At 42.0% G+C, this 72,089-nt stretch overlaps 3 protein-coding genes across 4 annotated transcripts; 1 reads left to right on the top strand and 2 right to left on the bottom strand.

The window, feature by feature from the left end:
* Positions 1-13,689: 13,689 nt before the first annotated feature.
* LOC131232359 (malonyl-coenzyme A:anthocyanin 3-O-glucoside-6''-O-malonyltransferase-like) lies at positions 13,690-15,167 on the top strand. Its single transcript, XM_058228592.1, has one exon. The coding sequence runs from the start codon at positions 13,734-13,736 to the stop codon at positions 15,108-15,110; it is 1,377 nt and encodes a 458-aa protein (XP_058084575.1). The 5' UTR covers positions 13,690-13,733; the 3' UTR covers positions 15,111-15,167.
* Positions 15,168-35,354: 20,187 nt separating this feature from the next.
* LOC131232351 (transcription termination factor MTERF6, chloroplastic/mitochondrial-like) lies at positions 35,355-40,502 on the bottom strand. Its single transcript, XM_058228585.1, has 2 exons — positions 39,049-40,502; positions 35,355-36,002 (listed from the first exon to the last, which is right to left on the bottom strand). Exon 1 carries the CDS (start codon positions 40,203-40,205, stop codon positions 39,066-39,068), a length of 1,140 nt encoding a protein of 379 aa, XP_058084568.1. The 5' UTR covers positions 40,206-40,502; the 3' UTR covers positions 35,355-36,002; positions 39,049-39,065.
* Positions 40,503-42,336: 1,834 nt separating this feature from the next.
* On the bottom strand, positions 42,337-54,431 carry LOC131232342 (transcription termination factor MTEF1, chloroplastic-like). 2 transcript variants are annotated; one of them, XM_058228577.1, is made up of 2 exons: positions 52,921-54,431; positions 42,337-43,143 (listed from the first exon to the last, which is right to left on the bottom strand). In XM_058228577.1, exon 1 carries the CDS (start codon positions 54,396-54,398, stop codon positions 53,250-53,252), a length of 1,149 nt encoding a protein of 382 aa, XP_058084560.1. In that variant the 5' UTR covers positions 54,399-54,431; the 3' UTR covers positions 42,337-43,143; positions 52,921-53,249. The 2 variants fall into 2 exon arrangements, with proteins under 2 accessions (XP_058084560.1, XP_058084562.1); XM_058228579.1 differs by lacking the exon at positions 42,337-43,143 and adding an exon at positions 52,400-52,783.
* Positions 54,432-72,089: the final 17,658 nt, after the last annotated feature.

Raw genomic sequence — 72,089 nt, 5'->3', positions numbered from 1 at the left:
CCGCCTCGGCCCACTTCGTGAAATAGTCCACTGCTACCACAGCAAACTTGGTCTGACCTTTTCCCATAGGGAGCAGGCCTATGATGTCGACACCCCACCGTGCGAAGGGCCAGGGACCAATCATCGCGTCAGTGCCTCGGGGGCTTGCCTCGGAATTGCCGCGAATCGTTGACATTTGTCGCATTTTTGGACGAGCTGGCGAGCGTCGTGTTGGATAGTGGGCCAGTAATATCCCTGTTGTAGGACCTTATGGGCGAGAGATCGCCCTCCAGAGTGGTTTCCACAGATTCCTTCATGGATTTCCCGTAATACATAGTTTGCCTCGCAGGGTTCGAGGCACCGCAGCAACGGGGCGTAGTAACCTTTCTTATAGAGGGTTCCGTTGAGTATGGTGTAACGGGAGGCTCGGATCTTAATTCGTCGAGCCTCGGCGCGATCCTCAGGCAACTTTCCTTCGTCAAGGTATTGGCGGATTGGATCGATCCAGGATGGTTCCGAGTTGATTGTATTGACGGCCTCGCTAATTGGTTCATCTATACTCGGCTTATCGACGTATTCGACAGGGACGGACCTGGGTATTTCATCTTCATCGGCTGAGGCGAGCTTTGCTAACAAATCGGCTTTGCTATTTTCCGTACGAGGGATCCGAGTGACACGACAGAGTTGAAATCCGTTGATAAGTTCTTTCGCTTTCTACATGTATGCCCTTAACTGGTCTTTCCGTGTCTGATATACACCGGTAACTTGATTAACAACCAACTGAGAGTCGCTGAAAACACTGAGGTACGTGACCTCCAAGCTAGCGGCGAGACGGAGGCCGAGTAACAACGCTTCATATTCCGCCGTATTGTTCGACGCTTGGAATCCAAGTCGTAAGGCATACTGTATATAGGTATGATCGGGGGTTTCCAGCACAACCCCAGCCCCACTTGCCTTCGAGTTGGAAGAACCGTCGACAAACAGTTTCCAGGGAATAGGGCAGGTAAGGGTCGGGGGAGCGGTTGTTGTTGGAACTGCAACATCCTTTGGCATATCGTTGACCGGGAGCTTGGATGGTGGTGTTCCCTCGGCGATAAAATCGGCTACTGCTTGCCCTTTGATTGCTGCCTTCGGTCTGTATTGAATGTCAAATTCACTCAATTCGATGGCCCATTTCGTGAGTCGGCCGGAAGCTTCTGGTTTCTGCAATACCTGGCGAAGCGGAAGATCGGTCATTACGATGATGGTATGGGCATGGAAGTATGGCCTGAGTCGGCGAGAGGAAGTGATTAAAGCCAAGGCCATTTTTTCCAGGCTTGGGTATCTTGTTTCTGCCGGCAATAATGCTTTGCTGACGTAGTAAACAGTTGCTTTCCCTCTGATTCTCGTATCAAGGCCGAGCTAACCGCCTCGGACACCGCTAGGTAAAGGAGCAAAGACTCCCGATTCGGGCTTTGATAAGAGAGGTGCGAACCGAGACATGATTTTAATTGTTGGAATGCCGCTTCACATTCTTCCGTCCATCCCATTGTTTGTCTTCCTTTCAATCTCAAGAAAGGGAGACATTTATCCGTGGCTCGGGACAGGAACCGATTGTGCTGCGACTCCTCCGATCAACCTTTGGATGTCCTTTATAGTTTTAGGGGATTCCATATCAATCAAAGCCTTTATCTTCTCAGGGTTTGCCTCTATTTCTCGCTGACTAACCAAGAAACCGAGGAACTTTCCAGAGCGCACCCCAAAAGCGCATTTATTCGGATTCAGCTTCATCCGAAACTTTCGTAGGGTGAGAAACATTTCTTCCAAATCATTCACATGATCTGCCGCGTGTATACTTTTGACGAGCATGTCATCAATATATACTTCCATGGTTCGGCCTATAAGCCGAGCAAAGATTTTATTAACTAATCTTTGATAGGTTGCGCCGGCATTCTTCAGACCAAATGGCATCACTCGGTAACAATAAAGGCCTTTGTCGGTGACAAAGGTAGTTTTTGATTTATCTGTCTTATGCATTGCAATTTGATTATATCCTGAATAAGCATCCATGAAGCTAAGGAGCTCATGTCCGGCGGTGCTATCTACTAGCTGGTCTATCCTTGGAAGCGTAAAGCTATCAATTGGGCAGGCTTTATTTAAGTCAGTATAGTCAATACAGACCCGCCACTTCCCGTTGGATTTCTTTACGAGCACGACATTCGCGACCCACTCTGGATAGTATACTTCTTCTATGAAATTAGCCTGGAGGAGTTTGTTGACTTCTTCTTCAATGATAGCGTATCGTTCAGGGCCGAGCGGTCGCCGCTTCTGTCGGATCGGTCGATACGACGGGTCGATGTTGAGTCGGTGAGTCACCACAGAGGGGTCGATCCCGGGCATATCTTCATGACTCCAGGCAAAGACGTCGGCGTACCTACGGAGCAGGGCTATCAGCTTTTCTTTCAAAGGGGACTGCAGAGACGAGCCAATTCGTACCGTCTTGGATCCATCTGTCTCGACCAAGGGGACCGAGACAAGATCTTCGACCGGCTGTCCTCGTTCATAATTCTCGCCCCGAGGGTCCAATGATTCGATCGTTAATATGTTGGTCGAACTTTTGTCGGCGGCTCCTTTTACGGCCATCATGTAACATCGCCTCGCATCCTGCTGGTCTCCTTTGACGACTCCCGACTCGGTCTGGAATTTCATTGAAAGATGGTATGTGGATACCACGGCCTGGAGGAGACTCAATGAAGGTCGGCCGAGTATTGCGTTGTATCCTGAGGGTTGATCGACGACCAAGAATTCAACCATCATCGTCGTCTGATGTGGGGCACTACCAGCAGTGAGTGGTAACGAGACAATCCCTTCGGGCAGTACCTGTCCTCCCGAAAAACCGATCAACGGGGTCCGAACTGGGCATAGTGTGGACCGTTCGATCCCCATTTTGTCGAACGCCTGGGGAAATAACACGTCTGCAGATGACCCCGTATCGACGAGTATCCGAAACACTTTTCGGTTAGCGATAGCCAGGGTGACAATCAATGCGTCATCGTGGGGGTGATAGATGCCTCGGGCATCTTCCTCTGTGAACGAGATGCAATATCTTTCTCTTTTCTTCTCCTTTGGTGGCCGATCTATGATCATGAGCTCGGATTGAGGCTGACTAAGTTTTCTTGCATGATTCCTTCGTGCATTGTTTGAGTCGCCCCCACCTTGTGGACCGCCGATAATCGTCCGGATCTCTTCCATAGGCTGGCTCTCGGTCGGGCGTGCCTCAGCTGCCCCAGCTTTAACCATATGTTCTCTGAGTCGACCCTCTTTTATGAGTCGTTCGATCTCTTCTTTTAGGTGACGGCAATCACTTGTGTTATGCCCGTGATCACGGTGATAATGGCAGTACTTATCCTTGTCCCGCCGATTAGGATTACTCCTGAGCTTACTGGGCTAGTTAACAAAGCCTTCATTTTTTATTTCCATCAATACCTCTTCCCGAGTCTTGTTCAGGGGAGTATATGTGGAAAATCTTCGATCCGGCCGTTTGCCTGACCTTCGCTCATCACGCGCTTGATCATCCTTGCGCTTCCTTCCTCCGGCCGAGTCGGCTTCCTTTTTGGCCGACTCTTTGGTCAAAGTTTTAGTTTCACGCAGGATTCGCGCTTCCTCGGCATTCGCATACTTATCCGACCGTGCCATAAATTCTGCCAGAGTATCAGGCGGAGTTTTGTCTAGAGATGCCAGGAATGGCATATCTCTAACTCCTTGCATGAGCGCATTGAGAGCCATTTCTTCTGAATGTTTTCGAACCTGAAGGGATTCGAAATTAAAACGCTTGATATAATCTTTCAGTAGCTCTCCCTGCTTTTGAACTACGTTGTTCAGATGTGCAGGGGGCTTCAATTTCTTCTTTCTGCCGATGAAGTTGGTGAGGAAGGCGTCGCTCAGCTCAGCGAATGAACTGACGGACTTTGGTTTCAACTGTTTGAACCACAGTCGAGCTACATCGGTCAATGTAAGAGAAAAGGCCCGGCACATTACCGCATCCGAGGCATCGTGGAGCTCCATATAGGTTCTGAAGCATTCAATATGCTCGGTCGGGTCGGTCTTGCCGGTGAAAGGAGTGATTTGAGGTAATCGAAACCTCTCGGGCAACCGGGCCTTCAGTACCGAGTCCACAAAGGGGGATGCCTTCGCTTCGGACCCGGTCGGATATACGTTTCGGTCGTGCTTTATGTCCGTCATCTCTTTCGCCATTTCTTCCCGCACTTCTCTTTTAAATTTTTGAATATCGGCTTTCCAAGGTTCACTGCTCTCTGCCGTGCCTTCCATGGATGGGCGATTGCGCCTTCTTCGCTCTATCTCGTGCCGAAGATCAGTCGGGGGGAGGGAAGCGTTGGCTGACTGCGCTGGAGATGGTTCTGATCCGCCTTGGGGTTGGCTCGGCCGGAAAGACTGCGGCGCGGAAGGTTGAGGATCAACCGCCGCCGTCGGTACGTGCGCTGTCTCCCCTTGAGGATGCGGGAGCGGCTGCATTTGCTGCTGATACATTCGTTCCAGCATCTGCTTCATCATATTCATATCGGAGCGGATTTCTTGAACCTCCTTGTCCAACCACCCATCGTCGCGACCCCGCTGATTGTTGCTTGCTCCGGTCGCCCCTCGTCGGTGGTTGTTAGGTGGGTTCTGGGCTGCGGGAGCCGCGATTGGACCCGCTGGCCCTGTAATCGCATTCTCATTCAAATCTTCTTCTGGGACCGTCCTTCTAGTCATCACCATTGAAATCAGTATAGAGATACGAGATGGCTTTTTGTACGTTCCCACAGACGGCGCCAAGCTGTTGATGCAAATGTCCGGTTCCTCCTCTTGGACCTTCGTGTACCTGCACAAAAAGGGGACAAAGGAGACCCTGGCTTGAGCAGGGGACCCTCCGATGCCAAAGTCAGGCCTGGATTCTGGGTCTAAGAGTATTGAGGAGCTTTTTTAGAGAGAATTTGTTTCGTACCTTTCAGGGTGATCGGGGTCCCTCTTTTATAGCTGCTGGGGCATTTAATCGCACGAGGATTCTCTTCCTGATATTGTGCGCGGGATCTTCTCCTAGTATCACGGAGATTGGGTCGTGCCCATCTGGAGCCTTCATCCGATCCCGTGAGCTTCGGGGTTGGAGATCTTATCCCAAGATATCCGGGATGAGGCTTGATCTTGCGATGGCCGATCTGGTAAGGTGGTCCGCCCGACGCATGCCCGGAGTGCTGATGAGTCGTCCGAACCGACTCAATCTTTGTCGTCGGAACCGACTCAACCTTTGTCGTCCGAACCGACTCAACCTTTGTCTCGGTTTTGCGAATCATGCCTCGGGTTTGGCACATTCTTTGGTGACCCGAGGCATTAAGTCCGAATCTGCGGACTTATATTTTTTGTTCCCAACAACTACCGTATACTTGTATCCTGATAACGTGTCTATTTTACCGTCCATTTCCACACTGTTCCTTGTGGTATGGTCGAGTTGAAATTTGGATATGCTTCAAGGCCCGAAAGCTACAATAAGCTGATAAAACAGATAGACGGTGTGGATGGGATACATACGGCACATTGGCGCCACAGAGTTTACTCGATATGCAATTCCGTTGGTTGCACAGGATACGGAATCTGCTCCTGAGGTTAGGGTTTTAGAAAGGCTGATTCCCTTTGAAAGGAATCCAACGGCTTGCACGGGTAGTTACCGCTGTGGGAAGTTAAGTGGGACCCTCCGTAATGTTTGTGTGAAATCCAACCCGTCCATCTATTTTTCCAGCTCATTATAGGAAATGAGACCAAAAAATAAGTAGATACAAAACTCAAGTGGGCCTCGCAGGTGAAAATAGTGGGGATTGAAATACCATCGTTGAAGCATTTATGTAGGCACAAAAGTTTTGTATTAGGTAAGCTTCATGCCAATGTATGACGTTATAAACAGTTTGGATGGGAGGTAAATATCACGGTGGACGTAGGAAGGTTTCAACAGTAGTCTTCTTTCTTCTTCTTCTGTTTTTTTTTTTTTTTCCTAGTTTTTACCTCTCGTGCAGCCTCCGTAAGTCTTGGATCCACGCTCCACCTCACGGCTGCTGCCAGAAAATGGGAGAAACGGGCCGAGCCTGGCTTTACAGGCTATTGGATATGGCAACCAAGCCTACCTGATTTTATAATGAGCTTGATTTTTAAGCCCGAGCCCGGCAATCTGGTTTAATGCTCTAGCTCAAGTTTGGGCCGAGGCAGGCCAGGCCCGGAAGCCTGACAGGCCGACTGGCCCATTGACAGCCCTATAAAGTCGGGTCAGGTGGGATGAAAATGCCTTTAATCAGAGCTCAACCCCAAAAAACGCATCCTGTGGCTTTTCTCAATGGTTATGGTAGTTTAAACTATTGCCACGTAGATCTTTCGTATCCTTATATTTACTTGTCCTTTTTAACAGTTATTTTCTGCTTGATCACTTTCCTTCTTTTGTACTTCTCATTCTTGCCTTGTCATTAAATGATGTGTATCATCCAGCTCAATGTCAACTATCATACAAGTAAACACCAATTATACATGAAAAGCGCTCCAAATATCTCTAAAGATCTTTCGCATGCTATATATTTTATGTGCAATGACACAATTCTTTTCCTCATTAGCTATTTCAAGAATGGTGAGAAATAGAGTACAACATTACCCCTCACGTCACTTCGCCTTTGGGCAAAAAGGTGAAAGCGATTGTGGCTTGTTGTTTGATGTAATAAATGTGACTGCTCTATCAAGAAAAACATCAATTTCAACTATCTTAGTCGAATTCGACCATCTTGGTAAAAAAAAAAAAAAAACATCAAATTCGACCATATTGCTCAAACTCGGTCATCTTAATCAAAAAACATTAAATTCGACTATCTTGGTTGAACTTGACTATTTTGGTCGAAACACATCAAAGTCGACAATCTTAGTCAAATTCGACCATCTTGGTCAAAATACATCAAAGTCGGCCATTTGATCGAACTCAGCAATCTTAATTGAAAAACAACAAATTTAGTTGTGGCAATTGACATTATTGGTCAATTCATTTTAGATAAGGCTTACGGTAAACCAGGGTGGTAGTTCGACCAAGAACTTAGCCTGCAACCTCTTTAACCAGTTGTAAAACTTGGTCATGGTCTAAATGGTGCAGTTCGACCACATGAGGTGGCTCAAGACCTACGGGATATTGTTCCCCGTTATGAGGGATATTCTTGGGAAAAGGTTGCCTCCCAGGTATTCTCTTATTTCTAACCTCAAGAACAAAATTCATGTTCTTATATTCAAATCGTTTGATCTCAATAGAGGGAATAACATTTCGCACTTCCTGTATTATAACAAGATGCATGTTTTGTTGTGAAAGATGTGTTGTCGATACTGCCTCTAATGGGGCCAAGCTTTCGACAGTGCTTATCTCAATAGTTTGTTGAAGCATATTCGCCTAAGGCAAAGTTTGTTGATGCATAGTTGGCGCCTTTTCATAAAAAATGGTCATCAATTGATTCAAGCTCTCAGTCTGACTGGCCATCCACCTATTGAAGGTTTCAGCCTGAGTCCAAGACTACTCGACATGAGCCTATGACTACTCTATAATATGTCGAATCCCCATTTGCATATCGCGTAGCCTAGCCTACATTATCTCAAAAGGATATATCTGAGATGATGATGCTTGTCCTTATTTGGAAGATTGGGTACCGGATTCGAAAATAACTCAGGTATTGGCTACACATGCATTTCCTCCTCTAATGTAGGAGGTTCATTAGTACCAGATGTGTTACAACCTCTTTGGCTCATATTGTACGAAACTAGTTTATCGATATGTATACACAAATTCTCAAGTCTTATCGAGCATGCCAAGAATTGTTTGCACTCGGTTTAATTTTGGTCACGTGTAGTGTGTGCGGGTGTGTCAGAACCAATTGTCCGACTCGATTCAAACCAAATAACTAGACTCCAAGCGCCAAGATAGGAAGATATGTCATATGTGAGCGTATATGACCGAGATTTGAGAAGATTGGTCACCTATTTAGCCCCTCATGATGGAATTTACAATGATCATGTGATATTCAGAGGGTAGGGTTCTTCCTCTGATGATGGGTTGCCTCTTGCATTCAGTACGAAAGGACTTTAATATACCAATGCAATCGAACCAAAAAAGAAAACACTTATAGTCAGTCGCAGAGAGAAACTACAAGAAACCTTTCTAAAAGATGAACTTGTAGCGAAAATGGAAATAGTCCAGCGTAAAAGCATAAACTTGAATTACAGCTAAAGATTAATGCTACTGGTTTATAACTACTCCTAGGATAAAGCTAATGTATAAGGAAAAATAAAGATAATTTATTTGGTTTATTGTGTTGGTATGAGACAATTCACTTTGCTGAATTTCCCACTATTTATAAATCTTTGTCGTTACATAAGTGTTTCTCTTTTTTATTTCAACAGTAATGGCAGCTGAACCACTACCATGCTGGTCTTTCAAATCATTATATTTATTCATATCCCTTTAACTATTCTTTTCCACTCGACCGCTTTCTGCATCTTGGACTTCTCAATCATGCCTCGTCATTAGATGATAGGTATCATTCAACTTAACGCTAGTTATACTTCTGTGAAAAGTGTTCCAAATATCTCTAAAGATTTTTCGCACGATATACATTTCTCATATAATGACATGTGTCATTTCGTCATTGGTTATTTTAAAAATAGTCAGAAATACAGTATAACCACCCCCCCCCCCCCCCCCCCTCTTTGCATTTGGGCAAAAAGGTGAAAGCGATGGTGACTAGTTGTTTAATGCAATAAATATGACTGTCGGACCAAGTAAAAACATTAAATTTAGTCATCTTAATCAAACTCGACCATCTCAATTGAAAAACATCAAATTCGACCATACTTTGTTGAACTCGATTAACTTAGTCGAAAAATATTAAATTTAGCCATCTTAGTCGAAACACATCAAAGTCAACCATTTTGGTTGAACTCGGCCATATTAGTCAAAACACATCAAATTCAACCATCTTGGTTGAACTCAGCCATCTTGATATTATAAAATTTTCTTTTAAAAAAAAAACAAATTCAATCGTGGCAATGGAGATTGTTAATCAATTCATTCTGAATAAGGCTTATGATAGATCGATGTGGTAGTTCAACCAAGAATTTGGCATGCTACCTCTTAGGCCAGTTGTAAAACTTGATCGTGGTCTAAATGGTACAGTTCAGCCACAAAAGGTAACTTAAGACCTAGTGGATATTGTTCCTCATTGTGAGGAATATTTCTAGAGAAAGGCTACTCTTAGGTATTCCCTAATTTTTTAACCTCATGAACAAAATTCATGTTCTCCCGGTCAAATCATCTAATCTCAACAGAAGGAAGAACATTCCGCACTTCCTTTACTAGAGCAGGATGCATATTTCGTTGTAAAGGAGATGTTATCATTATTGGTTGTGTTGTCATCAAGTTTTCAATAGAGCTTATCTCAACAATTTGTTAAGGCACAGTTGACGCTCTTTCAGCGAAAATGGTCATCATCTGATTCAAACTCTCAGTCTAACTAGTTATCCACCTGTTGAAGGTTTCATCCTGAATCCGAGACTGTTCAGCCTGAGCCCGTGACTGCTCTACAATATGTTGAATTCTTATTTGCATATCGTGTAGCCCGGCTAATATTATCATAAGAGGATCTTTCCAAGAAAATGATGTCATGCCTTGGTTTGAAGGATTGGGTACCGGGTTCGGCAACACCTTATGCATTGATTGTACCTCTATGTCCTTTTTTTAGTGCAAGAGGTCCATTAGCATTAGAAGTGTTACAACCTCTTCCGCTCGTATTGTACAAAACTAGTGCACCGGTATGTATACTTAATTTCTTGAGTCCAACCAAGAGTGCCAAAATTGTTTGTACTGGCTCAGTTTGGTTTGGGTTGTGTGTGGTGTGTGCAGGCATGCAAGAGTTGATTGTGCAGCTTGATTCAAACTAAATAACTTGACCCTAAGTGTCTAAATAGGCAGATATTTTAAATGTGAGTGTATATGATCAAGATTTGGGAAGATTAGTCACCTATTCAGCCCCTCGTGATGAAATTGTAAGATGATTAGGCAATAGTTAGAAGGTCAGGTTTTTGCTCTAATGATGGGTTGCTTCTTGCCTTTGGTACAAAAGGACTTTAATATACTAATGCAATAAAAATAAAAAATAAAAAAAAACACTCATAATCGGTGGCTGATATTAACTGCAAGAAGCCTTTTCTGTAAGAAGCCTTTTTAAAAGATGAACTTTATTAAGAATGAAAATAGTCTTGTGCAAAAAACATAAACTTGGATTATAGCTAAAGATTACTACTACCGAATTATAGCTACTCTTGGGATAGAGCTAAGCTATGAGAAGGAAAGATAAAGATACTTTGATTGATTTGTTGGATTGGTATGAGATAATATACTCTACTGAACCTCTTGCTATTCATAGATGTTTATTGCAGCATCTCTTTAAGTATTTATCTACTTTATTTCAACAGTTATAATAGTTGAATGGTTGCCACGTCGGTCTTTAAGATTATTCTATTTATTCATGTCCTTCTAACTATCTTTTTTCGCTAAGCCACTTTTCGCCTCCTAATCTTTTCAACTTTGCCTTGTCATCAAATGACATGTATCATCCAGCTCAATGATAACTTTACTTCCGTAAAAAAGCTTTTCAAATATCTCCGAGGTTCTTCAGTACGTTATTCATTTTTTATGCAATGACACGTGTTTCTCATTGGCTAGCTCAGTCACAGTAAAAAAGAAAAAATAATAATAATAATAATAATAAGAAGGTACAACACCATCGTAACAATATTCTCTTATCTTAGATATCTTGGCTAATCTTTGGAATATCTTGACCCTTCATTCCAAACACGTAATAAACGTTAAAAAGAAAATGAAAAGGAAAAAAAATAAAAATTCTTCCCTGTTTAAATTCAGAGAACTTTTTTTAGGCATCTGCGGGCGCTACGAGGCCAATTAGATGAACTAAAAAGGAATGGAATATGTTGACCCTTCAATCAAAAGTCGATCAGAAACGTTAAAAAATCTTCCCTGTTTAGACAACTTTTTTTTAAAGCATCCGCATGCGAATAAGGCCATTATATAAACTAAAAGGTTTTGACATGCGCGGAATCCGATCATCAGCAGGTGTCGCCACAGTGGACCCACCTTCAGAGAACGATAGATGATCAGGACCATCTAACTTAAGCTAAACAGATAACTATTTCCGTTGTTAGGTTTAGCAATTGTGGACCACTGAAAGGAAATTTAGAGGCTAAACGTTCAACTTATTAAATCAACGGTCAGGATGATTTTTTCAGCATAATTGTGGGATAAAACAGCGCCCACATGATGGACGCTTCACATTATATATCTAACCATCTCTGTATTGGGCCTCTATAGGACGACAGGTAATGGTGATCATACAAAATGACACGTGTCCGCATCGAAACCTATCAACTAATCTCATCACCATTTCTCATCTTTTATTTTATTTTGCTATCATTTCTTTCTTTCTTTCTTTATTTTATTTTATTTTTTAACGAGACAGCGCGTTTTCTTCGTCATCAGAAGAAGGCTTTCTCCATCCGCCTTCCTTTATTATTTCCTATATTGTCCTACCAATGGAAATATCATATTAATATGAGGTTCGGTGTTGGCGGTTTTCATGGTTTGCCACACACCACCAACCTCGGTGGTGTGCTGACGGGGAAAAGTTATGTGGCCAACCATGATGAGGAGCGGATTAGGTCAGACCTCGACATCACCCCAGATAGTGCAACTCTTATTGTTGGGCGACATTGATGCATGCGTTCTATCCATACAATTCATCCGTTTTTTTTTAAAAAAATAAATAAATAAATTATTTTAGAGCATTATCCCAATAATGAAGCCGAACAAATTATCATGTGGACCATATCAAAGGAATTGTGGTGATCAAATGCACTACCATTAAAAACTTCTTATGGTGCACTTTAATATTTTTGTAATGTTTATTTGTCATCCAACCTGTTGACAGGGACAAGTAAGCTTGAATGAAGGAAAAAAATATATATATATCAACTTGATCCAAACTTTTATAATCCATTACTGCTATTTCCTATGATATGGTTCTTCCCATAATTTGATCCACTTTATTTTTAGGATAATGTCCTGAAATGACTTAAAAAGACGGATGAACTATGGATATAAAAAACATATATCAAGGTGAGTCTATGATAAGGGTTGCACTGTCTTGGGTGAGTCTGGGTTCTCACCTAATTGGTTCCCATTAAAAAGAAGCTTTCTTCGTCTACTTCCCCTTCATTGTTTCTATATTGTATGACGACTTGAAATTTCATAATAATATATTGTTTTAAAAAGAGTTGAGAAACTTTGTGGAATATAAAAATTGAAGGTACAAACATTTTGGTGGACTTAAAAATATAATTTGGACCTCACCTATCATATAAATCAACCACGACAAGGTTGAGTGGCCCAGCCTGCCAGTGCTTACTCGTAGTGATATGTGCTACAATCAAACAGCACCACTTATGGACCTTATCGTAATGGGTGAGGTCTGAATCTATCCGCTCCCATGTAAAGTATATATATACACTCAGATATCAGTTTGTAACTGACGGGGGCCACTGTTCCGATGAGAGATCAGGCCCATATATGGTACTCAGGATCGGAATCGTCTATAACACCTGTTCTACTCAGCAACTAAAACAACTAAGTTCTGTGAGTCCACCATGTCGTGTATATAAATCCACTCCATTCATCAGGCGAGAACTCTTATTTTAACGGTTCACTTAAAAATGTCAGCATGATAAAGAAAGTGTAATAAGCTCAACAATGGTAAAAATTGCTCCTAAAATCTATTAGTTCCAGGGGCATGGCACGCTTGATCGTTTTGGATCATGCTGATTTTGTCTTCACTTCATCAAAATAAGTTACGGTTTTTTATAAAAGATACAAACCACAGTAGTCCCACACGCTGGTATCTCATCCCCACTCTTCACTGTATTGTGGCCCACCTGAGTTGTAAATCTAGATGAGTTTTTGATCCGTGATTTGGATCGGGGAAACAAACCGGTGGATGGAGAGGATTTTACATATCCAAAATGGTGCGCACAAGTTGGTTCAGTCCAATTCTAGGGTAAAACCAAAACCGTACTGTTTCTAATGGTTATATGATTTTCAAAATCAGAACCAAACCGTTAGCACCTTAAAACCGAACCAGAACCAGAATCGAACCTGTTCTTACACGGTTCTGAGTGAGAGAGAGAGGACCGAGAAGCAGCGAGAGAGAACAGCCACAACAGGGTCTAGTCAGCATGAAGTTAGGGACTTAGGATTTAGGTTTTTTTTTTAATATGGGTTTAGTTCGTGGTTCGGTTCCACAGTTCAGATCCCCCCTAATCCGAGAATCGAACCGAATAAAACGGTTCTTTGATTTTCGAAACCGAAATCAGTACAGGTGCACTTTAGAACCAGACCAAACCAGACCGTTTGGTCTGCTCCGGTCCGGATCCACAGTTCTAACCGATTGGATGTGCACCCCTACTTCGCAATGCGTGACACAAGTGTTGTAGAGGACTCCGGTCCATGTACCTAGGAGCAAAATAATCACGTGCTGCAATTATCAGGCGGGCCACAAACAGAAACTTGTCGGTTGGTATTCGCCGATGTACACTTGTTCTTCCTCCTCTTCTGCCTCTCTCTCTCTCTCTCTCTCTCTCTCTCTCTCATGGCACCACTTCACAGTATCAAGCAGCTGCAGATTTGCAGAGTCTCTCCTCCGCCCGGCTCCGTCGCTGACACATCTCTCCCTCTCACTTTCTTCGACGTCATCTGGTTACAACTGCCTCCGGTCCAACGCCTCTTCTTCTACCAATTCCCACAAAACCCAAATAACACCACCACCACAACCCACTTCATAAATACTCTCCTTCCCAGACTCAAACACTCCCTCTCTCTCTCCCTCCGCCTCTTCTTCCCTCTGGCCGGCAATCTGACCCACTCTCTCGAAACAGGCGATCTCGAGATCTCCTACACCGATGGCGACTCTGTCTCTCTAATCATTGCCAAGTCAGACGCTGATTTCCACCGACTCGTTGCAGACTACCCAAGAGACGTAACAGAATTCCATCCTCTCGTACCTCAGTTGCACGTTTCCGATGCTCGGAAACAACCCCTTCTGGCGTTGCAAGTCACCGTATTTCCCAACTTCGGCATTTGCATCGGAATCACCACACACCACGGCGCAGCTGATGGGAGCAGCTCCATCCATTTCATGAAATCCTGGGCGTCCATTTACCGGTCCGGCGAGGATTCCTCGATCATGCCTCTCCCGGTCCACGACCGGTCCTTGACTGCACATCTCGACGGGGTCAAGAGGGTTCTGTTAGACCAGCTGGCTAAGATCCAGCTCGACCGAATCCTCGAGACGTCCAGCGTCAAGGGTCGAGCCGACCCGGTCCGAGCCACGTTCGTGATGGCTCGAGCAGACATCGAGAAGCTGAGGCGACGCGTCTTAGCCCAACGTCTCGAAGACAGCCAGAAAGCGCTCCCTTCCTCGGCGTACGTGCTAACGTGCGCATACGTGTGGGTTTGCCTTGTGAGAGCACGTGGCGACAGTGACGACGCCAGGGGCAAAACCGTCCATTTCGCTTTCCCCACGGGCTATCGTGCTCGGGAGGATCCGCCACTACCCGCTACGTATTTCGGGAACTGCATCGCTCCGCGTTTCGTCGAAGCGAACGGCAGCGATTTTTGGAGCGAGGATGGGGTGGTGCCCGCTTCCGAGGCCATTGGGAGAGAGATTCCGGGGTTGGGTTCCAGGGTTTTGGAAGGCGCCGAGGGTTGGATTCCGAGAGCTTTCAAGTGGACAGGTGAGCGAGTCGTAACGGTTGCCGGATCGCCGAAGATTCGCGTCTACGACACGGATTTCGGATGGGGGAAACCAAAGAAGGTGGAAATCATTTCGATTGAAGGAACGGGCGCTATATCGCTTGCAGAGAGTCGAGATGAAGCAGGCGAGATCGAGGTCGGTTTGGCGCTGCCCAAATGCGAAATGGAGAGGTTCTCTTCTTTGTTTTACGAGGGTCTGAAAGTTCTTGCGTAACGGTCGAGTAGTTTGTCTAACGTTTCGGTATATATCAGTCGCGACCTGATTTTTATTTGATTTTGGGGATAATACGATTGAGCCCGAACGGAAGCGGATTGCCTGATTTCCTAGCCACTTCATTTTCGTAAGGCCTCTGTGATCTAATCTACAGGTTGGGTGACAAATAAACATTATGGTGGGCCATAGGAAGTTTTAACGATGCACATTCAATCACCACTGTTGCCTGTGGTGTGGTCCCTTAGATGTGGGTCTCACTCATTTTTTGGGATCATCTGCTGAAATGAGCTGGAAAAATAGATGAACGCATGGACAGAACATATACATCATGGTGGGACCCACAAAGCTATTCCAGTTGAACATGGTACCTACATAAGTGCTGAGTACGGTACTATGTGTTACTTGAGAAACTCCGTTTGAGAGCAATCATGATGCATGTATTTTATCACCTATCTGTCCATCTTGCCCGCTCATTCTAAGACATGAGCCAAAAAAAGAAGTGAGGTGGTTTAAAATTTCAAATGGACTAAACCATAGAAAAAGTGGTGATGGAACGCCCGTTGAAATTTTCATAAAGCCTTCTATAATGTGTATTTCCATTCAACCTGGGGATTATGTCACTAAATGAAGGAAAATATAAATATTAGATGAATCGGAATCCTTTGCTTGCCTAGAAACATGAAAATTCTATTTATGGCAATGTAATTGGATCACATCATCACACATTGCATTTAATGCAGTAATGCTAACAATAGTGATGATAATGTATACCAATTACAAAATAAAAATTTTCTACTCGTGGAAAGCAGAGGATCCAGATTGATACTAGATTGATACAAAACTTGTGAAGCCCTTGGAAAGTTTTAAGGGGCCATTCAATCACCCTTATTTTATGCGGTGTCGTGGCTAACTTGAGATGAGATTTTTTACATTTGTATCTGCCTTGTTTTTTTCCCCACCCTATTATTGCAGTCAGTGGTGCGTGCAACACCACGGGAACCTGAGATGAGATTTGTTACATTTGTATCTGCCTCGTTATTTATCCTACCCTATAGTCAGTGGTGTGTACAACACCAGGGGAAGCGGATCGACGTTCTACCAAGCACCACCGACTTTGGTGGTATGTGTACGTGGCGTGAGGCGTGAGAAGACGAGGTCCTCTTAACTCCACAATGCACCAACGGTTGAAATGAAATCAAAATTACATGGCCACATAATGATGTATTTATTATATCCACATTGTCCATTCATTCGGTGAAATCATTTTAGAGCACGACCCCATAAATGAGTCCTATCCAAAACTTTAGTGGACCGCATCACAAATAGCAGGAAGGATAATAATTCTCACCTTTAAAACATTAGTAGGGCCCTCTATAATTTTTATTTTCCATCAATTTGAGGTCACACAAACTTAGATGAAGAAAAAAAAAAAAACACAAATACCATATTGATCCAGAACTTATGTGACCCTAAAAAGGTTTCAATGATAAAAGTTCAATCTCCACTGCTTTATGTAGTGTGGTCCACTTGATCGTTGGATTTGTCTTATTTTTTTATCAAGCCTTATGACTGTCTCACCTAATGGACGTACGGTTTGGATATAACACATACCCCAAAGTGGAGCTCATACAGCTTGGTGACGTCAACACACCACCAAGGTTAGTGGTGTGTGGCACACCAGCTAATCGGCTTCCACACGACGGTATCCGACTCCACTCGGAATGCTGCAGAGGCATCTGTGTCCATAAATGTGGCAGGTGGTTGTACCAGTAAAGACCGTACGTCCATTGACTTTTTTACTCTATAAAGTATAAGCACATCACATGTAATTTTATTTCTAAGTTGTATACAGCCAACGAAGGTGGGCCACAACAACACCTAGCCAGCCTAGCGTAAGCAATAAACCCAAGCAAACAAAAGGTAAAAAGACAACTACAAATGTTATCCACTCTCTGGATGGTTTGGGGGTTTAAACTGCTTGAAAAATGGCTGAGTGAATCATCGGACATAATCTTGCACACGTGTGTTGTTGGCACCTAAGATGCATGTGAACGGGACTCGCTTGTGAGGGAGGCGGATTAATTGTCTGTCTGTGCCTGAGGCTGTGCGGCCTACAGAGATGTTCCTGACAAATCCACTCCCACTCCGTCTATCAATTTGAAAGACCGCCATAGGACAGGATTTTTTAAATTAGGCATATCCAAAACTCATGTAGGCTACACAAACGAAGTAGTGGAAACAGAAACGTCCACTGTTGAAAACTTTCCGAAGTTGAACATGATATCTATATGCCATCTAAACCATTCATAGGATTATTACTACTAAGATAAAACTGCCTGAACAAATATCATAGGTAAGAATTCTATAAGGTGAGCTTTATTGATCAACGGTCTGAATTGTCCTAAGAGTTGGAGAGTGTGATTAGGAATACTATTGAACTTCACTCAGTTGTGATGCATCGAAAATCATAAAAGGAATGGTGCGCTACAACTGTGATACATATATAGTATTTTAGTTAAACTGGAATTAACAAATTCGTGTAGATCCTAATTGAGCCTAAATTATCAAAAGACTATAGTATCAAGCCTACGGTGATGGTGTCTCAAAGATGTATACTGTCTAGACACACAGTATGTTCCTTTACAATTCCGTATAAAAATTACATCATCTTAATACAAAACTTTTGTCACGCAGAGCCATTCAGTCCCCACTATTTTGGTGTGGTATGTACACGAGTTATGGATCTGCCTGATTTTTTAAATCCTGTCTGATTGTTGTCTTTCAAAACAGACGGACTGTGGACCCCACAGCCACGGGCACAGGAATATCTGTCCCTGGGGTCACAGGCAATCCGCTTCGGTCGTGGGGTTCTTTCTTATCTTTTGAGCAGTTGATGTGTGGGGTTTCAAGTTATGCTGAAGATAAGGCAATGATGAGAGGAGGGGGATATTGCAGTAGGAGCGTGCAACGACAGATCTATGTGGGGTCATTGTGATATTTGTGTAAATGATTTAAAGAAAAATTAGAAAATGTATATTTTAAAGTCATGCTTGCAGAAAGTGTAGCATCTAATCAATCTATTAATGTTAAATAAAAGAGAAGGCTAAGGGCCCGTTTGGCCAGGTGGATTGGAAGGGATTGAATGGTATTAGGGTGGCTGGCATAGGTTTCTAGGTAATGATGGTGTTGTCAGTGGATTGTCTTGACATCCATGGATTGCTATATCCCTGAATTGTTATATCCACTCTGTTTGGCACGCCCGGCCAATCCTGGGATTAAACCTTCCCATCCCTTACAATCCCTCGGACCAAACACGTCTTAGGCAAATTTGAAAGGATTAGGTGGATTGGATGGGATTTAAGGGCGTGTTTGGACAGGCCCATCCCACGGGATTAGATTGTAATAGGGTGGATTGCATTCAATGATGGCTGTGTCAGTGGATTGCAGGCAATCCGATGGGATTGCTAAATCCAGGGAATCTACCACCAAGTATGTTTGGCCCGCCTGGTCAATCCCGGGATTACGCCCAGCCAATCCCTTCCAATTTGTTCATCCAAACATGTCCCAGGCAAAAATCATGGGATTAGGAGGGATTGGGAGGATTTCAAGGTAATGATGGTGATGTCAGTGGATTGCTGGCAATCCCATGGGATTGCTCCAATCCAGGCGGAATTTCATTGTGCTTGTTTGGCACGCTCGGCCCATCCCTTACAATCCCTCGAACCAAACACGTCTCAGGCAAATTTGAACGAATTAGGGTGGATTGGATGGGATTTAAAGGTAATGATGGTGTTGTCAGTGGATTGTCTTAAGATCCAGGGGATTGGGATCAGATCACCGCCTCTGTTTGGCACGCCCGGCCAATCCCAGGATTTAACTTCCAATCCCTTCCAATACCATCCAATCCCTTCCAATCCGACCGGCCAAACGGGCCCTAAAAATATCATATAGAAATTAAAATACGTGCGGCCAGACAAGTAGAACCGAGGATGCAAAGATTGATGTGGATACCTAACTCTAGACCATACCAAGTAGATCTGAGAATCAGGCGGCTGAGTCTTCTGTAATGGTTGAAATTGGTTACACCCAGATCGATAGCTCAAGTGGTAGACTGAGTGAAAGATACCTCGTTTCAACACTGAGGTCCTGACATCAATTCCCTAGTGGGGGTGGCTAACAGTGAAATGTGATCTGACAGGTGTATAACAAGCTAACCAAAAATATATATATATATATATCGTAGAAATTGGTTGCAGAGTCATCGTGGATGGGTGGTGGGCAGACAGATGCAGGCCCAAATATCTGCCATCTGGATGACTATTTGGGTGGTTTGGATTAGCAATGACAAAGTCCATGGAGATCAGCGAATGAAATTGAAGATGGTGAAGATGAATGGCTGAGATTGCTGATGAAGGGTTGTAATTTAGCAAGAACTCCAAGAACAATTGCAAAATGTGTACATTTCATGGAGGAAAAGCCCTGGTACATATACAGAGAAGAGCACCCAAAAATATTAGCCTGATCACTTGGGTTTTGGATTTGTTTCAATTTTTTGCCCATGTATTAACATGATCTGATAAGTTGGATGGATAGTGTGGATTTCTCACAAACATCAAGGTGGGCCCCAACTATCTTCTGAGTATGGAAACTTCTTGTAATAGGTGTTGGATGCAATCCAGGTCCCCTCCCCGGTAGGTGAATGGGAGAGCAGATTAGGGGCGGCCCGGCCTCACCCATTGCGGTGCAGCCATGCCCATAAGGCCCACCTTGATATGTATGTATTGTATATCCATGTCATTTATTCATTTTGCTAGTTTATTTTAAGGCATGAGCCCAAAAATAGAGCAAATCTAAATCTTATTTGGACTAGACCATAAGGAAATGTACTTGGATCCTCTGTTGGAAGTAAAAAAGAAATTTCCTATTTTATTACATTGTGATCTGTCCACATTATTACTAAATATTATCAGCACTACTGCAATAAATGCAGTGTGTGATAATGTGACCCAATCAGACTGTAACATAGAGAAATTTTCTATTTATGACAAGTAAAAATTTAAATTCTAAGGAAATGATTATGATTGACCATTAAAAACTTCTCGTAGGCCACAAAACTTTCGAATCAAGATGATATTTTATTTCTCTTTTCATTTAGGTCCATGTGACTCAAAAATAAATAAAAGGTCCATATGATGTCATCACCAGGTTGGATGGAAAATAAACATTACAATAGTGCCTAGGGAGTTTTTAATGGTTGGTGTTAAATCACTAGTCTCCTATGGTGTGGTCCATTAGATACATGGATATATTTCCTTTTTTTAGCTCATTTCCTAAAATGAGCTAACAAAATGGATGGGCAGCACAGACATAGAACCTACATCAAGGTGGGCCCCATGGTTAGGGAGCGCACCATGTTGAGTGAGGGTTGGGGCGCACCTAATCAACTGCCTGTGATTGGTTCGCTGTGGGTGCCAAACTAACACAGGAGTTGCCCAATTTTGTAGTATTGGCAAAGTAGCTTATGGACCCACCATGATATGTGTTTTATATATGATCCCCATCCATTTGCTAACTTATTTTACAACATAAGTCCAAAAATAAGGTAGATCCAAAGTCCAAGTGGATCACACCACATGATACAATGGGGATTGAAGGCTTTCTTGTTCCAAATTTTTGGAGGCTTGCAATGTTATTTTCTATCCAACCTATTCATAAGGTCTTTATAAGTTCACATAAATATAGATGAGAAAATACAAATGTCAGTTTGATCCAAAGCTCTTGCAGCTCCAAAACTGATGTAGAGCGTGTCGCAGATAGTTTCATGGCCAAGATGAATCAAAAAAGGCTTGGTCGACGACAGAAGTGATTCGGACCTTCAGACCTTAAATCAGGTGTATCTCACAATCCGAAATGAGTTATTGGACGTACCATGGGGGTAGGATGAGCTACTTTAGCCACGCAACCCTGCTACGCAGGGTTGCCCACACCGAATTTGCAAAATGCCACCAGATCGACAGTTGAAATCCCATTTTAATTTCATTTTTAGTTTGATTATAACTCTTCAGCCGTTGGGATTTAGGAGTTGCACCCAAAGTGAAAAGTTCTTAGAATAATTAGGAGAATAGCGTAGTGAAGCCAAATAGGAGGACATTATATTTGGCTGAAAAGCTTGCGCACTTGTAGACATCATGATCATCTATAAATAGTAAGTTTTAATACTATTTATAGTAAGTTGCGAATTCTACGAGTTATAGTTGTAGTTTAATTGTGAAATTTCTTCAATTGCTTAGTATCCCTATTTAAAGTTGTGAACTCATTTATTTCATTCATCAATCAAATTAAGAATATTATAGAATTTATATCTATTTTGTTTCTTTTTCTTCTTCTTTTTTTCCATGAATACAAGAAGTCTCTATGAGGAGTCCAGAGAAGCTCCGTAGATTCGGAGTAGTTATCCTTGAGAAAGATGGTGATCGACCTCATCACTACACAATCAATGCCAGTAGACCACACCATGTTGATTGTGTAGTCTACTGGCATTCATTGTGTAGTGAAGCACATAGCATGACATCAGTGTTACGTGCTTCTATGGGCCCACCATGATGTATGTGTTTTATTCACGTTCTCCATTCATTTTTCCAACCCGTTTTATGGCATGATGAAAAGATGAGGTGGTTTGGCTCATATTTTTAATTGAATGTTCATCATTGAAAACCTCACTGGAGTCACAGAAGTTTTGGATCGGTGTTTTCCCTTTATGCAAAAGATCTACATGACCTTATAAACAGATTAGATGGCAAATAAACATCATTGGTGGCCCTTGGGAAAGTTTCAACGGTGGGTTTTTGCCACTTCCTATGATGTGGTCCACTTGAGCTTTAGATCTCTCTCCTTTTGGGGTTCATCGTCTAAAATGATTTGGAAAAATAGATGGACAGTGTGGATAACATCCATAAATCATAGTGGGCCCCACAGAGCCATTTCCTTGACGGATCATCTTGATCCAATGAGGCATGGGCAGGACGCAATCAGCTTCCATTTTCTTCCATTGTTTAGGGCAATATCCAAAGAATGAGTTAAATCCAAAGCTTTAGTGGACCCAGCACAGAAAACAGTGTGGACAGTGACGCCCACCATTAAAAACTTCTAAAGGCCACAAAAGTTTTAGACCAAGTTGATTTTTGTGTTTTCTCTTATTTCATGTCTTTTTTAACTTTTAAAGAGGTTGGATTTCAAATAAACATTATGGTGGGCCTTAGGATAGTTTCAACAGTAGGAATCACTCTCCCCACTGTTTTCTGTTGTAAGGTCCATTACAGATTTTTATTAGCCTCATTCTTTAGCTAATGCCTTAAAATTATCTCTCAAAATGGATAGACGGTTTGGATACAACACATACGTCAAATGGATGGATGGTTGGGATATAACATATACCTCATGATCAGACCCACCGAACTTGCTGATGTCAATTAAGCAGCTATATAGCTGGTGTGAGGTACACCAGCCAATCCACTTCCGGGTGGCTAACAGTGAAGTGTGATCCGACAGTGGGTGTACTAACAAGCTAACAAAAAATTTTAAAAAAACCTTTTGCTTGGCTGTCCTAAAATTGGAGGGTCGACATGAATGGAAAAGGGAAAAGTTTATAATACTCAGGTAGGGTATAAGCTTGATACACAGGCGACCAGAAATTGAAACAACTAAATTGTGGAACACAACGTCATAAGCACGGTCAAAAAGCAGATTGGTTTACCGATTCTATATTCTAATTCGTGGACATTGGTTTGTGGAAAAGGATCATTAGATAATTTTTATTTTTAGCCGTCCAATAAATGTTCACCAAATCTGATGGTTAGATAATCAAATATGTGTAAATGTTTTGTTCATGACATATCTAAAGTCGGACCGAGAATAGTTTGATTTACTTCCATGTCGCTTATCAATTTCCAAGTAATTTCTAATTGGCTGTGTATCAACCATCGCATTCCGCCAGAGTACCCAAGGTTTTCTCAAATTAAAATTTGAATTTGCCAGTAGAATCGTAGAAACGTGCAATCATTTTCATTTACAAACTGTGCCCTCGACTTATTTATCTTGGTTCGAGGGATTGGACAGTTTCCAGCCTGGATTCACTTAGTGGGGCCCACCTTGAACTCGTCTCCTGCTGGATGAACAGGATCAATTTATGAAGTTGTCCATGCATAGATGCTCAATTCGATTGATTCGGCCACACGTATAGCTTCCAAAAACTGTCATATATATGGGACATTCAAACCGTACAAAAGATCTTTCCCAGACATTAGATCATCTGCTGTAAAAATTAGTCCGATCCACTCAGCAAATGGGCCACAATGTGGAAAAAGAAAATACAGCCGCTGATGTATTCTAAAGTATGTGTTGGGCCCATATAATTAATAGATGGGCTGATTTTTGCATATGGTGATCGTCGTTGTAGGTCCAACCTTTTGGAAAAGCTGGATGTTGCATGTCCAATGAGAGGTTGGAATTTATTTCCTGGTCGTATGCGTGTGTGGAACATGAGAGACATGATACATACACACCATCCATGCCTATGTATGGATCCATGTGTGCGTGTGGCATGCAATGTAATACTTAAAAGTAAAGCAAATGCATATAATTTAATAATTAGAAAAAAAAATCATTAGGTAAAGCTTCCAACCTTTGAGTCCTGAGGGCGAGATTTGAATACATGAATGAATAATGGATGATCAAACTAAGTATTATCATATATATATATATATATATATATATATATATATATATATATATATATATATATATATATATATATATAACATTGGTCCTTACTCATGCCTCAGTAATGGAATTGAATTTCAGTATGGGTTAATGAGTTCAAGTACCCATCGTGGTAAAATCCTATTGTGGTGTGATGGCATTTATCACCCCTACAAAAAGTCAGTCAATTGCTTAGATTTTATCTACTTAAACTCTTTCACTAGCTTGCACATGTATTTTATATTCCTTCTGCTTTCGGCTAGATGTGTGAGGGTGTGCGAGAATTGAAATTGTGACTCAATTCAAACCAAACAAATCCCCAGCGGCAAGATAGGTAGACACATACTGTATGATCGAAATACGATGAAATCAGTCGCTTATTCAGTCACTCGCTTAATGTGTATATAAGATTGGCAATATTTAAATGATGGGATTCATCCTTTGATAATGAATTGTACTTTTGACTTCTGTATAAAAAGACTTTTCAATAGGGATAAAAGAAATGAAAAAAAGATTCTTGCAGTTAGTCATAAAGAATAACCGCAAAACAACTTTCATCTTTCCGAATGAAAAACTGAATCTAGCGTACAAGTGTAGACTCAAATTACAACTAAGATTACCAACTACTTGATTAATGTTATAAATTATACTATAGAGCGTAAACAACAAGTTGAAAAATAAAAAATTACACTAAGAAATGTAATTTGCGCTCAACAGGAAAGGTAAAATATTACAGTGTAATGTAGATTATTGAAATGATAATCGAAAAGTAATATTTAATTTGATTGGGTTGGCCGGAGATAAATTTTCTTCTTGAATTTTTTTACCATTTATATACTTAAATCAAGGCATCTCGATCATTCTTATGTGCTAACAGTTGCCATTACTTGATTTCATCTGTTTTGTCCTTTGATATCGTCATGACATTGACGTGTCACTGTCTGCTTCGTCCCCTTTCTCATTCCGTGGGCTAGTTGTATTCCATATGCATATTCAAGAAAACCTCCGTACCGATTTCTCATTCTGTCAGCTAGTTAGAGACGCACGGACTAACTATAACGCATGCATGTCATCCAACCCATTCGGCATAGTCAATCCACCACGAAACTTTAACACCAAAAATCCAGTTGATCGAACCATTAGGTGGCCCACCACAAGTATTTGGAAGATTTTGGGTGGTTATCCATCGTTTTTGTGGTGTTGGCCACCCAATGATTGGCTTATCCTGAGTTTTTGGACGTCAACGTATTGAATGCCATCTACACATTACTATGATTGGCCTTCACAAACACAAAAGGAGTTTCCCAAACAAGGGTATATTTGTCATTTGGCAAAGATCCCTCAAACATCTCCAACAGAGGGAGGCATTTACGCTCCATAGTGGTTAACAATCATGGATGTAGGCCCGTGATTTAGATCTAGACCTGATTTTAGGCCCGATAAGTAATTGACTCGACATGGATTGCATAAACGCGAGCCCAACAAGGGCCCAACCCAAGTGAACTAACTGAGAATAGATGTGCTGAGATTTGGATGCCACGCTAGGCCTGGAAAGAGAGAATTTTGAGGTGGTTTGGACCTGTAGAGAAGTCCTTTGCATGGTTTTCAGTCTCAGACAAATCCCATGCAGCTCATCCAAATCAATTCGGACCAAGTTAGGCCCTATTCGGCCGGACATAACAGACCAATGATCTGGAACACCCAACCATGGCCATGGCCCTATTGGTCAAAATTAAAATACATTTAAGTTTGTCTTGGTGAAGAAACATATACATTTATAATGTATTTTCATTAATAGCATTCATGTACTATCATTTTTAAATATAATATTTATAAAAAGATAGTATAATCATTTACTAAGGGGTCGTTTGGCACCATGAATTTGTGGGGATGTGAGGAGATTTCAAATCCACAAGCTTGGATTACATCTAAAATCTTTCCAAGAGTTGTATGTGTAACATGTGTGTTACTAGAGTATTAAACTATTAGGCACATGGCTCACTAATGATATTCCAAAGCAACTAGAATATCAATTGCATTACTATAATTACTTTAATATGACGATCAACACTATCTAAACATTGTTTATTTAAATCAACAGTTAAAAATCATTGGTTAGTCACTCAACATAATCTTGTACTTTGAATTTCATCAATTTCAAGCAAAGTATATATTTCAGTGGGCTTACTATAACCATTGTGTCAAACATTACATACGCTCACTAATTAGAGATATTAAAATTAATTTACTAATTAAATTCAAAACCCCTGTAAATATATCATGCATAGTTACTTTTGCATTAAAGTTACTTTCCAATTCAAGGTGCCAAACATAGAAGAAGAATTTCAAATTCAAGGGTTGCAAATCCAAGCTCCCAAACGGGCCCTAAGAGTTAGCCAATACATATAACAAGAAACACTTAAAATCATTCCTTTTATTTATTTATTCTTTTCTTTAAAAGAAGAAGAAGAAGAAGAAAGAAGAAGAGAGGACAACTAATAGCATTGCTGTATTCCAAATTAAACTTCTAATCACATTTATAGCGGCACAAACATGTATTCGCGTTCCTGCACGTCCCTGTTACATCTCCCGATTGGTCATAGTCGAAATTATTGTCGCAATACGTATCGCATTCGTCGTTCTTGCAGTTGGGAATGTTGACCGGGCACTGACAGTAACCGGAGTCATCCGGCCTGTTCTGTGAACTACCAGGACATGGGTCATCAGCAACCACGACCATGCCACCTGTCATTCATCCAAAATTCCTAAAAACAGATAAAACAACAAAAGAAGGGAAATACATGTACTATACAGTACATACCAACCATTCATCCTGTAGGTCCTACCATGGATGGAGTGTACCCTAAACAGCTGGATCGTTATGGTCCCCGATCAGAGGACTTTTGAGGGCAGTGAATGGGCTGTTAGAAATAATAGGCCCGACAGGTGGTCCACATATATTACGAGCCTGACCATTTATAAGATATGCTCATCTTGAATAATTTGTTGGGTATCCCATCAACGGTGAGGCCCATAATATACACGGTCTAGATCATTGGAATATCACCCCAATCCAACGGCCAAAGTCCCAACGTAAAAGAAGCAATGCGTCCGGATGTGCTGTACTTGGTAAACCAAGTACTAGAGATCAGTTGGCGCACAAATTTCAGCGGATCCGGGGAGCCATCCGTGGGCAGTACTTTATGATTGTGGGGCCACCGTAATGTATTTGGTTTATATCCATACCGTCCATCTGTTTTACCACTGATTTTAAAGTAAAAGCCCAAAAATGAAGGAGATGCAAATCTCAGGTGGACCACACCATAAAAGACAGTGATGATTAAACGCACATCATTGAAAAATTCCTGAGGCCACAAAAGTTTTGAATCAAGCAGAAATTTGTCTTCCCTTCATCCAAGTCCACGTTACCTTAATTGATATAGCAAAAATACATCATGGTGTACTCTACGAAGTTTTCGATGGTGAGCATTCAATCACCACTATTTCCTTGTGGTGTGGTCCACCTGAAATTTGGATCTATTGAATAAAAAAAAAAAAGATGGATGGCATGGATATAAAAAACATACATCACCGATTCACTGATTCACCGCCCTTTCTGGTTTGCCAATCCACCGAATCCACATCCATCCAAACCATTCATAAGGTTGTTCAAGCCAACCACCATTCAAAGGGTTCATTTCTAATGAGAGGACCAGATCTGATTTTCGCAATGGACCATTTCGAGGTAAGGTCCACCTTATGCATGGCTTAGATGTCCCAAGGCGAGCACGTTAGAACAAGTGTAAAGGCACGTGTACAGATAGCAAAATCAGGCCGATCCTATTCTGGTGGGCCACACCATAAAAACAGTGCTCGTTACAGCTAACGAGTGCTGTTTCTAGCACATAAAGAAAAAGTAAAAACAAAAACAAAAAATAAATCACCATAGGAGAAGAGAAGGGCAACAAGGAGAAGAATGGTAATTCTCTTCATGCTATCGGTCGTGAAAAGAGATGCAATGAAGTGGGATTTATTTATAGGGGTAAGCTCTTTCCATTTTTACCTAATGAATCAACAGCTGTAGTTTACCATAGCAAGACACTGCAGGCCAACCTGTATTGACGCACCCAAAATCCCACTTGATTACTCGGTTTAAATGCACCTCAATTCATACCGTTTACATTTTACCGCATTATTAGGAATTTTATAAATAACTGCCTAATTAATATAAACTTTACATAACAATATATTTTTCAAAAAAAAATTCATAAATCTACCTCATTAATTAATATTATTATCATTTTACTGCCTTCCTTGCATTTCTATGAGGGGTTGATTGGGCGGGCGTGCTGGCAAATGGATCGGCAGCTTAGGTGAGGCTGCCATGATGTTTATCTAAAATCAATCCGACCATCAAGTGTGTCACCTGATGTTATGCTAATGGCCCAAAATTAGCCCATATCCTTGATTCATGTGGACCATATATTTAAAAATAGTGTACAGAGCAATGATTGCCCCCCCAAATTGTTTCCCTTGGTATGGCCCACCTAAATCATAGATAAGCCTGACTTTTAGGCCCCTTCCTAAATTTTTATGTGAGAGGTAATAGTTGGAATTGATTTCATATAATCATCACAGTGGGCCCTGTAAAAATCAAGGGTGCACGGCTCTCTCCCAATTGTATTATGGTCCACCTGAGATTTAGATCTGCTTCATTTTTTGGATCAGGCACTGAAATAAGCTTTCAATATGGATGGCTGAGGTGGATGTAGTCACATACATCACAGTGGGCCCTACAGTCAGGGGTCTCTCTTAGATTGTCTTTTATTTATATGTTTTTTAATATTTACTTCCATGTAATCTTTTTCAATATCTTTTTGTCTGTTTCATGGATTTGATCCAAGATTCCCTTTGACCGACACAAAAATGAATTAGATCAAAATCACAGGCAGACCACACCATACGAAACAGTTACCACTGAACATCCACCATTAAAAACTTCCTAAGGTCGACCTTAATGATTATTTACCATCAACCCGTTGATAATGTTATCCAGACCTGGATGAAGGAAAAACACAAATATCAACCTCATCGGAAACTTTTGCAACTCACAAAAAAAAAAAATTTAATTATTAATCAACACTATTTCCTGTGGTGTGGTCCACCTGAGATTTAGATAAACTTTATTTTTTGTCCCACGACCTAAAATGAGCTAGCAAAATGGATATACAACACATACAACTAGATGGGCCCCACGGAAAAGACCTGGCTGAATCCTCGTCCATGAAACGGTAGCATCCGGACACTCCCTTTATTACACTAATCGGATGATCTTACCCATCCAATCCGAGTAAGGGAGTAGCCAATGACCGCCCTGATGTTTGTGAGAAATCCACCCCTTCCATCCGTTTTGCCACCTCATTTTAGGACATGAAACCGAAAATAAAGTAAATACGAAACTCAAGTGGACCACATGATAGAAAACAGTGGAGAGGGAATTGCCTGCCGTTGAAACGTTTTTGGGGTCCACCGTGATGTTTATATGCCATGAAAACAGTTCATAAGACCATTCCCACTTGGATAAACTTAAAGCACAAAAATATTTGCCCGACCCCACATATGTTTCAACAATGGGCTTTCAATCTCCCCCGTTTGTTGTCACTACATTTTTGGTCTCATATCAAAAGATGAGGTGGCAAAACGGATTGAGTGAGTGGACACAAATATCAGTGGGCCCACCTAACTAGCAGCCGGGCCGTCCTTAATCAGATGGATATTTGCTTGGGATGTTTAGACATCTCATTCCATTGCACTGAGTCACTGACCCTATAGTGAGGTCCATTTTTTGGACAGCTTGGATTGAGATGCATTCGTGCCTCTTGGACAGAGCACGTGCATGATCACATCACACGGGTGAAAAACTTTGATACCCTGGAAATTCTGATGGTTCACACGCACTTACATCCAGTCAATTAAACCATCCCACTCGTGGGACACACATCACTGGGCACAAAACCAAGGGTCATCCATGATTTGGACGGTTCAATTTGAGTTACATGCCACGTCTACAAAGACTGAGGCCCCCTGCAAAATTTTAAAGAAATTATTATTCTAACCGACCTATTGGTGAACATCTAATGGGCCATAAAAGCTGTAATAGTCGATGTTCCTTATTTGTTAAACAAATATCAATTAATCATACGTGAAAAACTTTGGTACCCTGGCAACTGTGGTGGTTCATACGCATGCACAAAAATTGTAGGCATGGCATACATTTCAATAAAAATATCTATGACAAAATGGCCCACCTTCTGACGCAAGGGAGGACGTGAGGTCGAGCACCGTCTTCCTCAAGAGGATAACTATTCCGAATCCACGGAACTTCTCTGGACTCCTCACAGAGACTTCTCGAATCCACGAGGAAAGAAAGCAGAAAATAGAAATAAATTCTAATAAATTCGAAATTGATTAATGAATAATTGATAAATCCTAATGTGTCTCCTTACACCATTAATATAGGAAAAAAAATAAACTAAAATTCGTAATTACCAAAAATAGCAAAATTCTAACTCTAATAAAAATCCTAATTCTAATAAAACTCTTCTAAGGCCTAATTTCTAAAAATAAAAATTGCAAATAAACTTTCTCTAGAAGAGTCCTAGTATAACTAAAAGTTATGTCTAAAAGGAAAGAAAATCTAAAGCTCTAAAAATATTTAAAAAATCGGAATTACTAAAAATAGTAAAATTTTCCTAAAAATTCGCTTTCGAGTTGAAAGCGCACGTTTTCTAACGAAATGGACAAATGCAATCCATGTTGTGGGTCGATTTACCTCAGATGGCCCGTTTTCAGTAAAGATTGATAGGTTGTGCGCCCCGTAACGATACCCGGATCAAAAGTTATAGTCAATTCACGGTCCATCTTCTTTTGGCTCAACCATGCTAGGAACGTGTCTGTAACAGGTTCTACATCAGACCCCTCCACTTGAAAAAAACTCGTCCTCGAGTTACGCAAGAGACTTGGCACATGAGTCTGAGATAACTTCTGTCGCCGATGTTCATTAGACTTTTTTTTGTACTTGGCATTAAGCTTTTGAGCCGATACAATACATATACCCATGCTTTCCTTGACTTGACTAATATCGATTAATTCCGTCACATCTGTCTTCAAGATTTCATTTTTTTTTTTTTGATAATGTGGGCAATTAGGCGGACTTGCCCCTGCGATGGGATTAACGTAATTTTGCATATCTCGTATGGGAGGTAATTTATTAGGGAGTTCATCGAGCACAACCCCCTTAAACTCCTGCGATACTGGTTCCAAATCCTTTAGGATATTCACAGGCTCCACATATTTTTTCTCTTCAACTACTGTATATATGTCTCCCGTTTCCTCAGATTGTTTAACAAAGGCCTATTCAGTCATGAGAGATTGTCCTTCCACTTTAGAAGTTTTGAGTTGGCTCACCGTTCCCATAGGGGTCACATGTTTTCCACTGATGAATCTTGTGGTTTGTTGCAACTCCGTTTTGACTCGGTCACCTCTCGCCGACAAATAATAGGATTTCTCTGCATAACCCTTTAATGATTGGTTATCTTGCCAATAATTTTGATTTTGTTGGAATAATACCTGATCGTAATTGGTAGGGAAGAATCGCATGCACAATAATTTCTTCATCCGCGACCACATGCGGATTGGCGCCTTCATTTGTCTCATCCGCTCGAGTTGAAGTTGTTCCCACCAATCTGAAGCTCCGCCCGTCAACTTGTAAGCCATGAGTTTAACTTTCTTTTCTTCCATGATGTTCATGTAGTCGAAGAAACGTTCGACTTTAAGCAACCAATCGAGGAAGTCCCTTAAAACTTGGAAGATCGACTTTTATCTTGAATTCTTGATCCATCCGATCTATCGGATCAATGGCTCGTCTAGGATACTGTAAAATCATATCGCTAGATCCCACTTTATCAGGAGTGATCCTGTGGTTCACTGATAGCGTCGCCCTACGATCAATATGATTACGAATTCTAGCAATTGTTGATGGTGGATCACCACCATGATCACGGAGTTGCCTTAGGGCCTCCCAAACGATCCGCCATGCGATCGATGGAAGCTGCAGCCCTTGCATAGCTTGCCGATTCTCTCGCCGTGTTGCTTTGAAAGCCGCCGCCGTTAAAGATAAATTCCCTGGAGCACCGCCCATGGGATTGTTGCCACCGTCGTTAGAAGCCATCAATCAGGAGAAACCTCGCTTTGATACCAAATTGACACGGGGAGGACGTGAGGTCGAGCACCGTCTTCCTCGAAAAGATAATTATTCCGAATCTACGGAACTTCTCTGGACTCCTCACGAGACTTCTCGAATCCACGAGGATAAAGAAAGCAGAAAATAGAAATAAATTCTAATAAATTCGAAATTGATTGATGAATAATTGATAATTTTCTAATATGTCTCCTTACACCATTAATATAGGAAAAAAATAAACTAAAATTCGTAATTACCAAAAATAGCAAAATTTTAACTCTAATAAAAATCTTAATTCTAATAAAACTCTTCTAAGGCCTAATTTCTAAAAATAAAAATTGCAAATAAACTTTCTATGGAAGAGTCCTAGTATAACTAAAAGTTATTTCTAAAAGGAAAGAAAATTTAAAACTCTAAAAATATTTTAAAAATCAGAATTATTAAAAATAGTAAAATTTTCTTAAAAATTCGTTTTTGAGCTGAAAGCGCGCCTTTTCTAGGTGAATCGACCCACTTTGTGGGTCGGTTCCCCTCGGATGGCCCATTTCAAGTAAAGATTGATAGGTTGTGCGCCCGTAACGATACCGGATCAAAAGTTATAGTCAATTCACGGTCCATCGTCGTTTGGCTCAACCGTGTTCGGACCGTGTGTGTGAGCGGTTCTACATCAGACCCCTCCACTTGAAAAAAATTCGTCCTCGAGTTACGCAAGAGACTTGGCACATGCTTCTGAGATAACTTCTGACGCCGATGTTCATTAGCCCTTTTTTTGTACTTGGCATTAAGCTCTTGAGCCGACACAATACATATACTCATGCTTTCCTTGACTTGACTAATATCGATTAGTTCCTTCACACCTGTCTTCAAGATTTCATATTTTTTTTGATAATGTGGGCAATTAGGCGGACTTGCCCCTGAGACGAGATCAACGTGATTTTGTATATCTCGTATGGGAGGTAATATATTAGGGTGTTCAGCGAGCACAACCTCCTTGAACTCTTGCAATACCGGTTCCAAATCCTCTAAGATATTCACAGGCTCCACATATTTTTTCTTTTCAACTAATGCATATATATCTCCCGTTTCCTCAGATTGTTTAACAAAGGCCTGTTCAGTCATGAGAGATCGTCCCTCCACTTTAGAAGTCTTGAGTTGGTTCACCATTCCCATAGGGGTCACATGTTCGCCACTGATGAATCCTGTGGTCTGTTGCAACTCCATTTTGACTCGGTCACCTCTTGCCGACAAATAATAGGATTTCTCTGCATAACCCTTTAATGATTGGTTATCTTGCCAATAATTTTGATTTTGTTGGAATAATACCTGATCGTAATTGGTAGGGAAGAATCGCATGCACAATAACTTCTTCATCCGCGACCACATGCGGATTGGCGCCTTTATCCATCTCATTCACTCGAGTTGAAGTTGCTCCCACCAATCTGAAGCTCTGCCCATCAACTTGTAAGCCACGAGTTTAACTTTCTTTTCTTCCATTATGTTCATGTAGTCGAAGAAACGTTCGACTTTAAGCAACCAATCGAGGAAGTCCTTGAAGTAGAGTTGACCATTAAAACTAGGAAGATCGACTTTCATCTTGAATTCTTGGTCCATCTGATCAATGGCTCGTCTAGGATGCTGTAAAATCATGTCGCTAGATCCCACTTTATCAGGAGTGATCCTGTGGTTCACTGATAGCATCGCCCTACGATCAATATGATTACGAATTCTAGCAATTGTTGATGGTGGATCACCACCATGAACACAGAGTTGCCCTAAGGCCTCCACCAAACGATCCGCCATGCGATCGATGGATGCTCATTCTCAGGAAGTCGCAGCTATTATCCGCGTAGGACCGTGACGGGGCCATTAAAGAAATGAGTTGATTGTGGTGCTTATCATTGGTCCACGTCATCGCTGTTGATAACTCTAGCTAAGTGACGCAGGGGAGGACGTGAGATCGAGCACAGTCTTCCTCAAGAGGATAACTATTCCGAATCCACAGAACTTCTCTGGACTCCTCACAGAGACTTTTCGAATCCATGAGGAAAAAAAGTAGAAAATATGAATAAATTCTAATAAATTCAAAATTGATTAATGAATAATTGATAAATCCTAATGTGTCTCCTTACACCATTAATATAGGAAAAAAATAAACTAAAATTCGTAATTACCAAAAATAGCAAAATTCTAACTCTAATAAAAATCCTAATTCTAATAAAACTCTTCTAAGGCCTAATTTCTAAAAATAAAAATTGCAAATAAACTTTCTCTAGAAGAGTCCTAGTATAACTAAAAGTTATGTCTAAAAGGAAAGAAAATCTAAAGCTCTAAAAATATTTAAAAATCGGAATTACTAAAAATAGTAAATTTTTCCTAAAAATTCGTTTTTGAGCTGAAAGCGCGCTTTTTTGACGAAACGGACAGATCGACCCACTTTGTGGGTCGGTTCACCTCGGATGGCCCATTTCAAGAAAGATTGATAGGTTGTGCGCCCCGTAACGATACCGGATCAAAAGTTATAGTCAATTCACGGTCCATCTTCTTTTGGCTCAACCATGCTAGGAACGTGTCTATGACAGGGGACCCACATAAATGGGACAAAAACCAACGGTTATCTGTGCATGTGCATGTGCATGTGCAGTAAAGCTCATGTACACACCACACGTGCCAGCATGGCACATAGGTGCGAGATGATACGTCAACACAAGTTCAGTGCCGTCGCCTGTAGGTGATCAGATTTACAGCTTTCTCTACGATCTGACCAGAATGTCTATATTCTCAAAACCCCTCACCAGTTGGACGGTTGTGTGATCACTGAAAGTTGGGCCCCACTGATAAGTTTCTAGGTCAATCTAAAATCCCTGTTATTTCCATCCAAACCCCACAAATTATCTCCTTTCAAGGGTGAGATGGAGATGTGTTTTTTATTCTGCCAACTGCATGGACTTGCCCACATTCCAAATCAAGATCTTTCATTTGGTATGCTTACCAGGATCATGTACTGAAGAGCTAATACACCAAAGGACTTGGCCATACAATCCGTAGTGCCTGTGATTAGCAAATCTCAATAACCCTTTATTGAGGTCCCGATTATTATGATGGAGGGTAAAGGAGAATGCCAGATTGGTGGTCAGCTAAATGATCAGGTGGCCCTTGCAATGGCCTTTAAATATAATTTCATCATCTTGGACTACCCTGTTCTTGCCCTCCTGCAAAAATAAATCAAAGTACCTTTGTATGCACTGTTGAAATCAGATCCCAATATTTGTTGAATATCCATATCTAACAATAAGGTGATTGTTCAAAATGATAAGTGGGTCAGGGGCAAAGATCAAGAACCCCGCGCCAAATCCACAGCTCACGTTGCACCACAGGGAGCAATGGGTATGGGATGCCAACCATAGGTTTGTGTGTAGAGCCAGCATGGTGTGTGTATTTCATCGAACCTGTTCTTCATGTGTGAGTCGCATGACTCGCCAGGATGACAGGAAAATACAAATATGCGCCTGATCATATCTCAGGAGGGCCGCACTGGGTGAACTCAAGATGTTCTAGACGCAATTTTACATTGTTCCTTGTGATGAGGCCTATATGAGTTTTGTATCGGGATGATCTTTTGAATTTTAGGTGAACATAAGCGTTATCACCTGATGGTCGGAGTACATGTTACACATGGAAAAGGATGGGCCCCACATTGCTTGGACGTTGTGCATGCTGCGCAGTGTTGTAGACTACTTCAGTCCTCAAGAATCCAATTGAAGGTGAAGGAGCTCTCTTCAGCCATTCCTTGTCTGCAATCTGAAGCCCAAACTCCATGATCACCCAACATACACACACTGCGTTGGCTGGCCTCATCACAGGTCACAACAGCCACTTGACACCACCAGGAAGATCTGCAAATCAAATAAAAAGGCCAAACATAAAAACTAAAATGAGAAAAATCATCATTTCTCCTCTTGATCAACATCAAATGCAGGCTCACCTTCGGATCAAGAGCTTAGAACACAAACATCATCTTGCAGGGTCCATCAACCCAAAACACAAACATATGATACAATAAGTACTCAAGTTTTTGACATGGCCTCAATATAGCATGGCAATTTTTATTTTTATTTTTCCTATCCGCACTACATGGCATACATGGGAAAGTATCATGCATTGCATGGCACACACAATACTATGGACTGAAAGGTATTCATTCATTATCATTTTAATGCTGCTCTTGACCTCAGGCTTACTAACAATGTGGGGATTTTGTTAGATTTGGAATGTCAACAGGCAAGGCCTGGATTGGATCACAGTCAGCCCAAGCCCGAGCCCGAGCCTATCCTGATAATACAAGGTCCGAGCCTAAACCTGAGCCCAGCCAGAACCTGAAACCAGCCAAGCCTTTTTGGGCCTGAAACAAATCCAACAAAAAGTTTGTCAAGCCCGAGCCTAGCCCACTAAGCAATTTTCAGACATTTTTAGAAAATAAAAGAAAATTCATTGAGCTTATGCATTCTTAACTTTTTTTTCTTGGTTGCATCAATATGCCCTTACATGAGATTTGCTTCTACGGTTTATAAGAAGAACGGTGTTGCCAACATGGTCTTGGCTGCCTGTGGAAGTGAAACGAGTGTGAAGCATGGATTTACTACCTACCTCTAAGAGCTCCAAAGAAGAAACAAGGAACAAGGGTACCCAATTCAATTAGGGGGCTCTTTGGATGTGCGTCAAATATCTCAGAAGCAGACAATGACAAATCATGGTTATCTATGTTTTATGATTTAATGGCAGATTGTTGTCAGATGAAGAAAACAAAAAGATGATATCACACTCCTATCAATGGAATCAGCACAAAACAGATAAATCATGATGGTCACCCTGCATTAAAGATACACTTGGCTGTACTGCTAAATCATGGTTGACAAGACTTATGAGCCAACAAAGTTGGCTTGACAAGATTTTTTTCAAATCACAAACATATTTGAATTCAATTTAAAGCTACCCAATACTAATAGAGTCTCCTAAACTACATGTCTATGGTTGACGAGGCAAATTCCTGTTCATTTCACAATTGGACTGTTCTCACAATTCTTGAATTTGCGTGAGAGCTCATTTGGCAGCTTGGAGCAAAAGGGATTTGTGGGTTTTTTTGGGTCATTTGATAGTAAGGAATAAGAGGGATTTTGAGGAGGCCATTTTGCATTCCCACCTTAAAGCTGCTTTGCAAAATCCACTTGATTCCACAGGTTGTAAAATGCACCCAACTCCACGGGATTTAAAAACCACTCAGCCAAACGAGTCTTAATTTCATGTGTTCTGGAGGGACTTGGGAGTGTTCATACAATTGACAAGGCAATTGACGGTTATTTTGGATTACAAACTATCACAAATGGTTCGACGAGTTGCAGAGAGAATCTCAGAAACACGTCACAAAAGGCCTCGCCAATTTCAAAGGCAAAGCCAAAGAATGAACGCATCCAAGGGTCACAATCTTAACATGATTGTGACCATTTGTGCAATTTGTATAATGCACTGAAACTAACTGTGTTAGAACAAAACATATTTGAAATCCAATTTGTAAACCATAATATGGGCTTTCTTTTCCCACCAATTCACTTTTTGAGAGAAGGTTTTACTCTCCTGCCAAGGAAAGGAAATCCCATGACCTTCTTTTTTTTCATATCCAAGGAAACTCAGGAAAATTGTTTGCTTTCCTTAGGGGTCGTTTGGATGCCCGTAAATGGGCCAAGTTATGATTTACAGGTAAATTTTACAGTGTTTGGATGGCCTTTTTTGCCTGATGTAAATGATTTACAGCATTTACCCCCATCTCATTTACAGGCAACAAGTTCGGATTCTCCATTTACAGCCTAACGACTATAAATGGAAAGCTTGGCTCTCCATTTACAGGGCTTAAACAATTTACACGCTATCCAAACATAGACAATCATTTACAGCTTAAAGCCAAACAGGACAGGTTGTAAATGATTTACACCTACAAATCATTTACAACTCAAACCATTTTTACAGCCATCCAAATGACCCCTTAGTTTTCCCCTCAACCCAAACACGCCCATATCCCACCTATGAATGGACCATCGTGGTTTAAAGGCCATGTCTAAAGTGGATCTCACCATATAAGCGGCTGCGATCATGGATACAGCGGCAATCTTAAAAATCTGCACCATAAAGACCCTCTTCAATGCTCTCAGTTCAGTTCCGTCTGCGTTTGATGTAGAGCGGGTCGCGGACACTTTCATGTCCAACATGGATCAGAGAAGGCCTGATCAAAGGCAGAAGTCATCAAGGCCGTCAGAACCTTAAAACAGGCATATCTCACAAACCGGAATGAGTAACTCGACGTACCATTAATGATTTTGGGGTAGGACGAGCTACTTTAGCCAACCAACCCGGCTGTGCCAGGTTGCCCATGCCGAATTTGCCAGATTCCATCATATTGATGGCCGAATTCCATGTTTAATGCTGAATATCATGTTTAATTCCATTTTTACTATAAATAGTAAGTTTTAGTTTGATTATAACTCTTCATCCGTTGGGCTTTAGGAGTTGTGCCCAACATGAAAAGTGTTTAGAAAAATTAGGAGAATAACTTGGTTAAACTAAGTAGGACACTTACTATAAATAGAAAATTTAATATTTGTAATAAGTTATGAATTTTAGGGAGTTTTAGTTATAGTTTAATTACTAAACTTATTCCAAGTCTTGGTAATCTATCAATCGATCAACAAGTTTCTTGCATATAATTTAAAATTATTTCTATTTCTTTTCCTTGTGGATTCGAGAAGTCTCTGTGAGGAGTCCAGAGAAGCTCCGTGGATTCGGAGTTATCCTTGAGGAAGATGGTGATCGACCTCATCACGTTCATCCCTGCGTCAGCGTTTCTCATAGAAGAAGAAGAAATAAAAAATAGAGATTATTTCATTGGACTACCTTGCAGGTGTAACCTCTCAGATTTGTGCCATGTAAGCTTCATAGACATCAGGGCCATTCTCCTTGTATGGATCCACATACTCTTCCAAGAACTTCTTCTCTGTCAGGAAGATGATTGTCGACAGCGAACGACCCTTCTTTAGCAAATCCTTCGATTCCAGGATCCGCAGCACATTGCATCGAGGGATTATCCTCTTCTCCAAGCTATAAGTCAGCATTTTTGGCCGCAGGATAATGTGGGCTCGGTCACACCCGAGCTCAGTCACGTAGTAATGCATCATCTTCTGAATCCTCTCCTCGGAGTATGCCAAGAACATTGGATACCGCATGAACGCAGAAAGGGTGTCGGCCTCCGACCACCCAAAGCTCTTAAACAAGTTGAATTTCGCCTCCAGCGTGGCCTTACTCAACGATCCAACGGTCAAAAGCGCGTGGATGAACATCCTGTCCTGATGGGTGAGCCCCATTTCCTCGACGCGAGCAACAGTCCCCTCGAGACATCTCGGATTCTGCATGAACAAGGTGGGCTTTCGCAGCACAAGCATCACGATTCTTTGAATCGGGACGCCAATCTTCTGCAGATTCGATATGTTGGGCTGCATCTGTTTCTTGATGCCGGAGGGGAAGTCCCATGTGGAGCGCCTGAAGAACGTGGCGACGTTCTTGTCGGTGCCAAGGACAGTCCGGAGGAAATCGACGGTGGGGATGAACCAGTTATTGACGCTTCTCAGCAAAAGGACGGGGTTTCTTACTATGGTCATGGAAAGATGGGGCCCAGAGAGGCCTATTTGTTGCAAGATCTTGAGTTTGGGGATGAGGGTTTTCTGAACATTGGCGGCAAGGAATTGGGGCCTCTTGGAAATGAGATCTCTGATTTGGGGGTCGTTCAAACCGCAGTTTCTGAAGAAGGAGAGAACAGAATCTGGGTTTTGTGGGGATTTTATGTGGGTGAGATTTTTAGAAGCAGAGATTGCTTTTTCTGGGGAGAATCCACATGAGTTGGTGAGATAATCGATAATGAAAGGGATTTGGGGAGATGGGTTTTGGGATTTGGACGTTGAGAACGGGAAGAGGTGTGTGAATTTGAAAAGGGAGTTTGAGAAGAGGGTTTTGCAGGGGTTTTTGAAGAAGAAGACAGAGAGCTGAAGAACAGGCATTTCAATAGAGAGAGCAGACAAATGGCCGGGAGACTGAAGAACGCGTACGCGACTTCTCACTCTTGAGGGGCCACCACGCTGTATGTGAATCCCATCCCGTCCATCCGGAGCGCTCTTTGATGCTATTACCTGGGCCAAAAATCATCAAGATCCACGAATCAGGTGGGCCAGACCACAGGAAACAGTGGTGATGGGAAGCGAATCATATGTTTGTCTGTGGGGCCTATTTATCAGGTGTCTTTCGCCAGGATGAACGTTATGTACGAAAATCAGCCTTATCCAAAACTAGGGGCCCACCGAAACCACTACAGGCATGTATTGTTCCCATTGCTGTGGGCCATCAGAGTTTTTTCACTTTTATATATATATATATATATAATTAAAAAATTAAAAAAATAATAATAAAATTGGGGTCATATTTTGTATGCACGGTTAAATAAGGGTCATCACTTGATGGACGGAATGGATTTCACATATTATATATAGTGGCCCCCAACGAGCTTGGGTGTTTCGCCAAGTTGGAAATCCATGCCATTCATTAGGTGAGATGCATTCCGAATATTCTTCAATATGCCGGCTATTTAGGTAAAAATGACTGACTGACTATTCTTCTCTCCTTTCTCTGAAAAATAAGCAAAAATCTAACATGATGGTGTAGCTTTCTTATGTCCAACACGTGTCAAATGAGTTGGATACCACACGCGTGTGCGTTTCTCGTATGGAAATGCAGAAGCGTACTAGTGGTCAAACACAAATAGATCTCATAGGTGGTCCCAGTATTTCTCAACCATACAATACAGAGGTTCTTACTGTAGTGTGGGGCCCAAAAAGATGCCCATGAGAAATCCACTCTGTCCATCAGTTTCTCAAGCTCACAATAGGACGAGTCCAAAAATCAGACAGATCCAACACGTGGGTAGATCATGCACCACAAGAAACAGCGGGGATTTAACGCCCAGCATTAGAAATAACCTTTTGTTGGGATCAGGATGATAATTGTGGCTACAGTTTATCTCAGACAGTGGCAATAACACTGGATGATTTGTATGGCATATAAACATCATGGTCCACTTCATTTTGGATTTTGTCCTATTGCGGGGTCATGCAGTTACACGTACAGAAAGGATAGTGGACCCTACATATAACGGGTGCAGATAACCAGTTGGTGAGTTTTTATTTTGCCAACACAGAATCCCCATGTATGGAACCCCACTCACTGGGGGCCCACATGCTGACTGAACCTACTATACTGAAAAAAAAAAAGGGATGATCTTCAATGTTTCCCGTTCTACTCCAAAAATCAAACCATAGAATCACATAACAATAGCTCTACATACGACTCAGCCAGGCTACACCACATGGATCAATGGAGATAGAATGCCGCCATAGATTTGAGTGGGGCTACCATGGTGTGTTTATCTCATCAAACATGTTAATCAGGTGCACCTCACCAGGTCCAAGAGAAGAATCAAAAATCAGACTGATTAAAAATTCAAATAGGCTACATGGTATCAACCTAGCAGTTTCCAGAGTAACTGTAAGTTGTTTCCATTGGCGTGGCCCATATGACTTCTTATTCAGGCTTATCTTTTGAACTTCCCATTCAAATAATGATTCTCACATGGTGGAAGGAGTGGATTTCCAGGGGAAACTGCTACGACTTTCATTGGTTACAGGACCATTCAGGCTTATCTTTTGAACTTCCCATTCAAATAATGATTCTCACATGGTGGAAGGAGTGGATTTCCAGGGGAAACTGCTACGACTTTCATTGGTTACAGGACCATTAGTTCGTACTAAGCCTTTTAGTGCGAACGAACCAATCACCATTTCACTATCCTGGCTTCCACTTCATTTTCCAAGTACATGACTACTTCCACCTTCCCTTTGGCATTTCGTTACCTGCACCACTCATTGAATGAGAGTTCAGGGGCTACCTTTAATGTACACCAGACCATATAATCAAGACTGGGTATACCAGACCATGTCATCAAGAGGGGTGTTGGGGATCACTTGGAAACAAATCCGAATTCAATCAAATGAGACAAATTAAAACGAAAACCAAAAACGCAAAGAACACATGAATTTTACATAGAAAAACCCTCGCAGGAAAAAACCACAGCACGAAATGACAAGCAATCCACTATTAAACGATATTACAAGAGAGGTACTTACAATGATGAGAACCTCATTCGAATCTCCCAAAAGCCTAGCTTTTATTCTCTAGAACCCTTAGAAATGTCTTAGTAAACCCTTGTTATACTCTAATCCCGATTACACCTGACATATATATATACTATCACAACCGGAATTAAAAAACAAATCGCGCACTTACACAGTTCTGCGCGCACCATCGATCTTAATGTCAATCGATCAACACTGATCAAGCACCCTTCGATCGATCGAGCAAACCAAAGCTCAAGCAATTGAACTAGTCCAAAACTATCCAGAGAGTAAATGAGAATTTTCTGAATATTGTATTGAACATGGTCCAAAACTGTCCAGTGAACAATATATCTAATTTCGAAAAGGTGCGATCGATCGAGCATGGCTGTCACCTGTCAATCAATTGATGTCTCCTGATTCTGCATATATTGTAGACATCCTTTCACTAAGGGGAGCTACCTTATGCATGGATCAGATGTTCCACACACTTGTCAGGTTAGCACGTGTGTTGTATGTAAAGGTGCAGCATGTGAAAGCAGCGTCTGCAGGGCTAGTAAACATATCAAATGGCATGCTTTGGAGTTGTCTCGGGCATTTCTCTAGGTCGGGTGGTGGGACCCAGGCCAGAGACGAAAGAAAGAGGCCAATTCCAAAAATGCCTAGGGGCAGGAAAGCTTCTGTTTCAAAATGCTAGCAAGTAGAAATGCCTTGGAAGTGGGGGTACGAGTTCAATTCAAGTCGAACTTAGGAGTTGCCCCTATGTAGAAGATTCCTGCAACTAAGGTTCAAACAAGAAGAAATCCGACATGCAAATTCACCCAAGACAAGAACACATCAACATTCAAACATTTTTCTTTTGTTGGGGTTTGATCAACAACAAACAAAAACAGGCCTGGAATTGATATTAAAAGATGCAATGCAAACATCATATAAAGTATGAACAATTTTCTTTCTTGAAAGCTGACAATTTTGATTTTGAAAGAAAACCAAGTCACACTAAACCAAAGGCGACAAAAAGGAGAGCCAGCAGAACAACTACAAACAACACCATTTTCTCAGTAGGATCCGCATTGGAGCAACCACAAAAATCAAGATCTTTTGATTCATTCAACAGTACGCATGATAATTCAGCCACAAATAGTCTAGCATTCCTCTCTTTCTATGAACCCATGAGACTCCAAACAAACACATCTAACAAAGGATCTCCCTGCACCCATCGAACAGCCCGTCAACAATTCCACCACCAATGGAGATATCGAAAATCCAAGTGACCACATTCCTCCATGGGGGGGTCAGGATGCAAAGAAATCTATCCAGCGTCTAAGCTGACCTTTTTGCCAATCTCCTTAGCAGATTAAACAATACACATATTGCTAATGATAGGAAAGTGTGGCGTTTGTTGCTAATTTAGAGTTCTTGGCAAAATCTTTCTTTCTGGTGGTGTTGTCACAGCCACAGGAAGGGCAATCCCCCACCATGTGCACAAGTTGGAAGGCCCAAGTTCCACTAATGGTAAAAAGACTTCTCTTGGGTAGCTACAGCTAATACGATCCTCACGGTAAACGACTTAAAGAAGCAGAATATGGTTTTCCCCAACATGTGCCTCGTGTGAAGGAGAAAGGAAGAGTCGGTTAACCGTCTGTTTTCCCATTGCTTTGGTGGCTAGGGAGGTCTGGGCTTATGCTTCTTTGTCACCTGCTAGATCTAACAGAAGCCTGAAAAGAAGACTCTAGAGCTCCATCCAAGCCAAGAATCTCTCCAGAAGCGAACTCTATCACATTTGCTGATGAGAAAGCAGATGTGCCTCCCGAATCGCATAACCTACTATGCTCAAATACACTAGCCCCGTCATATAGTTGTCCAACCTTGCTAATATCTTTCCCAAAAAAATTTTAAAAAAAAAAAAATGAACTATTTCTGCCACCCCGAAACCAATCCCTTCCAAAGAACCATCTCTCCCAAAAGTTACATTCCTCCATAAAGCTTCCGGCTCTTCCCTAAACCTCCGCCATTTGCTTGACAACCCCATCTCTTTTTTTTTTTCTTTCTTTTTGATGGATACCCAAAAATAAAAATAAAAATCCAACTCTTCCTCAAACCTCCACCATTTGCTGAAAGGCCCCAACTTTCTTTCTCTAACATGTCAATCCCAAGGACCAGTTCTCTCACAAGCTTCTGAACCGCATTCAAATTAATGAGGTGGAAGTCCCTTCATTCCTCCCCTCCCTTCCAGCAAAAAAAAAAAAAAACTTTGAAGGTGCTCAATCTCAAATAGGGGTGCAACTCAGGCGAGATGGATCACGTCAAGGGTCGACCTGAGCCCAACCCAACCTCAAGAGGACCTAATCAACAGTCCGACCGAACCCGAGGTGCCCAACCTGAACCCAACCCGAATTCCTCTATACTCAACACTCAACCTTCAAAATCTTCAAAAAGAGAAATAACTGTAAAATTAGGACCCTTAATTTGGAACTATTATGCATTTCTTAGGAATTAAAAAAACAATAAGAAAGAAAAAGAAACAAGGTTGTTGTTGTATAGTGGTGAGTATTCTCCTGCCTGTCATGCTGGCAACCCGGGTTCGATCCTCGGCAACAGCGTTATATTTTTTAGAAGGATATTACCCAAAGAATTCAAGATAGGTGGAAGAAATGGAGATGTGCCTCTGGAGTTTTATGCGATTGTCATGTACCGCTTGAACTGAAAGGGAAATTTTATAAGATAGCTACAAGACTAGCCATGCATTATGGGATAGAATGTTGGGCAATTAAGGAACAACATGTTCATAGGATAAGTGTAGCTGAAATGAAGCTGTTGTAATGGATGAGTGGCAAGACGAGGAAGGATAGAATTAGAAATGAATGAATTCAAGGGAATTTCGGAGTAGCACCAACAGGTGGTAAAGGGGGGTGGGGGGATGGTTTGGCCATGTGCAACTGAGACCGAAAACTGCACCAGTTAAGAGTTGGTACAAACTGAAGGCTCTAAAAGGGCAAGGAGAAGACCCAAAAGGATGTGGATGGAGGTAGGAAGAAAAGACTTGATGACCTATGGTCTAACTATAGGTTGGGACCTTGATAGACTGGAATGGCGGAAAATGATTCATGTAGCCGGACCCAATTAATTGGGATAAGGCTTAGATGATGATGATGATGGAATTCTTTGGGGAAAAAAAGAAAAAGCCACAACATCATTTTAGATGATGTTCTTAGTGACTCAGTTTTGTCAATGACATGGGCTAGGGTGTCTTGAGTCGGTTAAGCCTCCATAGGAAGACATTGAAGACCGAAGAATCGAAGACTTAAAGCATCATGGCCAAAGACAACAAATAAATCATGAAGTGCCTTAGTAATCCTAGCCCTAGATCTCTTTAGTTCCAAAACAACCTACCCTAGATGACTTGTTCCATATAAGAAAACCCTTAGTCATCAGGTTTGTGTCGGCTAGTTCATGTGCAAAAGAAAGACATCAAAATGCACAAGTTCGATCGATCTTCAATTAATCAAGCGAAGATTCGATTAATCTTGGTCGATCGAAGCTATGCAAAAACGTCTAGCAAGCTTTCTGCCTTGTTTCGTAGAAACCTCGATCGATCAACATATCGAGTTCAATCGATTGAAAGTGCGCAAAAGTGTCATGCGAGCTTTTTGCCTTATAATCAAATTAAGTTCATTCGATCGAAGGAGTCGCTAGATTGATTGAAGCTAGCGGTTATAGATTCATTGGAGCCCTTTCTTCTATAAAACTAGAAACCAGATCTTTGTGGAATTGATGGTTTTAGGTGATTTATAAGCCCTAGAGCATTCCAAGCCTTCCCAACACCCCTACGCTATCACCCAAAGAGATCCATGCCTTCTTCATTGTGATTAATCACTCTAATGAACATTCCAAGCTCCATTTGATGAAGAACATGGTATATTGCATTCTCTAGAGATTAAACATAAATAACATAGGCAAATCCTAATGTCTATCATCCTCTAGAATGCCCATATAGGTGAATTCTCAATTTGAACCAATTATCCCTTAGTTGTAGGAGATTCAACCTTTTTCACATTACTTTAATAGCCTCATTGGAGCATCAAGTGCAAGATAGCCAATTCAAGGAAGCGGAAGAAGAAAAATTTCAAAGATCGAGAGAGCACAAGAGAAGAAGATTTAAGAAGTGGAGGCGCATCTCAAGCAAGGCGCATCAACGGGGCTCAATCCGACAAAGTTGTCAAATTAGAGTTCATATACTCTTTCCTTATGTAGGATTGAGTATAAAGTTTGTGACCCAAACTCGATCAAGTCCTTGTGTAGGCCTTCGACAAGAGTGTACATATGTAAGTCCTCGTGCAGGCCTCCAACAAAAATGTACATTTGTTAAGTCCTTGTAATGCAAAGGCATTTTCACACCGGGCTCGAGTGGGGTAGCCTGTGGGATGCTGAGGCACACTCGGGGTGGGTGGCCCATGTGACGTAGGTGACTCGTGTAAGGTGAGACCCATGTGATGTGGGGCCCAGGAGAGGGGTTCAGCCAAGGACCAAACCCATGGGATGTGGGGCCTGGGCTATGAGAAAAAGGAATTGATTCCCCATGCTCTATTAGTTCGAGCTTTTAGAATAAGTGATTAGCTGTCCTGCATTAAAGTGGTATCAGAGCGGGAGGCCTCGTGTTCGAGACTCCTCACCGAGAGTGATTGATGCATGGGGCATTTTCACACAGAGCTTGAGCGGGGTGGCCTGTGGGATGCGAAGGCACACTCAAGGTGGGCGACCCGTGTGAGGCGAGTGACTCGTGTGAGGTGAGACCCTTGTAATGTGAGGCGCACGAGAGGGGTTTGCTGAGGACCTAACCCATGAGATGTGGGGCCTGGGCTATGAGATAAAGGGATTGATTTGCCACGCTCTATCAGTTCAAGTTTTTAAAGCAAGTGGTTAGTTGCCCTGCATCACCTTGTGCAGGCCTCCGACGGGTGTACGTGTAAGTCTCTGTGGGAGCCTTCGGCGAGGGCGTAGGCTTGTAAAAGTTAAGGGTGAACCTATTGAAAACTCCTATGATAGTGAAATCCAGTACACTCGAGAAGAGTGCACTGCAGGAAGTGGAGTAAGCTAGTTGAACCACTATATATCCTTGTGTTTTCGATTGTGATTTGAGCACTTTTTTATTCATGCATATGAGTTTAATTGGTTGAATTATATGAATACTTGAATGAATGGTATGCTAGGCATTTGATTAATAGAATGCGCACACACAAGATATCAATCTTATACATAGATTAATGACTCAACTTATTATATAATTTGTAGTCTATGCAATTAGAAGTGTTAATTCATTTTAATTGGCACGTTTTTTAAGTGGTCCTATTCAACAAACAACCCCGCCCCCCTCCCCCCCGTAATTCTAAGCGCTTCCACGTGTCGTGGTAGTCAATCCACGCAATTTCAAATGTCCTTGGGGAAATGCCATAGTGAAACCATCCATCCTTCGCAGTTTGTCCATATCATCTCAAACACCACAATCCTAACTTCCTCTTCTTCAAGGTCAAGGCTTCTTTATATCCGCTCCGCCATTCCTCCTAACAGCGACTTCAAAGAAAGGCTGTCCACAAGAGGCCTTGAGACTTTTTACCCACTTTTCAAACTAAAAATCCAATTGATGGCACATAAGCGCCTATCCTTGAGGTATTTTGCCCACTTTCAAGCTCAAATTTCTGGTAAGGGCTCCTAAATACCTATCCATGAGGCATTTTGACTGATTCTCAAGCAAAAAAAAATCTAGGTAAGGATACCTAAATGCCCATCTTAGAGGCATTTTGTCTACTTTTCAAGTTAAAAGTCCATGTGCAAGCACTTAAATGCCTATCCTCGAGGCATTTTATCCACTTTTCAAGTTCAAAATCTCGATAAGGCCACCAAATACCCTATCCTTAATGGATATTTTGCGCACTGTTTACGTAAAAAATCTAGGTTAGAGCACCTAAATGCCTATCACTGAGGCATTTTGGTCACTTTTCAAGTTATTTAAAAAGAAGAAGAAGAAGAAGCTAGAAAAAGGCTCCTAAGCAAGGTGTTCCGTAACGGTAACGGTGGTCGTAACGGCCACCATCGTTACCTTTACGATACGGGCATAACAGCTGTTACGACCCCATAACGGCCGTTACAATCTCTCTTTTTTATTTTTTATTTTTTGAAAAAACCTCCGAAAAACGTGTATTTGCCCCGTAATGTTGATTAAAAAGTATGAAAAACCTGTATATGTCCCGTGATAGACCATTACGAGGCTATTATGCCTTTATAGTATATGTAATGTGCCGTTAATAGCAATTACAGGTCATTTTTTTCCATAACAGTTGTTACGGCCGTTACGACCACGTAACGTGTAACGGTTGCCACCATTACCTTTACGTAACGGCCTTTACGGCCCCATAACAGCCTATACGGCACACCATGCTCCTAAGTGCCAACACTTCTACATTTTGCTCACCTTTCAAGATAAAAATCTATGTTATGTAACCTAAATGCCAATCCTTAAAAGCATTTTGCCCATTTTTAAAGTTAAAAACTAGTATAACATGGCACAAATGCATATCCTAGAGGCATTTTGCCTACTTTCCAAGCAAAAAAAAAAAAAAAAACTTTTCAAGACAAAAGGCCTATTGTTGAGGCATTTTTCCCACATTTCAAGCTAAAAAAAGTCAGGCAAGGGCTCCTAAATGTCTATCCATGAACATCTTGGCCACTTTTCAAGACAAAAATCTATGTAAGGGATACCTGAATGCCTATTCTAGATGCATTTTGCCCACTTTTTCAAGGTAAAAATCCAAGAAAGAGCACCTTATTTCCTATCCTTGAGGCATTTTGCATACTTTTCAAGTTAAAAATCTCAAGAAGGGCACTAATCCTTTATGCATTTTGCTCAATTTTCAAGCAAAAAACTTGGGTAAGGTCACCAAATTGCCTGTCCTTGAGGCATTTTGCCCACTTTTCAAGCTAAAAATCCACACGCATAAAATGCCTATCATTGATACGTGTGCACTGTCTACTTTTCAAGTTAAAAACCTTAGCAAGGCCAACTAAATGCCAATCCTCAAGGCATTTCGCCAACTTTTTAAGTAAACATTTCTAGGTTAGGGCCTGTAAATGCCCAACCATGAGGCATTTTTCCCACTTTTCAAGATTTAAATCTCGATAAGGGCACCTAAATGCCCATTCTTGAGGCATTTTGTGCACTTTTCAATATAAAAATATGGTAAAGCAAACCAAAATGCCTATGCTTGAGGCATTTACCTATTTTTCAAGTTAAAAATCTCGATACAAGCACCTAAATGCATATCCTTGATACATTTACCTACTTTTTAAGTTGAAATCTCGGTAAGGGCACCTAAGTGCCTATAGTTGAGGCATTTCCCCACTTTTGAGGTTAAAGGCACCTAAGTGTCTACACTTCAAGCATTTTGCCCACTTTTCATGATAAAATCTGCATAATGGCGCCTAAGTGCCTTTCTTTGAGATATTTTGAGCACTTTCTACTAAAAAATCTTGAGAAGGGCACCTAAATGCCTGTCCTGGATGCATTTTGCCCACTTTTCAAGCTAAAAACTTGGGTAAGAGCTCCTAAATGCCTATCCTTAAGGCACTTTGCCCACCTCCCAAGCTAAAATTCTAAAGGCATGTAAATGCCTATACTTGAAGCATTTCACCTACTTTTCAAGTTAAAAAACTCAAGAAAGGGCACCTAAATTCCTATTAATGAGGCATTTGGCCACTTTTTAAGCAAACAATCAAGTAAGAGTACCTAAATGGAGCGGTCTTCTCTTGGCTCAGTGGTAGACATTGTGTGTCTCATATTCGAGGTCAAGGGTTCGAGAGCCCGTGCATGCGTGGGGTGGTATTGTGTGTGTTTCTCACCTTTCCCAAAAAAAAAAAGAGTACCTAGATGGCCATCCTAAAGGAATTTTGCCCATTTTTCATGGTAAAATCCAGGTAAGGGCACCTAATATGTTATTCTTGAGGCATTTTGCCTACTTTTCAAGTTAAAAATCCAAGTAAAGACACATAAATGCCTGTCCTTGAAGAATTTTCTCCACTTCTCTAGTTAAAAATCTTGGTTGGGCCTCCTAAATACCTATACTTAAGACATTTTGCCTACTTTTACGTAAAAATTTTAAGTTTGGACACTAAAATGCCTATCCTTGAGGTTGCCCACTTTTCAAGTTAAAAATCGTGAGAAAGGCACCCGAATGCACCTATACTTGAGGCATTCTGCTCGCTTTTCACATAAAAAATATAAGGGAAACAAATGTCTATCCTTGACACATTTTTCCCACCTTTTTTTCTTTTTTCTTTTTTTTTTTTTTTAAGTGAAAAATCTCGGTATGGGTACCAAAATGCCTAGCCTTGAGGCATTTTGCCTACTTTTGAAGTTAAAAATCCAAGAAACAGCACCTAAATGCCTGTCCTTAAAGCATTTCGTCCAATTTTCAAGTTCAAAATCTCAATAAGGCCACCCAAAGCCTGTGTCCTTAAGGCATTTTGCAGACAAAGTAAAAATCTAGGTTAGGGCAACTAAATGCCTATCCTTAAGGCATTTTGCCCACTTTCCAAGTTGAAAATCTTTGTTAGGGCACCTAAATGCCTATCGTTGAGGCACTTTGTCTACTTCTAAAGTTAAAAAATCTCAACACATAAATGCCCACACGTTAGGCATCTTGCCCAATTTTCAAGTTAAAAATCTAGGTAATGGCACCTAAATACCCTTCCTTGAGGCATTTTACCCATTTTTCAAGTCAAAAATCGTGAGAAGGTAATCTAAATGCCTTCCCTTAAATGGCATTTCGCCCACTTTTCAAGTCAAAAATCATTAGAAGGGCACCTAAATGTCCTTTATGCATTTCACCAGTTTTCAAGCTAAAAATTTGGGGATGGCACCTAAATGCCTATCATTGAAGCATTTTGCCAACTTCATTGAAGATGTCACGACATTTTCCCTGACCTCGGTTAGAGACTGATACAACGATTTAACTGAAAATTTTCCTGATTTATCTTTTAACCGTCTTAGCGAATCCGTGCTTGAGGAAACCGTAGAAACCTTTGCCAAAAGTTGGAGAAGCCTAGTAAAATCTTCAAATTCTTCATCTCGAAAATGCCTTCTACAAGGGGGAGCCCAAATAACTTCATCACCCCTCCCTGAGAAACAAGTATTTGGCTCCTTAGCTAACCCTGCTAATCTAGGGAAGCTGATTGCTAAAGAACTATCCCCTAACCACCTATCCTCCCAAAAGAGAATGCCTTTCCCATTCCCCTAAGAAAATAACTGCCTTTTCTCCTATTATTTGAACCCTTCACCAGAATCCACTGAGAAGCCATGCCTTTTCTCAACCATTGGTGTTTTTATGAACACACGCAAAATACATTCAGATTCAAAGCTTATCAAGCACCATCAAAATTCACATCCTTTTTAGATAAAGGGAAAATATTTTAACCATGAAAGATGGGAAATGATGCCCCTGATGCCTATAAATGTAACGGATAAACAAGCCCAAATCAGCAAAACAAGAAGATATGGACTACAATTTGAGACCAAAACAAATACAAGAATGCAGTAAAACGGGAAAGAAAGGACTATTGCAAAGAAACAAATAAGAAAAACCGACAATTTAATGCACAGAAACAAAAGCAACTTCAACAGAAGATACATTAAGCGCAAATTTGTGCAAAACCACACTATAGATGTTCCAACTGCGCAATCCCTAAAGCCTCATTAGGAAAGTTGGAAAACTGCACTATAGATGTTCCAATTGGGCAATCTCTAAGAGCTCTAAGGACGGGAAAACAAGTGGGGAACATGAATACCTATTTCAATCTAGGGCCTGTTTGGATGTGCGTGCAAATGCCTAGGTTAGGAAGTGATGAACGATGTTCATTTTTTTACTTATAACATGCTAACAGATAGTGTAGATAGAGATATGCACATAACAAGCAGGAAACAGATAAGGCCATAAGCATCTATGAGTCACTTCTTTCTCTTATCAATGCAACAACCACAGTGAACCAAATGAATTCATAAATTCCACTTGTCTCCCTGTGCTTAGGCAGCGTTTGGGTGTACAAACTGAAGTGAATTGTGAACATTCAGTCTAACTTGTAAGTTTCATATCCAAAATTACAGAAATATGGTATCCAATGTTGATGATTTTAACAGGATTAGTGCCTGCAAATGGAAACTGTCTAACGCAGAAAACAACGCATTTTGTAAAAAGCAATGTTAATGTATTGATCTCCCTGACAAAGAGATCAAATATGACATCCAATCTGCAAGCTTGAAAGTTACATTCCTCCTGAATTTGACAGATGAAACGGTTGACACTATTACAAAATCCCCATAAGGAGAGAGCTGTTCTCATGTATCATCCATTCAACTTTGGCCGCAACTAAAAAAAATGGTATTCCTGCTTATAAGTCGTACAATTCTGGGGAGAAGATTAGAAACACATCTATAACATTTCTTTATACTTCAAGCTCAAATCATGAATGGCAATGAGAAGTAAAAGTTCTTTCATCTTCATACCTTTTCAATGGGAGTTCTGATAAGCCCACATTGACCTAGGCATGCGGTCATGTGTCACAGACATCTGAGCCATGCATCAGTCAGGTCCCACCGTGTAAATGGCCTGGACCAAAATCGGGCTGGTCAACTAGAAGGCCCACATCTGAACATTGGATGTGGACCATCAGCAATCATTTTTAAAAACCCCACATTCGTTTTGTACACATGCAGCCCACCTGATGAGCTGACCACCCAAATTTCTGGGCATCGTCGTCTACAATTTGGGGCCCAAACAATGCATAGCACAGATGCCTGCAACACATGTGGCCACCCGTCAGGTGTGTCTCTGATTATTGAAGTTCAGTCGATGGAACCATCATACGCCCCAAGTGAGCTGGACAGATATCAGGAGCTATCTTCATATATGGGTGCACGTACTGCTTCAAGAACTTCTCTTCTGACAAGCAAATGATCGGAAACAAATTGGGGTTCTTATTCAGCAACTCCTTTGATTTCAGGATCCGCAGCACATTACATCGAGGGATTATCCTATTCTCCAAGCTGTATGAGAGAAGCTTAGGGAAGAGAACAATGTATGATGGCTCGCATGCAAGCTCCTTCACAAAGTAATTCATCGCTTCCCGAATCTTCCGCTCGGAATACTTCACATATTCGGGAGCTTTTGCAAATGCAGAAAGGATATCGACATCCGACCACCCGAAGCTCTTGAACAAGTTGAATTTGGCCTCCAATACAGTCTTACTCATCGATCCAACTGTAAACACTGCATAAACAAACATCCCATTTTTGCAGGGAAGCCCCATCTCCTCGATACGGTTGGTAAGCTCCTTAACCCAACGTGGATTCCGCGCGAAGAAGTTTGGGTTTCTCGCCAGGAGTTTCCCAATAATGTGACTGGAAACGCCACAGCTCTGCAAGATTGAGATGTTGGGCCGTATCTTATTCTCAACAACCGAGGCAGAAAACAGCCATTTGGATCGTTTGAGGACTTTGATAACGTCTTTTTCAGAATGGAGCAGAGGTTTGACGAAATTGATCACAGGCTTAGCGCTTACGACCAGAAGCCTTGGGTTCGAGACTACAAACTCTGCCAGGCCAGAGCCGGCGAGGCCGAGCCCTTGCAAAATCCTAACTTTCGGGAGAAGGGTTCTCTCCACATTGGAAGAAAGGAACCTGGGTCTCCAAGAAATGAGGTCTCTGATGTTAGCATCGCTCAAACCGCAGTTTCTGAAGAAAGAGACAACAGAGTCTGGATTTCTGGGGGATTTTATGTGGGTGAGATTCGTAGATAGAGAGATTGCTTTCTCTGATGAGAACCCACATGAGGTTGTGAGGTAATCGACAATGAAAGGGGTTTTGTGAGGCGGGTCTTGGGTTTTGGAGGTCGAGAATGACAGGAGAGCTATAAAGTGGGAGGATGAGATTAGGGTTTTGCTGGGGTTTTTGAAGAAAAGGAGAGCGTGCCGGAGAACAGGCATTTCAATAGAGATCGCAGAGATTGAATACTGAGAAAATAGGACAGAGAAGCGAGGTCTTGAGTATCTAATTTACCAAAATAAGACCCGGTTAGAATACTGAATACTCAGTACACTACATCGCAGTGAGTAAATTCTGTGGGCCCACTGTGTTGTATGTGTCTCATCCACGCCGTTCATTCACTTTTGGAGATAACTTCAAGGCATAAACTCGAAATTGAAGCATATCCAAAACTGAAGTGGACCACACTACAGAAACCGTCTAGCAAAATTGAATGTACGGCATGGATATAAGCCACGTACATCAAGGTGACCCCCACAGTCAGGGATCCCACCTACCCCGGTGGATCCACCGAAGCCACCCAAAATAACACATACAAGACTCCGGATCAACTAATAAAAGGACAGGTGATATGAGTTTAAGGTCTTTCAGGGTTTACAGTGAACGTGTCATCCATGGTGTGTCCCATCATATCAACGGTCCGGATGTGAATCAAGCTCGCGGCCTTGAGTGCACCTGCGACTCAGAACCAGCAATGTGGGTGGAACCCTGACCGCTGGGGCCCACTAGCTGCATGCATTGTATATGTGTACTGTTTATCTATTTTTCTAGCTTATTTTAAGCCATGGCCGTAAAATTAAAGTAGAAATAAATTTCTAAGAGGACCACATCACAGAAAACAGTAGTCAATGACCATTAAAAATCTTTTATGGGCCACTGTTTTGGATCAAACTGGTATTTTTATCCAGCGGTTTTTATGAAGGAATACAAACTTAAGTTACCAACTTAGACTAGCACGTGCGGACAGTGAATTTGAGGACGAAACTACCCCTCCTTTTTACCGCTGCGTCGTTTCCTCTCCCTCCCTTCCCTAGCTCCATTATCGAAAAAAGAAAAACATGAGGAAAACTCCACCTCTACATCTGTTGCTTGGATCGCCCCAGCTGGATCCCACCCTCTCTACTCATCAGCATTTTCTTGTTTTTTCTGAAAAATGGTCTCACCACGGAAGAAAGTACGCACTACAGGTATAATGTACATTTACCTAAACGGTGTAAATTTTTTGTGGGGCATTGAACTGTTGGATGAAGTTCGCATCTTGGTTTTCGGTTCATCTATGCAAAAATCATCCTATGAACATGATAAAGTACAAGTAAAACATCATTGTGGGGGCATAACACGGTTTCTATGGTGGAACCACTATTTCCTGTGGTGTGATCCACTTGATATTTCCATATGCCACCATTTTGGGCTGGAAACCTTACTTTAGATGGAAAAACGGATGAACGTTGTGGATAGTCCACATACATTCAAGGCGAGCCCAACTCAATATTATTTTTTTTATTTTACTATTTTTTTTTTCCTTTGGGTTAGCTTGTTAGTACACACTCATGTCAATACACACACTCCATGTTAGCCACCCCCACTAGGGATCGATACCAAGACCTCAGTGTTGGCATGAGGTATCTCCACTCAGTCTGCCAATTAAGCTATGGATCTGGGTGTGCCCAACTTAGTTAACTCAGCACTATAAGTGCGTACTAAGCAAACTATAAATCTAAATTGTAAGAGGTTTTGGTCCATTTGAGCTACTTCTCGGTTCATGATTGGTGAAACTTCCCGAGTAATTCATAAATTTGACGAAGATATCATAAAAATATGATGGGAAACTTTCACGGATTCATGTAATGTAACGAAAAATTTTATGAACCGCTCGGTCAATTTCATTAATTGCTCGGTCAAATTCACCGAAGAGAATTTCATGTAAATCTCTGTCAATTTCATTAACTACTCGGTCAAATTCACCAAAGAGCAAATTGTTAGGCTAGGTCAATTACATTTAAAGTTCATTCTAATTCATGTTAGCCTCACCCAATTTCAAGCTTGCCTCACTCAAATTCATGTTTCCCTTGCTCAATTTCTCGGTTGCCTCGTTGAATTTTTACGTTGCCTTGCTCAACTCCTAGGTTCCCTCGCTCAATTTCTAGCTTCTCTCGCTCAATTCAAAAGACTTTTTTTTACTGCATAAATTTTATCTTCCAGAACCCCAGCCGAGGAATAAGGATAATCTCATTTAGCAGCTCAATCCTCGCAGTCATAATTATGCTAATTTTGCCTACAAATCTCTTCAGGTGATCAAGAGGGCCCCCTTTTCAAGTAGATGAGATTAGGATGAAAGGTATTATCTCAACGCTTCTTTTCTCTGTATTGCTCTTAAAAATCGTTGAATCCTAAGCCCTCGGAGAAGAGAGATCTCTCCTAATAAAAAAATGAGAGGGATCTCTCTTCTATATTATATCTATGAGAAAAGATATAGAGATCTTCTCTGTTCTATCTATTCCTCTATCTATGAGATTTAATTCGCGCTCAATCCGTTGGTTGCCTCGTTGAATTTGTACGTTGCCTCGCTCAATTTCTAGGTTCCCTCGCTCAATTCTTACGTTGCCTTGCTGAATTTCCACGTTGCCTCGCTCAATTCCTAGGTTGCCTCGCTTAATTTATAGGTTGCCTCACTGAATTTCTAGGTTCCTTCTCTCAATTTCAAGCCTCCCTCACTTAATTTCTAGCTTCCTCTAACTTCCCTAGCTCAATTCCTAAGTTTCCTCGCTAAATTTCCACGTTGCCTCACTCAATTCCTAGGTTGCATCGCTCAATTCACAGGTTGCCTCGCTGAATTTCTAAGTTCCCTCGCTCAAATTCTAGCTTCCCTCGCTCAATTCCTTGGTTGCCTCGCTTAAATCGTACATTTCCTTGCTGAATTTCTAGGTTCCCTCACTCAATTTCTAGGTTCCCTTGCTCAATTCCTAGGTTGTCCTGCTCGCTCAATTCCTAGGTTTTCTCGCTCAATTTCTAGCTTTCCTCGCTTAATTCTTAGGTTGCCTCGCTCAATTGATGAGTTGCCTCGCTCAATTTCTAAGTTTCCTCACTTAATTTGTAGCTTTTCTCGTCAATTCCTAGGTTCCCTTGGTTGCCTCACCGAATTCCTACGTTGCCTCACTCAATTCCTAGGTTACCTCGCTCAATTTATAAGTTGCCTTGCTAAATTTCTAGGTTCCCTCGCTCAAATTCTAGTTTTTCTCGCTTAATTTCTAACTTCGCTCGCTCAATTCCTAGGTTGCCTGGCTCAAATCTTAGGTTTCCTCGCCACTCAATTCGTAGTTTGCCTCGCTCCAATTTCTACGTTGCCTTGCTCAATTTGTAGGTTCCCTCGCTTAATTCTAGGTTCCTTCGCTCAATTCGTAGGTTGCCTCACTCCAATTTCTACGTTACCTTGCTCAATTTGTAGGTTCCCTCGCTCAATTCCTAGGTTGCCTCGCTCCAATTTCTAGGTTCCCTCGCTTAATTTCTAGGTTCCCTCACTCAATTTCTAGCTTTCCCCGCTCAAATCCTAAGTTGCCTTGTTCAATTTCTACCTTCCCTCACTCAATTCCTAGGTTATCTCGTTGAATTCCTACGTTGCCTCACTCAATTCCTAAGTTTCACTACACCACTATCCACCTCCATCAATTCATCCATAAATGAGCCCTCACCATCATAAATGGAGGATGATGCTCCACCAACCCTCTCACCGGATCAATAAAGGCACTGGCATCAAAGCTCTCTAAAGCAGCAACCAACTCCCACTCGAGCATCGATCTCCAATCAAATGGACCAGACGGTAGACTAAGTGGAACTAGTGGACTACCAATCAGCTGCCAGAAAAGCCTCTCTCCGAGATACGACTTCGTCACACAAGGATCTTCCAGGATACAGCGTCGTCGTGAGGCTTGAAAAGCCTCCTGAGCAGCAGGGATGCAGCATTCGACCGGAGGTACGGCCTGGTTCGAAACTGCAGGAAAAGAGAAAGATCAGGGGCAGAAAGATAAGCAGAAAGCAGATAACACATTGGCAACATAGGGCAAGATAATCACTCACATCATCAGGAACAAGGGCATCGACATTCAACCTCCAGGTGAGATCAGAAAACATACGCATACGGCTGCGGTTGTATCACGTGTGGAAAAAGAGGTGAATGATCAATCAGAGTGGGCACTAGGTGGGGGAAAATGATCAAAAAACAAACCTGCACAAGGCCGCAATCAGAAAAGGTACAACATACCATCCTCGGGAAGAATAATGCAGAAGGGAGATCTAAAAAGTACATCGATGACCGGATAAAAATCAGTCAAGGATCGGCTAACGCAACGGCTGGCTTTATCCAGCCCCTCATACAAACAGGCAAGGAGGGCTACATTCCAATTGTACGGCGTGGGAAAGGTGATATCGACCACAAGTGATAACAGACGGGAAATCACCAGCTCGTTCCCGTGATAGAAAATCGTCGCCCCCATAGTGTATAAAATCAGAGCACGAGCTTTCACGACATTCGCGGCCTCAGTCTCGAGGATGTGCCTAGCAAAGTTCGAGGACAGCCAAAGCAGTCTGAATCGATGGCTGGAAAAATATGAAGCATTCGGCATCATCCCCATCAACTCCATCCAGTCACCATCAGAAGGTACTGGAAGATCCTCCTCAAAAGGAACAGATCCTTTGTCATATCGAAGACCTAACTGTATATATATGTCATAAGGAGTGATTCTCCACTCCCTAAAGGGCAAATGGAAGGTATGGGTCTCGGTAGGGGTGCACGCGGGTTGGTTTGGTGTCACGCCCCAAACTCAAAAACCGGGCTCACAAAATTCCTGATCGCCGAATCCGACGCCAACAGCCTCCGTAGTACCCCATTCTCGGCTCCCAGCGCTCATACGCGAGATTCCGATCCTGGGATCCTACAAGGAGGATTTTCAGTATGAATTTTTTTTGTAATAGAGCATAGCCACAAGCATAACCAAGTCACAAAACAACAACACCATATATCCACTATATTGAAAACTTTAAGTACAATGCGTAGGAAAGGGAAATACAATATAATGAAAGTAAAAGAAACTCCAGAAGCTTGGCTGCACGTTCCAAGCTCAACGCTGCTGCAACCTAACTCCACCTGCACGCATCTATCGTGCATAAGCTTATAGAAAGCTTAGAGGGTGGTGAAAGTGTGTGTAAGGCGAGTGCCAAGTGTATAATATCAGAGTAATGCGAAAATATGCGGTAAGTCCATGAATGCTATCATTTATATCAAAGCTATGTGATGCAAGGCATGAATGCTATCGGCCATACCAAGGCCATGCGATGCAAGGCCTATGTAGCCAAATGTCATATGCGAGATGCAAAACAAGCGTGCCAGTACTCATCAAGTACCCATATCAATACAGTTCCTCTCTGGATATCATCGGGGTCTAATACACCTCACACTGACTGCCTCCTCCCTAGCTGCACAGTCAAGCAAGTGGAAGAGACCACACTATCCGCCTGACCAGTAGTCTACCAATACCTACCCGGCTCGTCGATAGCGGACTCATTTGCGAGCTGGTCAAACTCAGCCTAGCTTATAGCCCCCTCACTCGGGCGGATAAGGCCACACCCCCTTCCAACCGACCACGACACAGTGGGAGACGCGGCCTACTAGTATTCGGCACTCGAGCGCTCGTGTATCCACTCGGTCTAGACGTTGGAGCATCTCCTGGTACCAAAAAGGTTCTGGGACTTTCACCCAAGGACATCTTAAGTGCCCACAGTGCTAGAACTAAGCATTTTCGGTATCTGATACGGCCATCCACGATGTGTCTGTAGAGCCACGGCCCTGATGTCGCTAGGGCGTGCAGTGAATCACGACACACAATGCGAAATGCATGAGTCACACCGTCAGTCATGCAGCAATCTCGCGCGTACTACGCGCTCATGTGGGGCACTTCATCTCATAAGGAGTCCCGTAAATGTCTCAGCCCAACAGCTTATACTATGATCAAACATTCCTCATCTCAAGCATACATATGATGCGTATGGGCATGAATCATGGAAGTGCACTAAGCATGTTATAAAGTAATGAACTATCAACAAGTATGGGCCTATTAATGGGCCCTAAGGAGAGTCATAATGCGGACATTTAACCAACATTATTCTTACAATTGTGGACATCAAACCAACATTGTTCCCTAGGCATGGCCCGCCATAAAACATCATTTCATAAACCAAGGGGGAATCACACATTGCAATGGACCCTAAGGACATCCCGTTGGGCCTCGACCCATGGGCCTTAGATACATCAAATGGGTCGTATCACATGGGCCTTACGTTCATCAAATGGGCCGCATTAATGGGCCCCCACCAACGGGCCTTATGTACATTGCAATGGGCCATATCCCATGGGCCTTTGAAAACATCACAATGGGCCTTGTAACATGGGCCTTATGTACATCAAAGTGGTCCTCAACAACGGCCTTGTACACATCAAGATGGGCCTTAACAACGGGCCATAAATATGGGCCACAAATACATCAAGATGGCCTAATCACATGGGCCTTATGCATACCAAATGGGCCTCATTATATGGGCCCTAGATATTTACCAAGGTGAGCCTCAATGGACGGCTATAAGTAAATCAAGATGGGCCCCAAACATATGTCAAGGTGGGGTCCATTTGAACTACAGATCTATCTTATTTTTAGTCTCAAGCCTTAAAAGGGGCTTTCAAAATGATTGGACAGCTTGGATGCAGCACATGCATCATTATGGGGGTCCACATGAAGGCTTACTATCAGGTATATTAAAAATATAATATATATACAATGTAATACACACACACACACACACACACACACACACACACACACACGCAGGCACACACACGGAGCAGCTGTAGGGGTGGGTCCCACCGTCCAGGGTGGACGGTGCAGATAGAACATATAGATCATGGTGGGTGCCACCGTCCAGCGTCAGTGGACGGTGCCCATGAAACACATACATCACTGTGGGCTCCAACCGCCCACTGCCTGTGGACGGTACCAATAAAACACACCCATCATTGTGCGTCCCACGTGGGGCCCACCGTAATGTTTGTTCACCATCTAACCTGTCCATATGGTCACATAGACCTGGACGAAGAGTAAAAACAAATTTCACATTGAACCAAAACTTCTGGACGCTCCAAAGGTAGTCGTTCAATCCGCATTGTTTCCTATGATGTGGGCCACCTGAGCTTTGGGTGAGGCTGAAATTTGGAGGTCGGCCCGCTGCCCTAAGGGCCCACCATATGAACGGCTTGGATGACAGATAAACATCAAGGTGGGGCCTACATGGACAAACCCCTTCCAAAACTTATGAATCAAGTTCATATTTGTGTTTTCAATTAACGTCCAGGGACGTCCCTGGACGTCTGGACATAACACGTGCATTGGGGTGGGCCCTGCTTAGGCGGGCCATCACATGGTGGGGTGGTGTGGATCACATACACATGCAAGATGAACCTCACCCACAAATGGATTGGGTCCAAACCATGCTTCATGGTGGGGCCCATTCGGGTGGGCCATATGGCCATTCCATCATACATAAAATACATACATAACAAGAGAGGGAGAGAGTGAAAAAGAGAGTGGGACACGTGTGATGGAGGGACCCCGGCACTATGGGCCCTCCGTTTCAAGCATCCAATCGTACATCAAGTGGGTCCCATTGCATGTGGGCCCATTAAATTGAAATCCAACGGTGGAGATCCCTTCTCCACTAAAATAGACGGTCTAAATGACCCTATGTATGTAAGGAAAATAAACATCATGATGGGGTCCATGGAGAATGGCCCCATCATGAAATGATCATGAGCATCAAGGTGGGCCATCGGCCACACCTAATAGTCCAAAGTGAGATCCATACCATTGATTCGGTAGGCCTCACTTAGCCCATCATAGAACATGAAAAATCTAGTCTAATAAGCACCCACCGGTCGATCTTCTCAGTCCGTTGGAATGCCAATCTCCTTAAGCTTCACTTTGATGGTGGAAGATGGAAAATGAATGGCTAGGATGAGGGATTTTGGGATGGGAAAGTGGGCCACCAAAATCACATTTCTCTCACATGGAGAAGCTTGGACGTGAGCTCTCTTGTTTGCTTGGGATTGAGTTGAGAAATGAGAGAAAGAGAGAAATGGAGATGGGATGTAAAGAGAGAGAGTGATGGATGTGAGTGATGGGTGAGGTGATGGTGTACTTGACTAGCATAGGTGTGTAAGAGAGAGGGTGAGAAAGGGTTGACTTTGGAGAGAGAAAGCATGGGTTACTTTATACTTAACAAGAGGTGATGGATGGGATTGATTGATGGGATTGATTTGACATATTGTAGAAATTCTCTTGGGATTACAAACGCGCGGCGTTTTCTTCGAAATAAACGCCAGCTCACATCTTCCTGACAAGGTATCGGATCAGTGAACGAGTCGCGGCGTTGGAACCACGGCGACGGTGCAGTCGCAATGGTACAAGTCTCGAATTAAGCCGACTCAAATCTACAACATATGACTTAGGGTCGATCGCAAACGTTGATTACCGATCGCAGATTACCGGAATTCGACGGGAAGGATCGCGGGATTCGACGGAACAGTACAGACTAGGATACGGGTCTTACATTTGGTCTAGTTCTAGGGTGAAACTGGAACCAAATCGTTTCCAACGGTTCTAGGATATTTGGAACTGGAACCGAACCATAATCACCCAATAACCGAATCGGAACCGGACCATTAAAACCAGTTCGGTTCTGGATCGGTTCCACAGTTCTAGGCTTTTTATAATCCAAGCCCAATTACATGTTTTATTTTATAATCTTGCCCATGTCCATTCGTGTTGTGATCCATTTGATGAATGGTTTAGATGTTGTATAAGGTATACTAAAATACATTTATGGAAACAATCAAATGGTGCATTGTAAACCATAAATCATGAGTCAAATATGGAAACAATCAAAGGGTTCCTAGTTCGGTTCCAAGTTTGGTTCCAAGTTCGGTTCCACGGTTCGGATCCATGGTTCGGTTCTACAGATCGGTTCACGGTTCTGTTCGGTTCTACATTTCCCCAAACCGAGATCTGAACCGATGTAATCGATTCTTTGATTTTTTGGAACCGGAATCGGAACTGATGCACTCTAGAACTAGACCAAATCGAACCATTTGGTCAGTTCCGGTCCGGTTCCACGGTTTTACCGGTTCAATGTGCACCCCTAGGTCTCGGCGTGCCATCGCTTGGTCAAGGCAGATAAAAGGGACATGTTCGTCTTGCTTAGACGAACCTGAAATAGGCTGGCAAACGGAGTGCACTCCAACACTTTAAAGAACAGAGGCTGCGGATCATGAAACCAATCAGGCCAATGTGTCCTAACCCTGCGTCCCCTCAGGATCGCAGGAGCGCCACCTTCCCAAGTCACATCAGAGAGGTGTCGGCCCTCTCGAGGTACATAGCAAGGATCGACCGATTAACGAGAAGGGTCGGCCACATTCCTACCACGGCAAGGCATGTTGCACAAACAAGGTTTACAGGTAAGTATCCTTCTCACCACAAGGTCAAAAGGCCCAAGTCAAAAAGCATAAGTCAATGGTCAAAAGTCAAGAGTCCAAGTTAAAGTCAAAGGGAAAAAGGGGCAAGTCAACGGTCAAAAGCCCATTTTCAAGGCCCATGCATCCAAGATGCAAGCCCACTTTCAAGGCCCATGCCTCCAAAGCTCACGCCCACTTCTAAGGCCCAAGCCCATTTTCACGAAACCCATTCCAAAGGCCCATTCTCCAAAGCCCATTCTCAAGGCCCACTCCAAAGGCCCATTTTCACAAAACCCATTCCAAAGGCCCACTTCCCATAGAATCCATGAAATCACATCCAAGGACCATATCTCCAAATCAAGGTCCACCTCAACTTGGCCAAGTCGGAATCACGATTTGGGGCCCACTTAAGGAAAGGCATCCATACATCAAATCAAATAAATTACATGAGATGTACCACAAATGGCATCCAAGTGCTCAAGTGAGCCCTAAATCATCCATCCTACGGTCCAGATCATCTCACAAAAAAATATATAATAAAAATAAAGAAATAAATAATGAAAACCGAATAAAAGAGTGGGGCTCCCTTTCTTATCACGCCCCACTCTAACAAAAAAATAAATATAAAACACCAACAAAAAATAGAAAAATCTAGCCAACTCTATGGCCCAAAATTTTAAAAAATAAATAAATAATCTAGCAAGATCCAACGGTTGAGATATGGCGACAATGTCCAATGGTCCCGATCATGACCTCCCATGGTCCAAAAGAGAAGTCCAAGACCACCAAGATCTTCTCCCAAAAATTCAACAAAAAATCTTCAAGCTTCAAATACATGATCAAGTCACCTGAAAATGTGAGAAGGGAAGAAAATATAAGAAAAAAAAATCAAGAAAACCACCACCAAGAAGCTTTCAGGGACCACAATGGAGTCCATGGATGTCCAAGGGTCGGTTTCAAATAGAGGGAGAAGCCTCATTGTTCAGACCAATGCACGGCTCGGACCACTGGACCAAGCGTTAGACCGGCGGTGACAGTCCCACTGACGCCTTTGACCAAATTCGCATGCCACAACGAGCCAGCCCCCCCATGCCATGATGGTACGTTCAGATCATCTCTCTATCCACTGGATAAAGCCCCAAAGGAAAAATAAAAAAAGGAAAAAAGTAAAAGGCAAAGATTTTTTTCAAAATCTCTAAATTCATTTTTTCATGAGAAAGTGAGAATCTCAACAAAGCATATCTTAAAAATTGCTGGAAAATGCACAAAAAGAAGAAAAATGCAAATAAATGGTAGTAAAATACCCCATTAACTTATTAGTGGAGGTCATCCCCCATACTATAAAAACTGGACGATCACAACCATCTTTGAGATCGGACGAATCTTTCAAGAAAAACCCAAAAATATTTCAAACAATTAGCCCCATTAATTCATTAGTGGAAGCCACCTGATTTCTTTATAAATAAAAATTGAACGATGACGCTCCACCCACGAGATCAAACGGATATTTTCTGAAAAATCTAAAAATATTTTCAAATAAAATCCCCAAGGAGTCTAGTTCCAAAGGGAATAGCTTAAAAAAACAAAACTGTACGCGGTGCGCAGTACACTAAGGAATTTTCCATATTCTCCAGTTACGGTCAGTGCAAACAGCTAAATAAGATTCGATCTCTTCTGATTTCCCCTGAAGGATGATCGAATCCATACATGATACAAGCACGATTAGCCCGATCCCTATATCTGGACAGTCGTACAAGTAGAAATGAGTGGATCTATCTCTGGAAAGAATAATCAAACTCAAAGTGACAACAATCCATTGTAACCAAAGTATTAGGATCAGAAGATTATCTACACATACCTAGTCTAGGACGTTCGCAAAATTTGATCAAGTCTAAGTCGGAATAGTGAGTTTCCCGTAAGGCCGCACCAACACACAGGGCAGCTAACCACTTTGATGATCAAATGGATCGAATACTCATAGGGTGATTAGTAGTAAAGGAACGACAGACCAAACAGTACAGGAATACTCGTAAAGCCGCACCAACTCATAGAGGCCCTTCTTTCAGACTTACCCTCCAATGCTATTAACAATCTGACGTGAAAGGGTTGTGATTGGTGACTCGTAATGCCGCACCAACGTGCAGGGACAATCACAACATTTTCCTCAGCCCTAATGATATGTGCAAGTCGTCTCTTTTCCAAACAATCAGCTAACAATGATACAATGACAGGCAACAGATTCGAATCACTATCTTTTCTGACCGTAAGGGTGGGGTGTCCACTCGTTTTGGCGCTCAGTTGCTCGCAACATCGGCCAAAGAGGGGCATCTGTAGACACCCTACTCAGGCTATCATCTTAAAGAGACAAGGAAAATCCAAACCATGATCAAACAACCTGAACCCAAAACCCTAATCCAAACCATATCCGAACCCGAAACCCTAATATGAAACCCTACCCAAACCCGAAACCCTAATCTAAGCTACTAGAACCTCCCAAACAAAGCCCAAAATCCCAAATCTATGACTCATTTGAGCTAAGACAGCCTAAAAATACACCTGGCCGAGCCAAAAACCTGAAAAAAGGACCACTGGACAAACTAGCGCGCCACACGAAGGCCGGCGGTACTCCGATTACACCCGCTCACCGAACATGTGTGTCTTCCGAGCAGCAGCTGGCACAACGTCCAAAAGTCAATTTTCTCAAGGAATTACCCTCCCATTCGATCCTATTTACCATTTTACCAAGCTTGAGAGCCAATGAGAGCGCGCCACATGGCGTATCTCTCTCCTCAACCAATCACCACTTGCTACCTCAACTTTTACCCCTCCTAAATCTTATAATTACCACAATGCCATTGGAGAAGGCTATAATGTAATACCCCGTACTTTCCAGTACTCGGGTGTTACCATATAACCAAGCTTAGCATAAATACAAGCCAGACCTAAGTAAGCACTTACGTTCATCCTAGTTTAAATCTGACCGTTGAAAAATAGTCTGCACCTATATATTTAATGTACATAAAGTATTATGAAAATAATATTATATTAACTAACCATGATGGATAATAATTTTACGATGTATAATTGAATTATAAATATCAATGTAGTATTAAATATTTTATACAAAAATTGTAAGATATTTTAATAAGATGGTATATTATTTAACAATGAGATTTTAAAAGAGATATTGTACAATTTTCAATCCATATACATGTGTAATAGGATATTGTATATTGGGAATTATATATTAATAAATATGTGATTAATAGCATGTAAATAGTAGCATGTTAATATTAGAAATTATATGTATATATGTGTATGAGATTTTAATTATTTTAATTATAAGTAATATACAAAAGTAATGAAGTCTATATTAACATTAGTATTGGTTAGTAATATGTGATGAAAGCTTTACAAATGGACCATTAGGACCTTTTAACCATTGACGTCCAATTTCGGAATCATCCGACCACTAGATTGATGGGAAACCACCATTAGGACTATAAATCAAGTTGTGGGCCCCACCTGGACATTCAACGGCCTGATCTTTGATCTCGGGCCCTGCCTGGGGACTCCCAAATGGAATGGACGGAGTAGATTTTCCACAATCATCACGGTAGACCCCATACTGGTGTGGCATGTGTACCACGTGGGATGCAACCGCCGTGCACCGAGCATGCCAACCTGGTCAGCCAGCGCTGACCCGCGTTTTCTGAAAATGGAGAGAATCTCTCTCTCTCTCTCTCTCTCTCTCTCTTCACTTCCAACAGCGGATGAGCGTCCGTTTTCTTTGACCTATGGCCCACCATGATCATTGTCATGGATGATCTGAACCGTCGTGCATCCTTCAGTCCTGACCGAAACTCAACCGTCAAAACTAATTTCCATGCATGTGCGGACACACGATCCTAGTTGTAATCCGGTCCTACAAACACACCATTTCCAAAAGAGGAAATTGCTCTCCCAGCCAGCTCAGCGATCCGCGTGAGTTGCTCCTGCGCCATCTCAGCCCTCCGTTACCAGACGGATCCTAGCCATCCGTTGTTGCTCACGTGGGCTAAGGTTTTATGTGGAAAACCGACGCCAAAAACCTCCTTTCCGCCAACTATTTTCCAGAAAAACCGGATAGCGGGATTTAATCCCGGCCTTCCAGCCTCATCCGACGGTCCTGAGGGAGTTCAGGGCACGATTTAAGTCCAAGAGATGGGATTTGCAACGGGTCTCTCTCCCACTCCCTTGCCTCAACTCAAAAATAGCCATTTCCTTCCTCCTTCAAAACCACCCACCAAACCTCCCTGAAGCTTCAAAAATCTATGTCTCCAAGCTCCTCTTAGCTCATACACACCACCTACAACAATCAGTTCGAAGAAATAAACCCCCGTCTGCAATCTGCCATTAACGCTTACATCTTCTTCCTCGCCAAGCTGCACCAGTCGTTGAGCCCAACCCGATCATCAGTCACTCATCCAAGGCGTCTATTCCATAGCTCATTTAATGGTGTTTGATTCCTATTAATTAATTCCATAAAGATCATATCAGCATGTTGGAGGCAATGACTTCATAAAAAACGTGTTAAATCTGGTTGGGTGGGTCTGTCTTGAGTCTGACTCGGCTTAAGCTGAGTCGATTTTGAATCCCTGATATTCAAAGAGCCCTTGGTAGTAGTGGAGGAAGAAAGAAAGAAAGAAAGGAAAGAAATGGAAGGAGAAAGAAAGAGGACCGATGTCAGGTTCGGGTTGGTGCCGCACCACATCAGCAGCCTGAGTTAGCTCAAAACTCGGTCGAGTTGGGGAGCCCAGGTAACACCAGAAACCCAGCTCCATTAATCCGTTTGCTTCATAGCCGTTTGGCTCTTTAAATCAGGTCGTGTGATGGTTAAAACACAGGCCAGAACTAGGCCATGTAACGGCTGAAATATGGGTAGTTACCAGGGCTGGAAATGAACGTCTACTGGGTCGAGGAATAGGCTTTCACCAGTTCCGTTTTGGGCTGCAAAAGTCCCAGCAGATGGGTCCTAATCCTAGCTGAAAACGGGCTCTTGGAGGGCCGTATGTGGGAGGTGAAAACAAGACCTTTAGCTGGGCCGTGAAAACAACCTTTAGATTGTTGCATGAAGTGGGCTAAATCCAGCCCAACTCCAAGATTTTGAAACCTCTATGGGCCGCACCTAAGATCAAAATACACATGGGCCTCACCACATATGCAGTGGGCCACATTTGAAGTTCAGGTGGGCCAGCCCCACTTGGCTTATGATCAGACCCAGTATTTGGGCCAAAACAGGCCCAGTTCAGCCCCATTTTTGGGCCATCCATGGTCATAAATTTTGGGCCCAATCTGGGCCACTCGTTGGACAAAATCTGGTGGGCCTGGTCACCCTAATGCAGGCCCAAATGATCGTATTCATGGGATCCCTAAAAGCCCAGCTAGTTATGGTTAACCATTGGTGGGATAATTTTGTTAGTATTAGTTATCATGGATGCTCGATATTAACAAATATCATTATTAATATTATGTTGTCATTAGTAGGTTTTTATGTTGAAACTAGTTATAATGAACAAAGTTGTAATTACCAAATAGAAGTATTTTATTTTCCATTATGTTAGACCATAGGATTTTTATCACAGCTAGATTGATTAAAGATAGCTCTTGCTATATTCATTAGAAATTATTGTCACTTTCCTTATAGGGTTAGTATAATCCTTGTTAACATAATTGATAGTATTAGTCCTTATCATATTATTGTTATTACTTGTATCAGCCTATCGACTATTAGTCATTATAGGAATATCAGATATTGTTGGTAGGTCTAAATATCAACTTATGAACCATCATTACTAATATGGATGGAGTTATACTCCTATTATGAACATTAATTGGTCACTGTACAATAATAATAATAATAATAATAATAATCCAGGATTCAAGTCTTAGGATCTAAGTGTTTAACTAAACTCTAGGATGAAAACCCTAATTCCACATTAAAACCCTAAGATAGATAACTCAAACCCTTGGATATGATTTTAAACTTAGGTAGTGCGTGGAACTTGGATCTAATGATATAAGCTCATGATCTGTGGTAGGATTCAATTCTAAGGGCGCAAGCACTTAGCGACACTAGTAGGCAATTCCAAGTATAAGGTGATGATTCTTCCCCTTGAGCTTTTCATCTTCTCATTAGCTTAAGTTATAGTTTTTATTAAAAATTATAATTGATATCTCTCTCTTATAATCACATGTGCTAGCTGGTGGGAATTGAATTGCTATATTGCCTGCTTAATGTTCATCCTGTATATTTGCTCATGCTTGTGGATTATTTGTGTATTGCTTATGGACTTTAAACTGGTACATTAGTGGGAAACCCCCACCTATAAATGTACACCCATACTTGGGATGTAACTCGACTGGTTGTGATTAAAATGGACCTTCGACTTAGTGGTTATTGAGTGGTGGTCTAAATGGATCATTAATGTGGGCCTACCATCCAGGGTTGTTGTGTCCAATAGTTTTCAAGGATGGTCTTTTATCACATGGTTTTGATACTCGCCCTATGAGGCTTATTTTGATTATTGCCCTATGTGGCTTGTTTGATATCACCCTATGTGGCTTTGTTCCAATAGTTTTCAATGATGGCCTTTTATCATATGGTTTTGATACTCGTCCTATGAGGCCTATTTTGATAATTGCCCTATGTGGCTTGTTTGATATCGCCCTATGTGGCTTTGTTCTGATATTTTTCCTATATGAGTTCGATGTTTTATACTGTGCAACCATTCGATGGTAAGCCCCATATACTATAATATGATTGGCCACTAGTCGACAGGTTTTCATTAAACATCCCAAGATGGTAGCCTCATGGGCCAGGGATGGTAGTCATGGGATACTATGCCCGAGCCGTCGGCCTACGTTGGGCCCTGTGCTCCCCGTAGTGACCGTGAGCTTATTAAAAAATGGCTGATTGCAATTGGACTAATAACGAGCTGGCAAATCATGCACGCATAGCATACTACGATGGCTTGGATCATTATGCCCATACGATTACGCCGCGTGTTGCGCTAATGACCAGTCGATCAATTTATGATGATGACTTAGTTTTTCATGCCCATACGATTACGCCGCGTGTTGCGCTGATGACTAGTCACATCCTTGGGTGACGACCCCATTGCCTGTCTGGATGTTTTTCCTGGGGCACCGACCGTCCGGATGGTTTACCCGGGTCGATGATTGCGTTCATGCATCCATGCACCTAATAAGACTGCATTTACTCTATTTTGGTTATCTGGATGTTTTATACTATTTCTTACATAATGCGGCGGTATGTAATCTTGAGGAAAATTCACACTGAGTTGACCACTCATCCATCAAATATACAACCGTACAGGTAATACAGGTAGCTTAAGTAATATGCTTGTTCAGACTTGATGAGGAGCGGGGTACGATCGCCAAGGATGCATGACTGTATTTACCTGGAGGAGCTGCGTGATCTTGCGGCTTATATTTATATGCTTTCCACTATTCTTCATGTAGTAAATTCTTGTAAATCTTGTACTTGTTAAATTCAGGGACATTGGTTTGTATAAGTCATTATGGGTAGCTTCTTGTAAATTTGAATGATAATGAAATTTTTCTTTATGTCGATTTGTCCACACTACGCTCATTTGCTTACTCTGATGAAGGAAAAAAAAAAGTACACTCGAATTTGACCATCCTTTAAATCTAACACTCGGGTTTTTGGGACACGAGTCATATACTCGGGTCCTAAAAAGTCGGGGCGTTACATATAAATAGCCCTCTCCTCCTCTCATTTTAAACAACAACAAACACCTTAAGCCTCTCCACATCCAAGATAGTGAGGAAGAGAGTGAAGGAGAGGGAAGGAGCTCCCAAGCCTTTGAAGTTCTGATCTTTTAAGTTACCCCCTAACCTTTCCTCTTGACCTTTTCCAACCATTTAGCCTAGCCCAGTTTTGTCATGGTCCGGTCCATCTATTAACCTATACAAGTTCAAAGCCAAAGATCCATTTATTTCATACATAATCATGACATTTATTACCTTCTCAACCCTCTTGCTCCTCTAGATTTTTAGTGAACGTATGCTTTGTGACTTGCCATACACCGGATCCTGTCACATCAGAAATTCCTAGCATTCTAGTCCATTTTTGTTTCTTCCTTTGCATGAGCATCATTACATCCACCTTCTAGACACGCTGTTAACGTATGCTCTGTGGCTTGCCGAAATCTCAGATCTTGCTACATCAGAAATCTGCGTGTGTGCCTAGTCCCATCCTGACCACAACATCCATCGT

The sequence above is a fragment of the Magnolia sinica genome, chromosome 2 (assembly GCF_029962835.1).
Source record: "Magnolia sinica isolate HGM2019 chromosome 2, MsV1, whole genome shotgun sequence".
NCBI lineage: Eukaryota > Viridiplantae > Streptophyta > Magnoliopsida > Magnoliales > Magnoliaceae > Magnolia > Magnolia sinica.
This window is presented reverse-complemented; position numbering and strand designations above follow the sequence as displayed.

Coding starts and splice junctions, on each gene's coding strand:
- LOC131232351 (XM_058228585.1), bottom strand. CDS start 40,205: ATGCCTGTTCTTCAGCTCTCTGTCTTCTTCTTCAAAAACCCCTGCAAA.
- LOC131232359 (XM_058228592.1), top strand. CDS start 13,734: ATGGCACCACTTCACAGTATCAAGCAGCTGCAGATTTGCAGAGTCTCT.
- LOC131232342 (XM_058228577.1), bottom strand. CDS start 54,398: ATGCCTGTTCTCCGGCACGCTCTCCTTTTCTTCAAAAACCCCAGCAAA.